We start from the raw sequence: 72,089 nt of genomic DNA on the forward strand, positions 1-72,089 counted from the left end.
GTGTAGCGGACAACGATCCTACCACTGAGCATCCATTTAAATGTTCTAGGACAGTTCCCCATAATGCTGTATATTAATAGCTAATGTTTACATATTCGTATATATTTTCAAGTTGCACTATATTCTAGTATTTTCTTAATTTTCATTCAAATGTATTTTGCAATTGTGCGCTTTCTTTATTTTTTAATATTACTCAAGTAATCATATTGTTACGTGCGTAAGGTTCGTAATAGATTGAACGCACACAGGTCCGATAATAGGTTAAGAAAATTTATTTTTATCAAAAGAAATGTTTCAGAACTCTCCAGTGTTTCAGAACTCATAGGAATATTCACAATATCCTACAGTACAGTTATTAATTAAACTTCAAACTACTATGAACATTCGACTCAATGCAGTGTAAAGCTCATCTAAATGGTAAAGATCTCACGGATATCACAATACTCGGAACTCACTCTGTGCCAACTGAGAAACTGATGCTCTCTCCGGTCTTCTACATCCCCCCAGCCGCAGAAAAATATGCAGGTTTCTTTGCTGTTCGAATTTACTGGAAGGCATACCAGGCCTGGTTACGGTTAGAGCTAATATAGTAATCATTTGCAGCTATTTAATTACAATATCAGTTAGATTTATACAGGGAACGGACCAAATCGGCGACAAATGTTCGCCAAGTATGGCGACCTTCGGCAATTTCTCACCAAATTTTGGCGACAGAAAATTAGTCACTGAATGCGTTGCCACATCGGCGAAATTTCGCTATATTAGCGACATAGTCATTTACTCAATGTTAAACACACTTGTTCCTGTGTTCTTAGCCCACCAGCGGCCGAGCGGTAAAGTCGCTGAACACTGGTAGTTCGGTCCGAGGTTCGAATCCCGCGAACGGGCTGGCTGCATGGGCGTTTTCGCGGTTTTCCCAATGTGTAACGTGCATACGAGTTAGTTTACCTTAGAAAGTCCTCCACGAAGGCAACCCTCCCCTTAGGCAGATAGCCCTAGTGTGCTCTACCGCATTCTCAATACATCATACAATGTGTTCTTATTTTTCGGGCACAGCATCGTTTCTCTCAGACGTTTCATATTACACTATACAGAATAATACAAGGATTTCACATATAATTTCACTAAAATTATCTATCTGTATTCGAAATTCGTAACATTGCCCTCTTCAGAAGGACTGCACATCCTAAGCAATACAATTCCTGGACAAGAAGGCAGACTTACAATTAAGGCAAATCAATGCAATATAGAAATTCCAATAAATACCATAAAAGAAATCAAATACTGAATCCTTAAAAAATGCATAAATTAACACATTTATATGCAAATAGGGACATGATCTTTGCGTACGTGCCTGAACTTAACAAATTAAAAAACATTTTGCACCAAAGACTTTGTGCTTTTAAAAATCATTTTGACAAAACGAACTGTTCACCGCTTTTGTAAATAGTCAAGTTTAGTGATTTTTAGAATTTTTTTTTTTTTTTTTTTTTTTTTTTTTTTTTTTTTTTTTTTGTGTGTATCTTCGAACTGTGTAATTTAAATATTGCTACGAAGGTGGAAATTACTTACTCTCTAAAGTTCAGACAAAAATAATCTACTCTAAGTTCCCATTGAATTACGAGTCGCACGTGACCGTTTACGTGCTTCTATAAAATAGGATTATCACGTCTATGTGTTAAAGTTTTTACTTCATTTTTCATTTAAAATATTGTTGCGTGCGTACGGGTTCGTTATGAAATGAATGCACAAGTCCGATGAAAAATGAACAAAAATTTATTATTATCACAACAAAAATGCTTAAATTTTCTCAAATTATCATGCAGAATTACAATATCTCACAGTAGTTATCTTTTAACTACTCAAATATCCAATAGAACGTAATTCAAAACAGCTAAAGAACGCTAATCCGCGAATTCGCTACAATCAACAAGAGCAGTTTTCTAAGCAACAACAAACTAAGCAACTGCTACAAACTGAGATGTTTTCCTCCTTTTATAAGATTTTAAAATCACGCGCTAGAATTTTCCAGTACTTTCTCGAAATCAAAAAGAGATATTTATTTATTTAATGCACGCGCTCTTGTATTTTCAATTTTCCGGCTTAGCTTTCTTTTAATATTCGTCACGCGCTGCACTGCGCGAGAAATAAAACCATTTAATTTATAATTGAACTAACATTAGCTTTTTAAATACTAAATTCGTAACACTGCCCCCTTCCCAAGGACTGCACGTCCCGGGCAGTACAATCCCTGGACAGGAAGCTAAACTTACGACTGTGGCATAACTGCAACTGAGGAATAAACATTACATTACAATATCAAACAACATGAACAATAAATGCAATAACTAACTTAAACAAATCAAATACTATCAAATACTAAATACAAAACAAATCAAATACACATTTAAAAACAAAAAAGGACCGTGGTCTGATACTATTTACAATTATTTACATTATGTACTATGGCCATAGTAATGAGCTAACCTGTCGTAATGAACGACTTTAGGTTTAGAGTTCGAAGACTTACGAATCCGAACCACGACGTCATTCAGCCTGTTCAGGACTGTGTACGGCCCATCCCAAGGTGACTGTAATTTCGGACAAAGTCCTTTCCGTCGAGTCGGATTCCACAACCACACCTTGTCTCCTTCGTGGAATTGATGTTCAGTAGCTCTTGTGTCGTATCGGGTCTTCATCTTCTCCGTCGCCAAGTTGACTCGCTCTCGTGCAAAATTGTGCATCACTTCAAACCGGGCCTAGAGATCTTGAATATATTCCTCAGACGATGAAGGAGCATCCGGAGGGCGGCCAAACAATAGATCACAAGGCAGACGAAGGTCACGACCGAAGAGCATCTGTGATGGGGAATAGCCGGTAGTCTCGTGGACAGCACTGCGGTAAGCCAGTAAAAAGAGTGGTAATTTCTTGTCCCAGTCCTGTTGGTTTCTGGAAACCACTAATGAGAGGTTATTAAGGATGGTTCGATTGAACCTCTCTACCATGCCGTGCGACTGGGGATGCAATGGCGTCGTTTGAGTTTTGTCAATGCCAAGTAGTTTGCATAGTTCTTTGATTACTGCCGAGGCAAAATTCCTTCCCTGATCGGAATGTAACTGAAGAGGCACTCCGAACCTGGAAATCTAGTGCTGTATCATTACCTCAGCTACTGTGACTGCCTCTTGATCAGGAATAGGATAAGCTTCAGGCCACTTGGTGAAGTAATCAATGACAACGAGTATGTATTTGTTGCCATCAGCAGTTCGTGGCAGAGGTCCCAGGATGTCAAAGGCGATACGTTCAAAAGGCGCACCTACGTTGTAACGTTGCAGTCTGCCTCGGCTGCGTTTCCTCGGTCCTTTCCGACCTGCACAGGCATCGCAAGATCGGCACCACTTTTGCACGTCATTCTTTGCATTATTCCAGTAAAGGCGCTCACGAACTCTCTGTAAGGTCTTCATAATTCCAAAGTGACCTCCTGTAGGGCTGTTATGTAGTTCTTTGAGGACATCAGGAATCCGGGATCTTGGAAGTATCAGTTGCCATCGGAACGTCTTCCCATCATCCGACTCGAATTTCCGGTATAAGACGCCGTTTCGAATGTGAAGTGAATCCCAGAGTGCCCAGTATTGTTTTGTTGTAGGACTACAGATAGAAATGTCCTGCCATGTAGGTTTTCTGTTTGATGACTCTATTAAATCAAGTATGGGTTTAATGTCGCGGTCTTCCAGCTGGTCTTTCCTGACTTCATCATCACTCCACGGGTCTCGATCAGCCGATGTTGATAATGTAATTCGTCTTGCGACCGGAGTCAGCAGCTCGTATTTCGCTTCCACCCTGGAACAATATCGGCAGCTTTCTTGGCAAGGTCTTCTAGACAGGGCGTCGGCGTTTCCGTGTGATGATCCCTTACGATGACGGATAGTGATGTCATATTCTTGGAGTCTCTGTATCCACCTGGCTATTTGACCCTCAGGATTTTTGAAATTTAAAAGCCAGTCCAATGAGGCATAGTCCGTGCGGAGGAGGAATTTTCTCCCGTATAGATAATGATGGAAATGTTCTACAGCTTTGACTATGGCGAGCAACTCTTTCCTTGTGACACAGTAATTCCTCTCCGGTTTAGACAGGCACTTGCTCCAGTAAGCTACTACACGTTCTTGGCCGTCTATTTCTTGGGACAAAACAGCACCGACACTTTCATTGCTCGCGTCGGTGTCGAGAATAAATGGTCTGCCGAGCTGAGGATACGTCAGGATTGGAGCAGATGTTAAAGCTTCCTTTAAGTTGTTAAATGAATCCTCGCATTCCTTTGTCCACAAGAATCTTTGCTTGCTCTCTGTCAGCTTGTGAAGTGGTCTTGCGATGGAAGAAAAGTTCTTCACGAATCTCCTATAGTAGGTGCAAAGCCCTAGGAAGCTTCTCAGCTGATGGACATTTTCGGGACGCGTCCAGGATTTAACCGCTGATACCTTTTCAGGATCCGTGCGCACACCTTCTGCAGAGATGACATGTCCCAGGTAAGTCACTTCCTTTCGAAACAATTTGCATTTAGCGGGAGTCAGCTTCAGATTGGCCTCTTTCAGTTTCTGAAGCACCTTTCTAAGATTTTCTAGATGCTCTTCAAAACTCTTTCCGACGATGATGATATCGTCCAGGTATATCAGACAGGCTTCGTAGGAAAGGCCTTTCAAAACAGTCTCCATAAGACGTTCGAATGTTGCCGGCGCATTACACAGTCCAAACGGCATCACTTTGAACTGCCAAAGTCCTTGTCCCGTAGTAAATGCCGTCTTTTCTCGGTCATCAGGATGGATTTCTACCTGCCAATACCCACTCTTTAAATCAAGTGTTGAGAACCACTTGCTTCCAGAAAGAGTGTCTAGAATGTCATCAATTCTAGGAAGAGGGTAACTGTCTTTCTTCGTAACCTCATTCAACCGGCGATAGTCAACGCAAAATCTTGTTGAGCCGTCTTTCTTTCTGACGAGAACGATGGGAGATGCCCATGGACTCGCTGAAGGCTCGATGACATCGCCTTCTTCCATATCTTTCAACAGTGTTCGCACTTCTTCCTGTTTAGCAAACGGTAGACGTCTTGGATGTTGCTTGATCGGGGGATGATCGCCAGTATCTATTCTATGTTGTGTCAAACTAGTTCGACCCACGTCAGAAGACGAGCGGGAGAAAACAACTTGAAGATCTTTAATGACGCGATCGGCAGCATTTTTCTCTTTATCGTTTAATTGTGCATTCTGCAATAACTCCGATGTAATACTCTCTGAGGACACGGATTCTGGGATGTTACTCTTTCTTTCAACGCTGGTTACTGGAGTACATGTTGCAACCACTTCACCTTTCTTAATAACTCTCGACTTTTCAGTTACATTGGCGACTCTCACCGGGATAACCGTTCTGGATAGGTCGACAAGTGTTGAGGCTACTAGTACTCCTTTTGGGATATTACAGTTATTGGGATATTCTATGATGCCGTAGCGGAAATTTCTGTTTTCGGCTATGTATCCAGGAAGTAAAATTTCTGTTCTTGCCGGTATTGCGATATAGTCTTGTGCTATGATTTTATGGACAGATTTAACTTCTTCATCATTAACGAGAAATAACGCTATGTCCTCAGATGTAGAATGCAATTCGTTATTTTTAAAATCCAAGGAAAAATTGTATTTCCTTAGAAAGTCCAATCCGAGTATGCAAGAATCAGTAATCTCTGCTACATATGCCGTGTGATGGTAAGCGGCACTTCCAAACGTGATGTTAACATTTACTTTTCCGACGATGTCGATCTTCTCACCGGACACAGTCTGGAGGGTAACGCAGGGCGGCGTCCAGATAAGTTTGTTTCCTAGTTGTTGAGCCAAAACTTTTCGGATGATGGTGACGTTGGCTCCTGTATCTATAGTCATATTGCACGGAACTCCATTAATATGTCCTATTATGAAAAGTCCATTACTGCCGCCTCTCACTGCAGAAATCTGAAGCGCTTTAAACGGGGGCTTTTCATTATCTGGCAACCTCCGCCCCGCGAGATGGCCACTACTTAGTTTCCCTGCTGCTTGTTAGAAGCGGTCTTAACATCAGTACCCTGGGGTGTTTTGCGGTTTCGTCGTATGTGTCCTTCAATACCGCAGTTCCAGCACTTAACGGTCGGTTTCTTCTCACCAATATTCCATCTCAAGGCGTTCAGTTATCTAGTTAAATCGTCAAGTCGAGCGGTGACCTGATCCCCTGGCTCCTGGACTTGAGCAGCTCTGACTGGGTGGCGGTCTCGACGAGTGGCTTGCTGGGCTGCCTCCAATTTCATGGCGTACACTAGAGCACTTTTTAAATCTTTTACATCCGCCATTCGTAGAGCTTTCTGTATTTCAGTATCTCGGATGCCGTCGATAAAGTATTGCAAGGACAGGATTTCCCTTGTTTCTGTCGGGCATTCCGAAAAGGCGAGATGGGACAGCCTTTCAACATCCGCGGCGAGCTCCTGAATTGTTTCGGTAGGCTTCTGTTGACGAGATTTTAATTGGAGCCTGCTGTAGTCTTTTAAACACTTCTCCCCAAAGCGCAACTCCAAGGCGCCGGACAGAGCTTCGAAATCTAACCTTTTGTTTTCGGGAAGAGTCTGAAGGATATTCGCTGCGTCGGCTCTTAGAGAAGCGGCGAGATGACAGGCCTTAGCTTGGGAATCCCATCCATTCGCATCCGCCACGATAGAAAATTGTGTCTTATACACCTGCCAGGAGGTCTTCCCATCATATGTGGATAGCTTCAGAGGTGGACGAGCAGGCATTGGTAAGAATTTAAAATCATCACTCCTGCTCCCTGCCGACGATACGAATTTCTTTAAAGTATCCATTTCCTTGGCAAGTGCAGAAACTCTCTCATCAATTTGTTGTTCGATTTGGTGTTGGACGGCACAAACCCTTCCTTCAATTCGTTCCTCCACAGCAGAAACTCTCCCTTCTATATGTTCTTTTACAGAAGAAACTCTTTCTTCTATTTCTTCTTTCACCGAAGAAACTCTTTCTTCAATATGATCTTTTACGGAAGAAACTTTTTCTTCAATATGTTCAACTTTATTTTCAACTGCGTCAATTCTGCCTTCCATAGCTTCAAATTTATTTTCTATTATGCAAGTAATTTCTCTTTTCATTTCTTCTTGACCAGCTTGAACGGCTTTCATTTCGTCCTTAACGGATTCCTGGCCCAATTTCATTTCTTCCTTAACGGATTCCTGGCCCAATTTCATTTCTTCCTTAACGGATTCCTGGCCCAATTTCATTTCCTGTTTAATTTCTTCTTTAAAAGATGTTTGGCCAGCTTCCATCTTTTCTTGTACAGCTTTTATATCTTCCTTAACGGAGTTAACGGCTCCTTCCATCTTTTCTTGGAAAGCAGCAAATGCAGTCATCATTTGCCTGAATTGTTCTTCCATCGCTCTTGTTATTGGCATTCAAATCCCACTTCTGACACCAAAAATTGTTGCGTGCGTACGGGTTCGTTATGAAATGAATGCACAAGTCCGATGAAAAATGAACAAAAATTTATTATTATCACAACAAAAATGCTTAAATTTTCTCAAATTATCATGCAGTATTACAATATCTCACAGTAGTTATCTTTTAACTACTCAAATGTCCAATAGAACGTAATTCAAAACAGCTAAAGAACGCTAATCCGCGAATTCGCTACAATCAACAAGAGCAGTTTTCTAAGCAACAACAAACTAAGCAACTGCTACAAACTGAGATGTTTTCCTCCTTTTATAAGATTTTAAAATCACGCGCTAGAATTTTCCAGTACTTTCTCGAAATCAAAAAGAGATATTTATTTATTTAATGCACGCGCTCTTGTATTTTCAATTTTCCGGCTTAGCTTTCTTTTAATATTCGTCACGCGCTGCACTGCGCGAGAAATAAAACCATTTAATTTATAATTGAACTAACATTAGCTTTTTAAATACTAAATTCGTAACAATATCTTAAAAGGGCAAAGTTATTCAGTAATACTAAACTATTATAAATTACAGGAGTATTAGAATTCATCCGTTTTTGCGTCTCATTATTATGATCGCCCTGCTTAAAGCAAGGATCTATCATAATTTGACTTTATGTCATGTGACTTCATGATGTACTTGTTTCTTCTGCTCTATGAACGCTCACATAGCTGCTAACTATGTGCAAGACTTGAGCCGCACGTACTCATGTTTTAACGAAGGTTATTGCCTAAATGGACTAAAATCAGCACCTTTGTTTAAATACTTGAACTGTTACGAAAGACTGATATTCCTGACTTGCTTTGGGCTGTCCTGACTTGACTTTGGGCTAGCCCAAAAGGGCTTATAATCTCGCTTTGTCATTTTGCTTTGATTCAGGATAAATATGGGTTCAATTTTCAAACTGTTCCCACCAAATAATACAGCCTGTATTATATTTAAAGAAGTGAGATAATGAAGAATCTGGATAAAATGTATGTATTTTTCTCGCATTGTGGTAAAACAACGGTTTCTACATCCATCAAAATTTGAATTACGTACGTTTCCACCCAAATATGGAAGCCCAAATTTGGAATTTTTTTTATTATCTGTTTCATATTTTGTAAAACTTTAACGAATTTTCGATTAACAAACTGAACTATTTCAAAGCCAGCTATGGCAGCACTGTACGGAAAAAAAATTATCTCCAGCGTGCGAGATTTTGTATCGGAAACTCCTAAGATATGCTCATTTTAAAATTATTTTGCTATATTGCTGTTGATTGAGTTTTATAGTTTAAGAGCGAAGAACACGATACTTAATAAATAAAGGTAACACAGAAAACGTTACAAACGTCCCCTTGGGCGTAATGTGAAATCTGATATTTTTTTTTTTTTTTTTTTTTTTTTGCTGCAATCATATATCTGCTAATCTGAAAATGCTAACTTGTTTCAATTAATATTTATCTGTTTAAAATATTTTGCGGAATTTTTATGAACATGTAATAAAGAAATTTGAAATAATGTTTAATAAGTATGAAATCTGAAGAAATGAATGTAGGGAATTCTTGTAATGAAATCATTTTGATGGCGCTTTTTATGTTGAGATATACAGAGCAATATTTTACGAAGTATAGCAATTTCGAAACGTTTACCCATCAGGTACACGTTGTAAGATTGTTCTGCTGGTTATGTGATTTTCTTGGTTTTTCTTGGCTAAGAGTTTTGTCAAAAATCTATAATGAAATTGAATTCTCAAAGGTTACTTTCGCAGAAACAATTCACCTTTTGTGTTTTACTTATCACTGGGCTAAACGGCAACGGTGTTATGGTCCATATGAAGATTTAAAAACCTTTCTGAAAAACTCCTAACAGTGTTTAATTTAAAATCAAATTTTGCTTTTCGCATAAAATTCTAAATTGCCCATATTACTAATTTTTTAGTTGGAAAATCTTGCAGAAGGCAAAATTCAAAGTAAAAAATCTCTCGATCTTGATTTTGAAATATTACAAACTGCGATAAATTGTCATCACATTTATTGCAAATTTCTGAATGGTATCGTTGAGATAATTTGATAATTTTACCATTTTGAAAAACACCTCAGCTACGAAACCCCAACAATACAAACGACTTGCAATTAACATTTAATTTTTATATGATATAGATATACAAACAAATGGTAAGCAGGTTATCAGAGATAAATGCTTACTTTAAGAGATGGTAATAATTATTACAGGTTCAATTTACGTATAATTTCTGTGGAATCATAAAAGAGATCCAGCAAAATAGCGCTCTCATCGGCGGTTATGAATAAAATGTTCTTCGAAATTAAAGCGGGAGAATTTCTACTCCTGCAAACGACGAGAAACTGCCGAACCCCTATGGCTATTCACAGCAATCGGGACATGCCTTCGGGAAAGGTTTAAATGGCGGCGTAAGAAATTACATTTCTGCTGCATTACCCAACCACTTTATGGAGAATTATACGGTGAAAAATATAGGTAAGTAAAAAGGAACAATATAATAAGATTCACCGCTTCGCCTGGATGGACATAGCAGTGCTTTTAAAAATATTTAGAAAAATTTATCTCAGGCAAACTTTATAATGACTCGCATTTAAAACTTTTGTAGGGAGTTTTATAACCAAAATCTGGTGGATAAATATTCAGTTAAAGATGTATATTTGACATCTGGTTTTTATGCCTATTGTGATGTTTTTTTGCAGTTGGACAAGCATTCACGTTCCGGTTCACACAGCCAAGGTGCCTGCTCCCGTGTTCTCAAAACATCAGCGAAGGAGAGCATTGCCCTTTTTAACTAAAAATATTTTTAAAAGGCATATCTTTAGAGTTTCCGCTTTTGACAAATATGCATTATTCCGTACAGTGTTGTCCCTGCTGGCTTAAAACTCAATGAGTTTTTTAATCAAATTTCACTTCCAGGTGTCTATATTCCGGTAGAGGTTTACGTTATTCAAAATTTGATGGTTCCGTTCTAGGTACCATTTTTTTCATAATGCGAGGAACATACGTACATTCATATAGATTCTCCATTCTGTAGTTTCTTGAATTATAATACACGGCGATAATATTTGGTGAAAACCTCAAAAGTAACTCAGCGCAAAATACCGTTTTGAGACTAATAGCCCTTCTCTGCTAACGCCCATTTAGGCTAAAATTAATAAGAATATCTAGAGTATTAATATATTCACTCACTTCCAAAAGTTAAGCAAGGAGAGGAAAATGCTAGTTTCCGGAAGCCAATCAGAATTGAAGAGGATGCAATTAGCTGGAGAGGTAGAGGGAAGTATGCAAATACGTTAGGTAACAGCCAATCGCGCTTTCATGTCAAGAAATATACAAAAAAGGCAGTCTTCAGGTTTCAAAACTGCGAAGTTTATTCACTCTAACACACATTCAACTGGCACTGGCAGATCCAAGAACAAGAAGTATAACATCATGAAAGATTTACGCCCTCTTTGGCGATTAAAATATATTTCCACATAAAACTTCTTACACTGCTAGCTACGCGCCTGATCAGCGCTTTATTTTATTTTATAAACCGTATCTAAAACTTGTTATCCACAAAAATAGTGTTGCGTGCGTAAGGGTTCGTAATAGATTAAATGCACATGTCCGATAAAACGTTAATAAAATTTATTCTTTTCTTAAGAAATATGACAAAACGCTAGATTTTTCCCGAAAGATATTCGTACAATATCACAATATCGCGCAATATAATCAGTAGTTATATTTTAAACTACTAAAATGTTAAATAGAACGCAATCCAAAGCGCAGAGAAAGCTAATCTGATCAACAAGAATAACAGCAACTGAGCGGAGATGTTTCTCACCGGGAGGCTTTTCAAAGATTTTTAATCGGTTACGAAAACGTTCTGGCAATTTCTGTTTTCTCGAGATTTCTGAGAAGCAAGGGGGTACAATTACAGTTACAGCTAACATAGTAATCAGTTACATTTCTTTAATTTAAATATAAATTACCAGATATCTATTTGTTAAATGTTAAACGCGCGTGTTCCTGTGTTGTTACCTTTCCGGCGTAGCTTTCTCTTAAAATATGTCCCGTGCTGCATTGCACGGGGATATAAAACAATTGTATTATAATTCCACTAAAAAACGCAAACCAAATACAAAACCCGCAACAAAGGTGTCTACACAGTGATCTAAAAATATAGCTCTCAGTTTTAGGCATGGATAGCTAGACGCAATAGAATTAAAGGATCGCTTGAAAGAGGACAATTATTTATACGGATTAATGATACTGAAGATATTATGATTGCGTTTGACCATTTTTCAGAAATTTCAGGTTGGTACGTTATCAATCAACAACACTTACTTAAAAAGCATTCCCGTCTTAAATCAGTACCTAATTAGTTTCAAAAATCCAGGGTTCGCACACTTTTAAAGCTCGCCGCATTTTGTAAGGACTCCTCCAACAGTAATCGAATAAAACTATCCTCTAGCTAATGAATTGTCAATTCGGAGTTCTCCAAGAAGACATCCCTCAGGCAAACAGCATTCGAGGCTTTACCGTAATCATATAAACATGATCTTTTGAATATACTGGCGGTAGAGTCTTTACAAAATGGGGCGTTGCTTTTAGGAGTGCGCGAACCCTGTAAATTTGCTTCGACAAAATGGTCCCAAAATAAGTGATACATTTGTGGAAAGTAAAAATCGAGAATGAAAATTTAATTACAGTGTTATACTCATTGAGTACATTGTATAATTTTACTGCTGTCGATCTACTAACTGAATCGAAAGATATTTATGTTTCCACCTACTCGAAATGGAGGAACTAATTGGAGACAAAATTTTAACCTAAATGTTGCAACTTGTTTGAGACGGAGAATGTATAACATACATCAGCATCAGAGGTTCTAAATATTAATGGTTGATATTTCAGAAGGCAAAAATTTGATATTGAATCCGTAAAACTAAAAAACAGACGAGAATGACCTACAATATATTTCAATGCCACCACTTTGGCTAAAGCTAGCAAAGCAGTTTTCTTTAAATAATACATAAACGCTTTCTATTATATTGAACGTTTTTATATCACAATTTTGCAAGAAGAAATTGGTAGACAAAGATTCGACAAAATGTCTTTTCATAATAAGCATAATATTGGATCTTTCGTTTTAAGATGCAATCGCCTTTGATTGGATGTCCATTACCCAGAAATCCTGTGTCAAAATAGTGAACCCAAGCGGAAGTGCAAAATTTGATTTCCTATAAAACTATAAATTCGCCAGTTGCTGCAGTGCGCAAGCTACATTCCAAACCTTTAAAAGTTGTTATAAATTATCACAGACATATTTTAAAGTTATCAGAGCTAAATGCTTAATTTTGCTCAATTTCCTAAATGGAAATCATCGATATATTATGAATTACTTATGTAAGGGAATGCAATGTAACAGAAGTTATTATGAAAGGGACACGATGCGTTTGTAGGATTTATTAATTAGAAGGTTGATACATTCACTTTTAATATCTTTCATACTAAATATTTAAATTTCTGACTTAAATTATACTCGCATGGTACCGCTACTTGATTCTGATGTGATAAATTGTTCTGCACTTTGTTCATGAACTTTTGTGAAATACTTGCTTGACGTTTAAAGATGTCCCTTTCTCTTTGTTGTTATGATGCAAAGTGTTAATAGCTTCAAATGTAATTTGCTACTTAGTTCTCTATGTTTATGTAATAATCAGATCACGGTTCCGACTCCTGGATTTTACCACCTAGATGTAATTTAATTAATTGACAAATGGATTGGCAGGAATTTTTCACAAAGATTTTCGTGTTTTATAGGTAATTTTTAAATTAAAATGTATTTTAATTTGTTGCACATACAATAAAACTCCATACATTTATATGGTATTTTCCCCACCTTCTTGGCGTGGCTTCGTGGTCTAGTGGTTTGCACCCTGGGCCGGTATTTCAGAGTTCCGTGGTTCGATTCCCGGCGAAGGTGTTGCTAATTTTTCATCTTGTCTGCTTCCAAAAAATACGTAATGTCTATACAGTGGCGCCCAAACTAAACGGGTGGCAGATGATGATTCTCTCCACTTAGGATTTGGTGATTGCACACCGGGCTATTATTCTAGAGGTCCGTGGTTCGATTCCCGGTGAAGGCGTTGCTAATTTTCCATCTTGTCTGCTTCCAAAAAAATACCTAATGTCTCTACACATTTAATAATAGTGTAAAATTTTATGTTCTTAATTTACATTATAACAATTATTGCCATAACACGATATTTTTCATTCTCTTGTTCTAAAAATATAAAAGGTTCTCCAAATTTTGGAGATTTTCATTCTATAGTTTCATTCATGTTAGTTACTAACATGTTATACGCCGAAGCCTATTGAACAGACGGAAATCGTTACTTACTGCACAGTCTTCCGCAATCTTTCCTGGAAATATTGCATAAATTATTGTGATTTTTGGAGGTATGCGCATACTATATCAAGTGATATAATAAATTTAAGCCATTGACTATTTCTGGTACACGTTAGTTTAGGATGGCTTAGCAAGTTCAAAGAGTGGGGCGGGGCACCCGTTATTCTTGTTATGGTTATATCGTCTGCCTATTACAGCACCTTTATGTGTATAGGTAATAATTATGTGACGAATATACTATGTTTAGCACAAAAAATATTACATCATATATTTTGATATAAATAATAATAAAATTACGCAATATAATTATCGATATATTACATGTAATTAACGTATTTGAAATCATTACATTACAAACATAATAAATGCATGTATCACTTTTTCTCCTTTACAGCTTAACCGTTTTAAGCTTTATTGAAACCATTTCGAAAGGTAAAATATAAGAAACAAACAGAAAAAAATAAACTGATATTAGTAATTATACTTCCTGTATTCTATTTTCATTTCTGACATATACGTTTTCTTGTACGTAGACGAATATTAAAAAACATTGAAATTCCTTTTTTTATAATAATACAACAATGAAATCCACATTTTGCTTATATCTAACTATATACGAAAAGATACTGAATTGAACAGAAAAGGCTGTATGCGCAATATTTATGTTAATCAAAGAAAGAAACTGCAAACAAAAAGGAAAACTGACGGCAAATAATGTTTTGTTCAATCATTTCTAGTTCGGCAATTAAAATACACTCAACTCATTTTTACTCGGTAGATACGTTCCTAAGAAAACAATACAAAAAAAAATCATGTACTAATATATGTGACATATGGTAAAATTTGGCATATAAACTGCTCAAAAGAATTAAAGGATATTGTAAGTTTTATATAAAATAAAGATATAAGCGAAAATTTTTTTGTCGAAAATGGAAGAAGAGAATCACAAATGCAAATTTTTCTGATTTTCAAATTGTGGTGTATGCTAATTTTGAGTTCGACGTCAAAAACGTCGCTTCAGCTGCAGCGAATGAAATTTGACTTTCAACTGAATAAAAGACAATGAAGACAAGGATGATCGGTATTCAGTGACTGCTTTGTTTCGATGAGTACGATGTTTCAGCGAAGTCATTTAACCGATTCAGAAGCTTGGAGAGTTGTTGGTAGGTTAGAAGGGGGTCACACTCAAGCCGAAGTAGCGCAAACCATTGAAGGGCTACAAAGTGCTACTTCCAGGATCTGGAGCCGTTTTTTGGAAACTGGAAGTGCAGGCCGAAGACCAGGGTGAGGTCGTAGACTGGCAACAACGCCCAATGAAGATCGTTATTTAGTGTTAACGGCTCGGAGACAGCGAAATATGAATGCTACTCTTCTCCAACAACACCTTTTTTCGGCTACTGGCACCACGGTTTCAGCTCAGACTGTCCTAAACCGGCTCCATGGTGTAGGTCTGTATGCTCGCCGACCGATGGTATGTGTTAGACTAACATCAAGGCATCGTCGTCACCGCAGGGAGTGGGCAACAGAGCATGTAAACTGGAGGAGAAATGAATGGAGCAATGTTCTTTTTTCTGACGAGCCTCGTTTTCCTGTTCATCCTGATAATAAACGTATTTTCATCTGGAGGGACCGTGGCAGTAGGAATAATCCTGCGTTCGTGCACGAAAGTGTCAGATTTGGCTGTGGGGAAGTGTTGGTGTATGGTGGCATCTCCATTGACGGGCGCACAGACCTCTACATCATTCGAGATGGACCTCTGACTGGTCGCCGATATAGAGATGAGATCCTCAGACCTATTGTAGTCCCTTACGCTGCAGCAATCGGAGATGACTTCATTTTAATGGACGAAAACTGCAGGCCACATCGTGCTAACCTGGTGGAGGATTTCCGTTTCGAGGAAGGAATCGTACGAATGGAATGGCCAGCGTGTTCTCCAGACATGAATCCAATAGAGCACGTTTGGGACGCTTTAGGAAGACGAGTTGCTGGCCGCCAACCACCCCCACAAACTCTCCAAGAACTGGAAAGAGCTCTTAGGGAAGAGTGGGACAGAATAAGCCCAACTCGTGATTACTAGCCTCATTGACTCCATGCCTCAAAGGTGTTCAACGTTGCTGGCCGTCCGTGGAAACCATACCCCCTACTGAAAATGAGATTTCCTTTGAAGAAAACACCTTTTCTTATTCTTTTTTTCTCATATGCCCAAATTGTGTTTTTTTCCTTTTGTACACAAATGCGCAATAAAATGCATTTTTTTCTGCGAAACACGTGTAATTTATTCTCATATAACCTACTACGTCTGTCGACCACGTATCAATCAGCTAAAAAGTTCCCAGCCACAAGATATACCTAAAACCTCAATATCCTTTAATTGTTTTGAGCTGTGTATTTCCCAATTTAAAAAATCGTGTAAGATGAAAACCTGTAAAGATTTTCCCAAAAACCTCACAAAAAATAATAACAAAAGCCATATTACATATGTAAAAAATCATTTTTATTACGAAAAAAATTTCAATTAGTATATAGTGAAAATTCAGTCCATAAGTATATATGAAAATTTAAATTTAAATTAGGAATAAAAATTAACTTTGCTCTTGATTGATCCATATCGCCGTTTGATCAGTAATTTAATTTACGTCTATTCGATTGAAAAAAAAAAAAAAATATTGTCAGAAGTTTGAACTCGCTAAACATTTCCTTCGACATTCATAACCTGCTCGACAGCTATATCGCGCATGCGCGTAAGACTTGATGGATGTACCTCCTCGGTGTGGCAGAGCTTTTATGTTTAACATTACAAATTCTTTGATTTAATAGACCAAGTCGCTTACACATGCTTGCGTAAACCAACTAACAGCTGATCAAACTGTCAAAATTAGAATAAAAAAAAAAAAAAAAAACATTTTGGAGGGGATTCGTCTAGAATAAAAAGTGTATTTGGTCTTATTGGTGAACCTCGATATTTAAAAATCGTGTAAAAAAAAAGGAAAACGTTGGGTGTTTAACTAATTCCAGATGTAAGAGTCACTTGCTTATCTTCTGTGTGACAACTGTAGATGTAGTAAATAAGTGTAGGAATTACAGAAGAAGGGTTAAAAGTACCCTTTATTAAACTCTTTAAAATTCACAATACGTAGACCTAGTCACATTTAATGCTTTAAAATTTTAGCCATTTATAGTGGAATATTTTCAGTTATAAAATATTATTTGTATCACTCCTTAATTTTCTATGAAATAAATCCCAACAATTAGATTTCGAAGCACTGACCTCATCTTTATGCAAAGTGAATCAAATGCGGATGAGTTGCATTGTACAGAAGTTAGGTTTTTATGAAGAAGAAGACGTGAAGAATGAGCAATGCTCTCGACGAGACTCGAACCTCGACCTCTCGAATACGCGCTGAGTGTGCTCTAAATATGCATTTTAGAACTGTACTCCCTAAATATAGTTGTACTCTTTGACATATCTAAATAACATAAATTAACTCACATACAATCGCAAAAAATGAAAGATCCCGCTATATAAGCAGATAACCTTCCAATTCTTTGCAGTACCCTTTCATAACATGAAACTTCGTAACGCGATATCGCATATTCGTGTTACCTAAATTGCTTCCATTTAATTTGCAAAGCGCTAGAAATATGCAGCTCAATATTCATACGCTGTTGAATGTTAATTCATCAAGACTGGCTAGTTTTAGCTCTCTGGATTTTCATCGACTGAACATGACGCGAAGGAATTGTAACATAATTTTTCCATACAGAGAGAAGAGTGCTGAATGCCATTTCCCCCTAAGGGTAGTGTAATATTGAAAAAACGCCGCGCTTGGGAAACATATACTGTATTAATGGCACATAGAATCGGTGCAGAAAGAATTTCAAGACTGTTTAAAAAACACTGTTGTTTGAGTCCAGGCTAAAGGACTCTCTGTGTGATCTTAATTTCTGTGTTATATTTTTGTTTCATGCACATTATGAAGACGAATCAGATATTGTGCGAAAAGGCCTTCCCGAAGGCGTCCTTCCCCGAAAGGACAGTGTTTAGAAACAACAAAACTATGCAGGAGTAATTCGTGCCGACTGTTGCTAATATTTACCAGCGAAATATTGCAAAGAATTCGTGTGTTTTAACTAGAAAACAAAATGCACCAATAATAATACAGTTTTATCTTTCTTCAGTGAATAAAATGTTTCAGAAAGCGAAATTATTATTTTTTGCGATATGTTACATCACCTTCATTGGATAAAGGTTTCAAAAATACTGCTGTTGAAAGTGATGTTGAGAATTAAATTTTGTATAATTAATTACGTACGCTTCTAGCTTTCTAGAGCGTTTGAATCCTGTTGATGATTCTTAGCATTAGTAATCATCATTTCAATAATAACCGGTATTTGCTAATTAAACGCCGAAAATCGCCTGCACGTTAAATACAGCAAATCCTGTTAGAAATCTCAATTTATATTTTCAGGAAAAAAATAATCTATACTGTTATTTGACTGGGTTGAATAATAAATCATTCCGTTTAGCGTTATATAAATTCCGGAATAAAACATAACACGGTATCTGGCCTAACTTCATTTTCCTTAAATTCCAACTCTCAAATTGCTTATTGTTTGTTAATTGAAAAACCGTGCTGCTTTAAATATATTTCTTTGGGAAAATGTCTAGGTTATAGATTTTTGGTTTAACTTCCGTCAACTTTAAATTAATTGAATTGTCGTCACTCATGTTCCAAATCAAAAACATCACAGTGTAAACTATCAACTAAATCCCAGCCTGGAAACGGATCAAGGTACGAAAGAGGGCTCGTTGGCCGCGAAGCGTGTAAGATAATCGTTACATAACTACCACTTATCGAAGATGTTGTGGGAAAAATTAGTAACCAAAACATACATATGCAAATATAGCGATATCAAGTTGCAGAAAAATAAACAAATAAAGTGTAAATTAATGATATTTACAATGAGAAATGTAGTAAAGTGTATGCCTAAGTGACGAAATTATGGTCCTGCATTCTGTGAGCAGTAAAAGGCCTTAGTGTGACATCTTCTGGGACGCATACGTAATTTAAAGAAGCATTAAAATTGCCCACCGTGCACTTTAAACCCTTATCATAAAATTTACCGTTTAATCTATGGAGGTACTCATCAATGTATTCTACCTTCAAATCATCATGCAGTAGTTTGTTCCTAATATAGAAATGTGCGTTTGTAATGGTGCGCAAGATTTTATTTTGTACAACTTGTAAATTATGCAGTTCATTGCTCTTTGCCGTAGCCCAAACTGGCGAGGCGTAACTCATGATAGGTCGCAAAATGGAAAGATAAATTTGTCGCTTCCTGCGTAAGTCCAATTTAGAACACCTACCAAGTAGAAGACTCAGCTGCTGCGCAACACTTTTAGTTTTGTTAGCTACATAGTTGATATGGGTGTTCCACGTTAGCCTTTGATTTAGATAAACTCCTAGATATTTGCCGTTGTCAACTGTGGGTACCCGCTGGCCGAATAGGTACAGTGGCTGAATAACAACTTTTAATTTCTTCTTGCGTACGATAAGCAGTTGAGACTTATCAGCATTAATAGAAATCCTCCGGTTGGAGCACCATTCTTCAGTATCAAAGACAATATCTTGCAAAACGCTAATGGCTCTGTTAGGATTTACTGATTTAACTGCTATCACCCGCATAGCAGGCGAGCAGCATGTTCCAATTTAATTTGTCCCTTGGAAAATCCGCCGCATAGAATAAAAATTCATAATCCAGTCAGTATTCGTAATAGCCTGCATTTGGTGAAAAGTATTATTTCCGGTAATAAAGACGGTCTTCTTTAGAAACATCGAGAGAAGCAATGACAGGCACATGATCAGATGTAAGTTCTGCCTTGACTTCCAAAGTAAAGTAATTTTTCAAAATTTTGTACGTCAGAAAAGGACAAAAAATCTGGTGGGTAGTAATTTCATAATAATTCTTGCTAAGTATTTTGTGTTTTGATTGTATCTGATTTGAAAGTCCATTACTTCTTCGAATCAAAGTTTGTTTCTAAAAATTCTTTTTCAAATATTTCGTCCCATGTGAAAATGTATATCTTGACTTAAAACTCAAAGAATAAATTTGCCCAGTTTTGCTATCAGCAAATAGAATATGCCTGCTTCTCTTTCGTTAAATATTAATAACTGAAATACATATCATGCATACATTATCGTTTTAATAAAATATGAATTTTTTTCCTAACCATACTGGTATAGTTATTAAAATATTTCTAGTAATCTATAGTGGGACGTAAAATGCTCTTTTCCTGTATACGAGTCAGTTTCCCTTAGAAAGTCCTCCAAGGAGGCATCCCTCCCCTTAGGCAGATAGCTCTAGTGTGATTTGCCATAATTAAATAAACCAAAATGTTCTGTTCGTCTTTTTTTATTATTGAAAAATACATAATGTGTAACATACTTTCATATTTTATGCTCGCATTTTAGTCAGAGCATTTTTCCCACATCATACGAAAAGTCTGTGTTATCGCCAGCCAACTTTCGATACTCACAGGAAATTTTTCCGGACTGATTTTCAAAAACGAGTGAAGCCTCCACGTACTCATTATAAGGCCAACGTTATGTTACGCTTCTGTGACATTGCGTATAATTGCTATGGATCAACGATTCACCTGAAATTATTTATCGAAATTGCTTATACGGACTTTGTATCAAATTGCTATGAATTAAGTAAGTACCTGACTAAGTCAAGAATGCTTCTCGCCTCCGGGTGTTAGTGTTAATACACCATATTGTTTTCTTCTACAACCGCAAAAGGACTAGTGCAGCTAAAGAAATTTACTGGTTAAGACTCCTTGAAGTCGTGCACCAGCAGAAAAGTGAAATTCAAAGTTCAATCGCTTCTGAAGCCTAGCCATCAGACTCAATGCAGAATTCCACAAACTTCATGAAAAGGACTTCGTATACAGAATACTTCATGTACAGAATAAGATTCTGAGAGAAACGAATTGATAAATACTGAATCAAGAATCAACTCTCTAGTGGAACACATAACTAAACGAGCGTTTCTTCAAAACAGGACTAGCTGTAATGAAGCAAATGTTTCAGAAAGGCTTAGTTACCAAATCATTCCATAAAATGATTAGATCAAATCTTTTCTCCTGACGTACTTAACAACTACAATTTCATAACCTAGCTTTGACTGCCGATTTTTATATTTTATTTAGGCTGCGCGACTTCTATCATTCGTCGCTTTTAATCTGATTGGCACACATGCACTACAGGAGACAATGGTGTCTCCAATTTTAATTCTTATCCTCAATAAATGTTTGATCTAGAAAATGTGTTTATTAATGACTGCACGATTTGTTTCTTTTTATCGTACCTGGCAAGCAATTTAGCTCATGCTCCTTCAATAGAATTATTTGATAATGGAATATCTCGAATTCTAGAAGCCAAATGTCCAGTCGGCTAATTGTCCCTGTCGGCTAAATCTCTTGTCGGCTAATGGTGTCGGTTAAGTGTCCCATCGGCTAAGTGTCCGCGACCCAGCCGGATCGACAGCAAGTATTCCTATCAAAAACTGAAATTTCTATATTTGATAAAATATTATGCATTATTGCAAAAAAATAAATATATAAAATTCATCCAATCATTAAATTTACTCGCAAACAACAGGAATATTCTACTTCGGTAAATTAAAGTTATTAATAGTGGAATTTTGTGGAACATTTGGCACATTAACAACATTCACTGAATCTAGCAAGTTTGGATACTGAGGTTTCAAAATAAAATACTTCGATGCAAACTCTTCAGTTTCTGACTGCTCCTATGGCAACTAGGCATCAGATTAACAAAATTTAAATAAATCTTTTCCGAGTGCTCATTTCATTTTTAGTATCAGAATTAAGAGTATTCTGATGCGTTGTAAAGGCCGCTTTTCGTTTCCCACGCAGTTTAATTACAGCAGTTTGATCCATAATAAGTAATTGAAGTATCCAAATTCAAAATGAAAACAATAAAAATATATATATAAAATTTCAACCATCAAATTTAGATTGAGACACAATAACACGCCGAACAAATACTAATCAAACAACAAAAATCAGTGTTATATTTTCTAATTTTCACAGGACTAGTTTCGATAGTTTTACCGAACCACCATCCTCAGCTGCAAAAGCGCAAATGAACGAGATAGGATATAATAACTAGATAAGATAAGAAAGCCTGGACAAGAATAAGCAAGTTGCGCCATCTGTTGATGAAACGAAAACTAAAACATAATTTCTTTAAAGGCCAAATGGAAAGATGGATTTTAATTAGGATCGTTAACTAGAACAGAAATATTTTTTTGAATGTGAAATACTTCTAGAAAACCCAGTTCTCCAATGGAAGATGTTTTTTGAATAACTTTGGCCGCAGAACATTTGAAAGTGTGATTTTCGGACCAACAATGTTGGGCAACAGAAGACTTCTGTGTTTCCTTTTTTCTAACATATGCTTCATGTTCCTTGACGCGAAATTTTAAGGCTCTCTTAGTTCGGCCAATGTAAATTGAACCACACTGGATACCCCAGGAATACATATCCGGAACAGGGTCCTTAAGTATGGAGAACTCGGAAATTGAACTGATGGGAGAATAAACGACCCAAAAGTTAAATTTTTGAAAAATATATGCAACTTTATAGCTAACTGGTGGAAAGAATGGAATGACAACAGAATTTTTATAATCTCCTAAAACAAGAGTGTGCCTTTTAGTTTGTTGAGATTAGATTTTTTTAACTGCTTGATTCATAATGTTGGGTGAAAAGCCGCTGTCAATAGCTATTGCTTTTAAATAATTTAGTTCTTCATCAAGGGATAGTTTGGAGGAGCAAACTTGAAGAGCACGGAAAGCATAGGAATAAAATGGAGGTAACTTTTGTTTAGTCGGATGATATGATTTAAAGTGTGGTGGAAGGCAAACCGATGGTCTACAGTAAACCGTAGTACTAATGTTGGATGTGTTACGTGTTTCGAGTATTCTATTATTCATGGGTATTCTATTTTCAGCTCTCGGGATTTTCGTCGACTGAAAATGGTGCGAAGGAATTGTAACATAATTTTTCCATAAAGAGGGAACCGTGCTGAACGCTATTTTTCCCTACGGACAGTGCAGTATTGAAGAAACGGCGAGATGGTATTAATTACACATAGAATCGGTTCAGAGAGAAATTCGAAGCTTTTTTTTTTTTTTTTTTTTTTGACTTTTAAAGACGGCGTGTCCACCAGTCGCCTAGTGGTAGAGACCGTCAAATACTGGTAGTGTGACAAGAGTTTGAGTCCAGGCTCTCTGTGTGATCTTAATTTTTGTGGTATATTTTTGTTTCATGCACAACATGAAGACGAATCAGATACTCTCATAAAGGCCTTCCCGAAGGCATTCTTCCCCGAAAAGATAGTGTTTATAAACATAACTATGTAGGAGTAATACGTGCCGACTGTTGCTAATATTTACGAGAGAAATATTGCAAAGAATTCACAAGTTTCAACTTGAAAACAAAATGCACCAATTATAATACATCTTTTTCTTTCTTCAGTGAATAAAATGTTTCAGAAAGCGAAGTTATTATTTGTTGATATATGGTGCACCACCTTCATTGGATAAAGGTTTCAATAATACTGGTGTTGAAAGTGATGTTGAGAAGTAAATTTTGCATAATTATTTACGGACGCTTCTAGCAAAATCGCCTGCAAGTTAAATACAGCAAATCCTGTTAGAAATCTCAATTTATATTTTCAGAAAATAAATAATAATCTATACTGTTATCTGACTGGGTTGAATGATAAATCATTCCGTTTAGCGTTGTATAAATTCCAGAATAAAACATAACATGGTATCTGGCCTAACTTCATTTTCCTTAAAGGTTCCAACTCACAAATTGCTTATTGTTTGTCAATTGAGAAACCGTGCTGCTCTAAGCATACTTCTTTGCGAAAATGTCTAGGTTATAGGTTTTTGTTACAATTTCCGTCACCTTTAATTTAACAGAATTTTCATCACTCATGTTCCAAAAAAAAAAAAAAAATCCGAAATATAGCGGGAATGCATTTGTAAGCTAAAAGCAGTTTAATGACAACCTAGCTGGAAATCAAATTTTCCAGCCAGACGCGTTACAAAGACAACCTAATTGCAAAGCAAATAATGAGCTAACCTACATTCCATTACCACTGCTTTGCTTCAAAAACACAAAGCAGTTTCATTAAATAATTTGACGGACGGATTGATTAATTACATTAACAGAAGTAATTTTAAATTATTTATATCACAAGTGGTTACAAAAAAACTGGTGGGCAGCAATTTCTTGTATCATATTAGATTCATGGACCTTATAAGAGATAGACTAACCCAGTGGGCAGGGCGCGCGTACCAAAATGTCGGCAAGAATAAGTAGGGACGGTCTTGATTTACTTTAATACTGAAACCTATAGCGTTTGTATCACATAACTCTTTTTAATTATTCAATGTGAAACGCTGTATAGTGATGAGATTATAAAAACCACAGTTTTTCCAAATAGGATTTAATATATCTCATGAAAGCATTTTTTACTACATTTTGCGCATTTTTTTCAGGCGTAATTCGTGTACAAACGTCTTTACTTTGGTAAAAAGGAAAAAATTGTAAGCACAAAATTTATGAACTTAATTTTGCGTACAAATAACGTAAAATTAAATAAGATTGATAGTACGTGATGCTTTGAAATAAATAAGGTAAACTTAAAGAAGATCTTATATTTTTTTTGTTTTGTTTACCGTTTTTAATTTAATGAACATTTTCAGACGGTGAATTTCAAAACTATAATAACATTACAAAACGATCATATTTATTTTATTATATGATCATTAAATTATTACCATTAAAGTGGATTAGTTATTTTAATAATTCATATAATTTGGAGTTTAAAATTTTCTGAGCGAAAAAAAAAAAAAAAAAAAAAGATAAAATAAAATCTAGAAGCACTCAGATTTTATATTACGTCCAAAAGGAACCTTTTTTTTAAAGTTTTGTGCGTTACCTACTTTTATTGAGTATCATGTTCTTTGCCCGTAAATCACGTGCATTTGAAAACAGCATATCTTTAGAATTTCCGCATTAGAGATAAAACTGTTATTTTCTGTACAGTGCACGCTCTGAACAAGTTGAGTTTGTTGATCAAAAATTCGTTAAAGTTGTACAAAATATGAAATAGATTAAATCAAATTCGAAGTTCGGCCGTCCAGATGCCTATGTTCGGGTGGAGGATTACATTATTCAAAATTTGATGGCTCTAGATGTCGTTTTTGTCACAGTGCGAGAAACATACATGTATGCATGCAGAGGCTTCATTATTTGATTTCTTTACATATAATTCAGGGCGATAAAATTTGGTAACAAAATTTTGCGAGGAAACACGGACATTTACAGTAAAACAGCGCAAAATGCCGCTTCGAAACTAACAGTCTTTCTAGCTACCGCCCCTTTGCGCTAATAAATTAAAGTAACAGTAAATAAAAGAAATTTTATGCAGAACTAAAAATAAATTTAAAATAATAATGACTATAAAATACAAGCAAAATTAATTATTACGGCTAAATACAATTTTACTATTAGAATTAAATGTATAAAAATATTTAAGGAGTCAAAAGTGTTTATCACTATGATGTATTAGAAATATGATTGAAATAAAATTCCTGGATAGAAATTATGGGGGGACTGTTATTACCTATTATTATTTATTACGTATCATTTATAATACTCATCTATAATTTTAAAAAAGCAGCACAATTTAGAACTTTAAACAAAACTTTCAAAAATTCGTTTTTAAATATTTTAGTATTCTTCACTTATTTACACAAAAGTTAAAAATTGCAAGAGAAAATTGCTTGTTTGAAATTTTCTATTAGTTGAGATTTAAAATATTATTTTCCAAAAGAAGTAGTTACAAATTTCCTTACAACATAGGTAAAGCTAAAAAAATATCCAGCCCTGAAAGCATGCAATAGCTTTATAATTATTTGGAACGTTAATTATGCTTGATAAATATGCTAAATTGTTAAAACTCAATCTCAGTTTCAAAATTAAAAATATGTAGAAACTCTAATTTGTGAAATGAGGGGCTACAACCAGCTTTTTCTTGACAATTATACACGCTGCAATAGGCAACGAATGTTAAATTTCTGCAAGTCGTCCCTACTACTCCGGATGTGATCAAGGTGACAGCCAGCAACGCTTTAGATGAGGGAGAAAACCCATTTGGGTTGGTCTATTTCTTATAAGGTCCATGATTTGATTGTAGAATTTTTTCTTCTTCGAATAAAAACTTACGCGAAAAATTCAATTTCACATTCTTCACTCAAGGTAAAACCGTATAAATCAATGCCAGGATCATTCGGAGCTGGCTCGTCGAACAAGAATTTGTTTAGGCTCCTCGCTTCTGTATCTTTTCACTTAAGGCATTTCCCAAAGTTTTTTTTTTTTTTTTTTTTTGCTATCATTGCTTATCACTTTGTTTATTGCCGAGTAATAACAGTCCCCCATTGCGTTATTTACTATACAGTCACCCAGGGCCAGTTGTTACATTTGAGAGAAGGAAAGTGTTTTCTTTCTTGGTGAAAGCTGATAAAGTGTTTATAGCTATTTTTGAATCTGTAATGACAAAATTTGCAGAGTTTGGGATCTTGTCCTAGTCTGGTGTAATAGCTCCTATGGGAGGTTAATACCAAACTCGTGAAAATAAATTTAAAAATGGATAAGGGCGTGCAGCCTGAGTACATGATGGACACCGCGCCAATTTATGAGGCTCAACTATCGACAATTGGTAATGAGACAATAGTTGAACGATCAACTAGAATAAGTAGAACTAAACAAAAACGATTATTTTAACAGAAGAGAGTGTATTTAGTAGTGATTGTTTCACAATCATTGCAATTTTGTTTAGTCAAAATGGAGGAAAGAACGGAATTCGGATAAAAAAAGAATACTGAACCCTCCTTTGTGGAGTTTTAAAAAACGCAAGAGGCAGAAGAAAAACGTTTTCACTGAAAGGGTGAAAAAGGAAAGAAAAGAGCATGTTTGTTATTATATCCGAATAAAGCAAGTATTTTTCTGAAGAAACAAAATCAAAAGTTGTGGGTGTAATATATCCTACTAAACTCAAAACTGGAATCACGAATACGCGGAAAAAACAGAGAGGGTATACTGTTTGAATGCATGCATCAAATGCATGCGAAGACTTAAAGGGGAAGAAATAAAGATAAATCCTTTATTAAAATATGAAATTTAATCAACGTTACCTGCTGAAAAAAGATATAAAATTATTTCTTATAGTACTGATGCAGAGATGATTCGTGGTGACATTGAAGATGCTATCCAAAGGCAAAATGAAGAATTTTGTGATGATGGTTTAAAACGTTTTTATAAAAGTTTCTAAAAAAGTTAAAAATGGTAAATTAAGTTGCTTTGCTGAAATGCAGCCAAAAAAGTATAAAAACGTCCTTGAAACTAGAAAATTGAATTTGAAATGGTTAAAAGAATATCTTGAAGAATGTCGATAAAAGAATTTCTTAACGTGATAAGATGCTTTAATGCCAATAATACGGACATTTTCATCAGAAATGTACCAAATAAATTCGATTTGCTCAATATGCAAGATCAGGACATAAAGAACGGGATTGTAGGAATGATTCTGAATGCACCAATTGTAAAAAATGCTAGTGTTAAATATAAGTTGGATCTTAGCGTAAAACTCTAAAGTCTTGACAAGACATGTGTCTGCTTTAAACGATAGATAGACTTTTTAATGGGAAAAACAGATTATGGATCTTAGTATGTGGAAAATGTTTTAGAAAGATAAAAGCTTTAAAAGACTGAAAAAGTTGCGAAAAAAAATTTTGTTAAATGTGAATGTAATTTGTTTTCTTTTAGAAATTTATCAAACGCGTTAAAAATAATTTATAAAATATACTATTTGTTATTAAGAAAGTTATACTTTTTATACTATTTGTTATTAAGAAAGTTATACTTTTTATACTATTTGTTATTAAGAAAGTTATACTTTTTATACTATTTGTTATTAAGAAAGTTAAATGAAAATTAGTAAAATAAAAAAGGAGCTGGATTGTATTTAGAACGAATTATGTATGCTTATCTTGACTTTTAAGTCGTAATTTAATTAAAAGTATTAAACAATTAAGAGATTAAATAATTTTTTTTTGGAATTCAATTGTTATAAGAGATGTAAAAGTATGATTGTGTAGTATTCTGAGTTTCGCTAGTGAAGGTGTACGTCTTTGTTGTGTTATCAAATTATTGTATATCAAGTTTATATGTTTTGGTAATCTACCAATCTAGAGAACGAACACTCAAACAAATTTCATTCTCTTCCACTGATTGAAGAGATGGACGAGGAGACAATAAACAGTAATCCTGAAGAATCGGATAACGCAACAGCAGTCGAGACATGAGGAGTACCACGCAACAGCCATCAAGACATGACCTATAGCAATCAAGACGGGAATGGAATCACGTAACAGCGATCAAGACATGAGAAATAATATTCCTGCAAGGCAAGCCGTTAATAAAACCCCATCCGTTATTATTTCGGAGTTACATATTAAAGGGAAAATGGTGAAAGAAGATTTAGTATTCTTCTTCTGTAAAAAAATTGTGTAACCTTTAATGGAAATCTTACATTTTAAACTTTACGATGCCGAAGATTATAGGAAAGCTGCAGGTTGCATTCTCGAAAGGAACATCCATTTACTTTATTTTTATACCCAAATCCCTCATAGTAAGGCGCATTTGTAATATACGATACAAGAGGGATAATAATTTTTAAGCGATCTGAAAAACTCTCTGCTGCACGTGAAATGATACCTGCTCTTGTAACGACTTTTACATCTATAGAGATTAACTATTGTGTTTTCATAGTAAATTACTATTTTACATGTTTCAAATATTTATGGAATATTCCGATCAGGCTACTAAATGAAATGTTCGCAACTAAGTCAGTAAATGGAGTATCGCAAGCCTATCTATGCATCAGCATCACGAAATCTGTTATTAAAAGAGCTTAGACATGATCAACAAACAAGTTATGTAATTTCGATTAAATAAAGACCTTAATAGCAATTCATTAAATTACTGTAACACAATTATAATTTTCGACACAACACGCAAATAAAATTGCAGAACAATTGAGATTTAGACGTGTTATGCATTACATTTTTATTAAACGTTTTCCAAACAAATTCTAATACATTAGTCATGAAGTGGGCACCATATAATTACTTCATTTCTTTAGCGCGCTATTTTTCAATTGCTGATTCATAAGAACAGCCTCTAATAAAGTAGAAAAAAAGCTATTTTTTTTTTCAATTTTGTAGACACATGTTTAATTCTAGTGAATGAGTTTAAGATGAAATTTCATTATTCAGATTTATAAGAAAAATCGCAAAATTTAATTGCACATCATATTGACTATTACAATAAATAACATTCAAAGCTAATTGCCTTAACATGCTTCAAAAACATACAATGCTCCCGTTTTGAACCCTTTCTTCAATCAGGAGGCCCACGTTAGATGTCCTCTGCACTTTATATCAAATATGAAGTTAGTAGTAATGGATTTCTGGGTCCTTTTTCCCCAAACACAGGAGACAGTACGAAGTTGGTGATTTACCTGATATTATATGTCAATTGAAAGCACAACTATATATATTTGGAACACATGAACTAATTCTCACTCGCAAAGGTTTAAAGCAGAATATTAAAACTTTGATATTTAATACTGCTCATTCCATTTAGCATTTAGCCGTAAATAAATTCCTGAATGTCTCGTAACTCAGTTTTGCATCCAACTTTATTCACGTTTTGTTAAAAAAAAATGCCTAGATTAGGATTTTTGAGTTTTGTTACAATTTCAAATTAACTTACATTACAAATCAAAGTTCAAAAAATTATCGCGGACGCATTTAGCAGCCAACGCAATCCTAAAACAAACCTAACTACAAAGCAAATAATGATTTTATTTGTTTCAAAACCACTGCTCTGCCTAAAAGAAGCGAAGCGATTTCTTTTAAAAACTCGAACTAATGAAAAAAGGAATTTTGGAATTGTTGTTAAAACACTTATATCACAAAAGGGGACGAAGAAACTGGTAGTCAACAATTTGCTAATGCTTTTTATTATCCATTAGATTGGCTTATACTACATTTTAAAATCGATTACTCCTTCGCAAATCAAACCTTGAACTGAAAAATTCGATTTTAGAATTTTCATACGAAATGAAAATTCGTATCTTGGCTTAAAATTCAAAGAATAAATCTGCCCAGTTCTGCACTCACGAAACCGTGTGATCTTGCTTCTGTTTCTTTAAATATTAGTAGTTAAAATCCATATCCGCCAATTTATGTATATATATATATATATATATATACATATAACTTAAAATTAGAGGAAAAGAAATAAAGAATACAGTATCTTAAAAAAATTTAAATGGATTTTTTAAATAAAACATAATCTACTGCCAAATTTCAGGGCCAAGTAAAACGTAAATTGAAATTTTTTATAAATATTTTAAACCAAAACATGAAATAATTATTTATATTTTAAAGCAAATAATTATTTATATTATTTCAAATTGACTCATCAAGTTGTAATAATTTAAAACATTAAAATTCGTAGAAATATGTTCTTCTGACGACGTGTTCGGTTCCACTTGACTTTTTGAGCGGCAACAAATTCCAAAATAAAAATAAAAAATATAATAAAAATATGAATAATAATATAATAATAATATTAAAAATAATATAATAATAATATTAAAAATAATATAATAATATCACTTTTACTACTAGTAATAATAATAATATATACATGTAAGTAGAGAAATGGAAATAGTAAATAAATAACTAATTAGATGTGCATACGAAAATGCAGTCGTTTATCTAGAACAAATATGAAAGCAATTACAAGCACAATTACCATGCACATGCATGCTGAGTATTTTAAAATTTAAGATTAAAATTTCGAATATCCAGGACTCAGCTAAAAGTGTAACTACCGCAAGCAAGCAGAAATTTTAGAATTTTAAAACCTCTTCCCGCTCTTCCTTTTCTTGTAAAGAAATAAGAAATTCTTTGTAAAGGATGTATCTCAGGTAAAACTAGGTCGCTAATGGTCGCTAAATGGTCGCACAGTTTGGACGAGGTGGTGAAAGCTTTTTTATCCCCCATTTCCTGGAATGATAACATCGTTCCCAAACTAAACAAGAAATATTTGTTTTAATCTAACCAGAACAGGTACTTTACTCTGGAACACGAATTCTGTACATACAAAAATTAAATTTATTTCACGGTTTTTTTCACATTTTAAACATGCTTTATATTGATGCATTTGGTTTTTTGCCTAATTTCAGAAAATAGGTACTTAAATTTTGTATACGTGCTCTATACAAGCCCGTGGTCGTCATTTGCAGCGTAAAATAATGTGTGAACATGCCAGTGATTTTGAGGATCTGAGAAGTGAGTCCTTAAAATAAAGGCTAGAAAAAGCACTTTTTGTTGGGGGGGATGTAAATTTTGGGTTTATTAAGTTTTTCGATTGGATGTAGTAGTAACGAAATAAACGTTTCAAAGAGTGTGATCCCCTGTCTTGAAATAACGTGAAATTGTGACTTGAAATAACGTTAAATAAATACTGTAGGTTAGGTTAGGTTATTTAATTAAGGCAAAGCCTCGAGGGCTATCTGCCTAAGGGGAGGGATGCCTTCGTGGAGGACGTTCTAAAGGAAACTGGCTCGTATACACGTTACACATGGGGAAAATTACGAAAACACCCATGCAGCCAGCCCGTTCGCGAGATTCGAACCTCGGACCGAACTACCAGTGTTCAGCGACTTTACCGCTCGGCCCCTGGTGAGCCTATATACTATAGGGCTTTTTATTTACGTTTCATTCGGTACTAGTAATTAACACTTCGGAAGAAAACACACCACTCAACACAAAACGTTTTTGTAACTAATTCATTACAAGCAAAATATTTGCAAGATTGTGGAAACCTTCGAAATTATATTTCATACAATAACTTTAAAACGCCCAAATTAAGCAGAAAGTTTCTCCTTATATTTATAGAGGCCGCTGCCTTTTCGAGCCGCTTAATTTATCTTTGCTTCTCAAATAATACTATGAGAAAGTTTGAAATTATATCTCTAATGTTTGAGCAAAAACAAATAAAAGAAGCCGTCTGCGTACAATAGTGTACAAAGCTTCACTCAAGAACATTTTTGGAAATAATGCATTTTGAAAAAAATAAAATGTTAAATGCAAGAACATTTATAACTTTTGTATTGGAATCAGAAAAAAAAAAAAAAAAAAAAAAAAACCTAGTAAGGGACTCTTTGTATATTTATTATCAATACACGATAATCAATACTATCTATAATGAACAAAAATGCAAAAGCAATTAATTTTGAATTTAATATCAATAACAATAAAACAATCTGAAATTTTTCCGATTTTATGTTACGTACTATAAAGAAGCCTTTTTTTTTTTTACGTTTACACATACAAACACTTTTCAAGAGGATTCGAACTAACACCCCTTTGAGCTAAAAATATTTAAAAAGAGTATATCTTTAGAATTTTCAAAAGGCAGTCTCACACGCTGGAAATAAAAAACGTTTTATTTCTTTTAGTATTGCCGCTGCTCGCTTTGGAACTGTTGAGTTTTTTAATCATAAATTCGTTAAAGTTTTACAAAATGTGAAATAGGGAATAAGAATAAATTCGAGACTCCAAATTCCCGGCTTCCAGGTGCCTATGTTTGCGTGGAGGACTATGTTATTCAAAATTTAATGACTCTGGATACCGCTGTTTTTTCTCAATGAAATATTGATGCAGACTCTTCATCATTTAATTTCCTCAAATATAAAACTGGATGATAATATTTGGTGGCAACAATCTGAAAAGTGATACAACGTGTGAATAATTAATGCAGACACAAACGAAAATATAAATAAGGATCCTTCAGAGAGTAACTGTTGAATTTTTTTTTTTATTTCTTCTTTCTTTTTTTTCCTACTATGCTACCTACTATGCAATGCATGGGCGACGTCGCCCATATACGAGTGTTCTGGGTGTTGACATCCCCGAGTAGTGTGGACTGCGTCTCATCCATCCAGAAAACGTTGAACGAGCACTGAGGGTCGCTTTCAATTCATGCCAGAGGTCATTCGGCAAAATGGATTATTGCTGTGTTTCCGGGTTGTAATTCATGCAGTGATTGCAATTACGAGGGATAGAGATGCAACATCTCGTGGAGGATACGTCAAATCGATGAGTGAGGTACGTCCAATATCCTTCCATCTATGCGAGCACTGCTATTCCCCGCGGATGATTATATCGCTGTATCATTCATTCACAGTTGTTTCTACCGCAGTAATACGTCCCTTCGCCAACAAGAGTTCAAAGTTCTCTTTTTCTGCTCATTATTATTACACATAATAAACCTGGGTTTGATCGGTTATAAGGCGGAATTTGTACGGTATGTACATCAGACATTATACAAGGGTGAAACCAAAACTGATGTAAACAGCAGTGATTAAAAAGTTTTAACCACAAAATATTTTCATTCCATCAGATTGTTTATTTTGAAGAAGACACTGTAGAGACATTAGGATTTTTTTTTTTTTTTTTGGAAGTTGAGAGACGTGAAAAACGAGCAATGCCTTCCCCGCGACTCGAACCATGGACCTCTCGAATATGTGCCGAGTGTGCTGATCATGTAGACATGCTACGAAGGCAAGAGAAATACCTTATAACACAATCCGATAATAAGATCACAAATAGAAGATAAGAACTTTTTTCTTCTGGAAAATTAAAAAAAAATATTCATATTGCATATATACAAGCTTATACCATAAATTGTATCATACATAAAATTCTTGGATTATCTAATGGGAAAAAAAGGATAAATGTAAATATTTCAATAAATGAATGGATGAAAAATGGCCTTAAACAAACAATAGAGAAATTAATGTCAACAAAAACGTTATTATTGAAACACATGTAAATAAACACAAATTGCCTAATGTATTTAATTTGAATATCTGTTTTGGAACGAAAGGTGTAAACAGAATACACAATACAGAATGTTACAAAAAAACTGAAACTTTCAGGAAACTTAACTATAGAAATACCTATTATAAATCCCAGTTCATTTTTTAGAAAAATGGATGATAATCTCTACTATTATTTAGCAGGGTTGATTGATACATCATTTACGTGCAACGTTTAACTTTATCTACATAAATTCCTGAATGAAACGTACTCTGTTTTACATGAATCCTAAGTGCATTTCTCGAAAAAAGATCGAAAATCTTTCAAATTGTCTTTACTGGAATATAAGATAATTGAAAAAAAACCTTCCTGGTTTAAGCACACTTTTTGAAAAAAACAAAAAGGTTTAGGTTAAGATTTTTGAATTTTGTTATAATTTCCGCCACGTTTACCATAAATGAATAGTCGTCACTCACAATCAAAGTTCCGAAACACACCACGAATACATTGAGCAGCTAACAGCACGGTAAACACAGCCCAACTATTAAGCAAAGAATGATCTAAAATTTGCTGTAAACTACTGCTTTGCCTCGTAAAGACAATGCAGTTGCATTTTCAAAAACCCCAGCATACCGATTGAATCTTACACAACTTAGCTGAAATAAAATTTATAGATATTTAAATTTTATTCTGGTAGCGGTGACGATGGATATTTTATACGTATGTTTATTTTGGCGTGGCGTGGTGTATTTAATTATGGCAAAGCACACTAGGGCTATCTGCCTAAGGGGAGAGATGCCTTCATGGAGGACTTTCTAAGGGAAACTGGCTCGTATACACGTTACACATGGGGAAAACCACGAAAACGCTCATGCAGCCAGTCCGTTCGCGGGATTCGAACCTCGGACCGAACTACCAGTGTTCAGCGACTTTACCGCTCGGCCGCTGGTGGCCCCGTATGTTTATTTTGAAAAAAACTATTAGAATGTATTAACCTAGGACTGAAATAGTCTTGCAGTTAACAATAATAAAGAAAAACAGAAAGAGCTAATCCACGACATAATGGTTTTATTGACTTTTAGTTGCTAAAGATAAGAACAGGTATTACGTGATGTTCATTTTCAAAATAAATCTGATTTACTTAAACTCTAAATTCGAAGTCACTCCAAACATTTGAAACTTGCATATCGTTAACATTGGCAATCATTTACCTTTTTAGTTTTAGATTAGCCAACAGTAACCTACCAATTAAAATTGCAGTGATTCTTGTAGCGAGCAATTCCAAATGGCGAGAGTCAAATATTCAACCTTACTCTTCAGTGGCTGAAACTCATTATTTGTACCGCCGTTAATGTGGCTACATATTTGCAAATATTGATCTTTATTTGTCATTTGTAGCAATTTTGCTACGCTCTTCTGACCTTGTTCCTGATGACAAAAAAAAAAAAAAAAAAAAAAAAAAAAAAAAAAAAAAACCTCTATCAGTTAGCTAAAAAGAAACAAAAGTTTTCTGTTCTCAAAATTTTGAGTTCAAGTTCTGAATTAACTATATCGTCAGCGTTACGCAAGCCATACGAAATGGTTTTATCTTCAAATGTCGTAGTCCAGGAGATTTATTATGATTTGTAGAATAGAGATGAGGAAGTAAGGACTTTTGTTAATTTAAATTATAATTTTGATTGGAACACTTTTATCTCCTAATTTTGATTTACATATTTGTTTATCTTTCATGTAAAATTTCCTTGCTACTGCTTTTGCTAAAAAGTCTTTTCTATGGCCAAGCCTTTTCTTCTTTGAAAAGGGGGGATATGTTCACAGTTAGACCAAGTAATGAGATATCTCCGGGTAAGCTTCACTCTTTAAATGCGCTTTGCATTGCGTGGTGTTTAATGTTCTTAGTCTGAAATGCGTGATACTGTGAACAGATGTACCACTCTTTTCCTGGAAAGTTCCAAAACTCTGAAGTGTTTCTTTTGACAAAATAAATTTTATCAACCTATCACCGGACCTGCACACAATCAATCTATTTCGATCCTGTTCCCACATTACATATAAAATGTTTTCTTAATAAGCTAATACTTTTGCTAAAAAGGCTGTTCTGTTGCAAAGCCTTTTTCTCTCCGAAGGGGGTTAGGAATATATATAGTTTGGATTACGGAAAGGAAACGGACAAATACCATCAGATAAAATATCTGTTTTTCGGGATTTAAACACAGGTTGTGCGAATATGTTCTGTAGAGGTATTAACTTGTCTTTGGTGGAACGAAAAAATAAGAACTTTATTAATTCTTATTATTTATTTCTCAAAACATTATTAACTGAATGAGAGACATACGGCGAAATTAAATTCTGTAGTGCACTAATATGCTGTACCAAATTAACAATGGACAGCCTGAATAAACAGTGATTTTAAGGAATTAGTTGCTTTTTCTCGGGCTTTATTAATTAATGTCGGTCACTACACAGGAAGGGAAGAGAAAAGTTTTCACATTCAAAAATTTAAATTATTTAAAAGATTTGGGCGTCGTCAAAAAACACTGACATTGCTTGAATTACTATGTAAATCGACGAGTTTTTTACGCAAATTTTTATGCATTTCGCACAGAACAAAAAATAAATAAGTAGAATCGAAATTCAATGTTCTGTCTTCCTGATGCACATATTAGTTCCCTTCAGTAAGTACAGAGTAGAAACGATAATTTGGATAGTTTGCACGGATAAACACTTAATATAAAAGGAAAATATTAAGGTAAGTAGCTGGTATCTCCTTCTCCAAGCCGATAAATAGACTAGAGCGATATATCATAAAAGTGTCACAAAAAATGGAGCAATATAAAACAGTGTGTCACAACAGAAATTACCTTGATTACTGCGTGCCGAAACTGAGATGGAGTTAAGCTGCTGAATACGAGTAATTCCCGACCGGGGTTGGGGATCAGCGGATCAGCCTTACCAATATAAAATCCAGACCTGGACAGTTTCACTCACTGCTATCCTTCGACCTCTTCACGCAAAAGTTCCAAGAGATTTGAGAGGCTTCACAACTTTTTCAATACAGCTTTATCCGCTTGAACATCTTTACTAAGTTCGTTCCTTAGAACCTTAACCGTTCTAGTGACAGCACTGCGTGGCCTTTCACGCCTTTTCTTTAGCATATCGACATCTACTTTTACCTTCAACATCTATTTTTACCTTCAAATTTATTAATCTAATTTATCATAAGATTTCTAATGACGTTTACAGGGCTCGGAACATTTACGTCCGAGTCGTCAGTAAATATTTAAACCGTGTATTCTTGTCGCATGCACCGTAAAAAAATTTTTGATTATACTGAGTACCGTACAACTTAAAACTCAAAATCTATAATTTTATCAGCATTCCTGAGAAATCCTAAAAAACAACTTTACTCAACAATTCCAAAAATATAACTCAATATAATTAAAATGAATAAAAATAGATCATAATATTCACGCCGATGAATCGAAATTATTTCAAATACAAATACGCAGATGATTAAACACAGAACTTTTCCGAATGAAACTTAAATTAATATTATCTTCTATAACAATATAAGACAATTAAAACAATGCTGTTTTCAACTATATATACATATAATAACCCTGGCCGGATCGCCTTTTTCTGTGTTGTGAGCTAAAATTCTTACTTTTCACACCTGACTGCAATAGGCTCCGACATAGAATGTATACTCAACATCTACAAATTAAAATACCATTCCAGATTGCTTGAAATCATTTAATAGAATTATATTCGCAGTCATCTTTGCAAATTGTATATAACCACAATACACATAAAATTTCACTTATCTATACATGGAAAATAATCCCAACGTATTTTTTCTAAATTTGAGAGAACTTTTGTAATTCATATACCGCAAATCAGAATATACATAACATAAACATAGGAGTAATCTAAAGATAGCAGTAGCAACACGCAGCAAATCGAGGAATCTTATGATTTCATATTATGATTTGATATTAGGAACGCAGCGGCTTTCATTTCATCCAAACTAGAACTCAATTTCTTAACGCAATCCTAACCCCCCTTTTTTTAAATTAACCTCTTTTTTTCCTAAACTCGCGCAAAATATTCTGTAGCCATAGTTACCATTACATTTGTAACGGTCACATTATGTCTATGGACCCTTTCCTTCTTTACATAGACTTTCTTAGACTCAGCCGACACACGTTTCGGTATCGGTACTATGTATAAACGTGACGTAATCGGTGTTCAAAATTATTTGTTTAAAAAAACCCTGGAAATTATGACTACAGGAAACAAGAGATTAAGCTATAGAATTTAGTATAAACTAGGAGTGTTAAACTAAGCCAAAGTGCATGGAAACAGAGCAGCAGCAAGACATTTCGGTCCACCACCTACCGAAAAAATGATACGTATTTGGCGACTGCAGAAAGATCAACTGAAAACTGCTAAAAACAAAAACATAACCTTCGATGCCCAGCTCCATCTTGGCCTGAACTTGAAAATGCCGTAAAAATGTGGATGATATGTAAGAGGAAATGTGGGATGTTTCAACCAAAATGATAATCAATGAGGCCAAAGGATTTGCAGAAAAAAATGGGAATCAGAACTTTTCAGGGTCTGAGGGCAGGTGCTACAGATTCATGAAAAGGCAAAGTTTATCAATGCGCACAAAAACAACTATTGCACAGAAAATGCCAGCAGATTAAAAAAAAAGATACTAGCATTTCATAGATTTGTTATAAATGCACGCAAAAAAACTTCTTTTGAGCTCGGTCAAATAGGAAATATGGATGAAATTCCACTCACTTTTACATATTCAAAAGAAAACCTTCCAACGGGTGTAATTGTTCATGTTCATCCGAAAGGCTAGATGGACGCAGCTGGAATGAAACTGTGGTTACAGAAAGTATGGGCGAGGCGACCTGGTGGACGCTTAAGAAAACCCTCTCTTTTGGTTTTGGATCAGTTTAGCGCGCATAGAACTGAAACCATAAATAAAGCGAGAGAATTAAAAACCCAGATAGCTGTCATGCTGTCATTCCTAGTGGACTGACTAGCCAATTTCCGCCTTTAAATGTATCAGTGAATAAGCCATTCAAGAAAAAAGTGCGAGAACGATGGAACAAGTGGATAGGAGAGCCACATCACGCCCTCAGATAGAGTGAAGCGGCCTTCTATTTCACAAGTGTGTGAGTGGGTAAAAGGATCTTGGGAGGACGTAAAGGCTGAAGTAATTGTTAAATCCTTTAAGAAGTGCGGAATCAGTAATGCTATTGACGGAACAAAAAACGACGCATTATTCGAAGAAGGCGATACTAGCGATTACGGAAACAGTAAAGATGAGGATTTTCTCGTTTTCGATGATGATGATAGTGAAAAGGATTTTTATGGTTTTGGAAGGGATTAAAGACTAATTTCATGATAGGCAACGTTTTCCTTGAATCTGTGTTTCTTTTTGCTTCTGCTTTATTTTGTATTATGTTTGATTTCTTTCCGTTCATTCATTTATTCATTACTGAAATTTACATATCATGTTCAAAATAGCTTGCCGTTTGTTAATTTTCCTTAATAAAAATATGATTGGTAATTGCATTGAATGACTGTTTATTAGGCTTTTACGAAACGTGAGAACTAAAAGAAACCACATTTTAAGTTATTGTGGTACCGCGCTTTTGCGCGGACTATTGAAACATTTTTTCCTTGCGTGTGGCCTTCTAAATAAGGGTGCGTCTTATATGCCGTTAAATATGGTACTCAGTATAATCAAAAATTTTTTTACGGTGCATGCGACAAGAATACACGGTTTAAATATTTACTGACGACTCGGACGTAAATGTTCCGAGCCCTGTAAATGTCATTAGAAATCTCGGTGCAGTTTCTCGTAGATTGTACTCTCAGACGCTTAGGGCGTGAAGAAAATTCTTATGATAACCCGCAATGTGCTCTCATTTCCTGGGTTCCTTTAATGTCTGAGAAATTATCTTTAAATCGAGCCCGAATAATATGTTTGAGAACTTCTTTTTCTTTCCCACGAAAGAGTTTCTTGAAGGACAAATATAATTTGTTTCCTTGGTTCGTGCACATTTCCTTTTAAGATGTCCCATCGGGTGTTTTTATGATTGTTGCAAATAGCGTTACTAGTTAACACAACCTATTACATCGGTGTCGTAATGATCATCGTACATTTTGCAAAAAAGCATAATTTTAATATTAAATCTGATAAATGGACCGTGATATTGTATGTTTGGTGATGTGCCTCATATTTTACGAGACATTTTGGCTTGCGTAGCGGCCATTTTTTCGCCAAAAATCGCCGCTACACAAGCCAAAATAACAAGTCAAAGCATTGCACAAACTCGGTATCCATGTACCGCCAAAAATTGCCACGTTTCGCCAAGGGGTACCCTAAAATATACTTTTACCCCTGTTTCTCATTCTGCAGCTTCACGGGTACATCATCTTGTGTTACCTCTAAAGGATACAAAGTTCGAACTGCTCTAAGCAAAATCCCATTCCCAGTCTTTACTCTTGCAAGCCGACACGACCAAGTTGCCAGAAAAGTCTTTTGTCATTACTACTAATCAAAACAATATCATTCAGTTTAGTAGTAACTTTCCTTCCAGCTCTTTTATGCGAAACCTTGAGAATCCCAAATATTCTTTACGAAACCTATTTTTAAATGCCTCTCGTACAGTATTTATATCCCGCAAACTACTAGTTCTAATTTCTTTTAAAAAGTCGGCAGGGGTTAAAGCTTTAAATTCAGGACCAGAAGGAATTACGGTCAAAGGTCTGTCATTCAAAATCACTTCACAGTCATACAGTATCGTGTACATTTCTTCATAATTTAAACAAGCATGCTTAAGAACCTTTTTACAGACTTGCTTCATCATTCCGATAAGACGTTCCCACTAACCACCCGACCATGGAGCACCAGGGGGGATTAACTTCCATGTTATTCGCTCACTGGCTGCCTGCCGATTAATCCGCTCAAAATCCATTAATTTGAATGCATTCGGAGCTACTACAAAATTAGTTCCATTATTGTGGGTTTACCTCTTCGAGACACGAATCAATGAAAAGCCTGAAGAAACACTTCTGTAGATAGACAAGTCCGCAATTCCAAATGGACCGCTCCATAAACGGCACATGTAAAATTACAAATGCATGCCTTTTCAGTATTTCTCAATAATAAAGGACCACAAAGGTCTATACCCGTGACTTGAAATACTGCTGAATCATTTACTCGCTCTATAGGCGGTGGGGCTGATATATGGTCAGCAGGTATAGCAGAATATCTCTTGCAAGTAATGCATTTACTCAAAACAGAACGCACAGTTCTTCGGACAGATAACAGCCAAATCCTTTCCCTTAAGGTATTCAGTATATATTGTACACTTGAATTTCCTTTCCTTTTATGTTCCTCCATAATTAAATTTCTAACTAACGGATGTTCTCCTGGTAATGTTTTAGGTGTTCTGAATTCTAACGTGTCAGCTCTTCGAAATGCACAGGTCTTAATTCTTAGAATTCCAGCATCATAAAATGGACTAAGAATTCGTAAGCCTGCGTCTTCTATATACTGAAACGATTCCGATTGAATCAAGCGAATAAAACCTTTTCCGCAAAATCAAGTTCATCAACAGCGAGTTCACCAATCCTTTTTTTTATATTTCTGCAATTAAAGAAAAATCGTTGAATCCAACCAACAACTCTCACTGTTTTTCGATAGCTAGAAAATCGTTCACTCAAACCAGACTTTTCAGTATACACTAGAGATGAAACCACTACCTTTTTTTCTCTCACTGGCTATTTCCACTTCATCAGTTAAGGATTCGGCACTCGGTCAATTTTCTTGGGATTTTAAATGCCAGCTCGGACCCTCTCACAATTTTGACCGAGAGAGATGGCGAACAGAAATCAGGCCAATTTGTATAAATGCCTTATGAATATCAGAAATCACCCCTATTTTTCTTGGCGAAATCTATTTAAAATTGTGGGAATAAATGCAATAAGGTTTAATCCCTTTTCCATACAATCGTTGAGACTCGGATAACCCTTTGCTTTAGACGAAGCGTCAAATACTGGCCGTAACTTCGTAGTACTGTTATCTCTCAAGTCTTTGGTAGTTTGTTTCCCTTCTTAACCGTTCTTACGTTTTGTTTTGTGGTTCTGTGTTGCTTCTGTATGATTATATTTTGATAGTAATTTATATTTATACTGGTTATTTTCATCACTTATAATCATTCCGTTGTCATTTTAGTATAGTTTGTGAGTGATTTTATATATAATCGGAAGGGTTTACTGCATTTTATTATCTTACTGTGCACTCGTCGGTAAAATGGCTGATAAGGCTTCTAAACGTGCTTCTGGAAAGCGTTCAAGAAAGCGCCGATTTCATGGAAGCCAGTTCATTAAAACTGGTAAATCGACAGTTTCAAATGAACTAAATAACGGATTTACAATTTTTACTCCAAACTAAGTTGCAACTAGTAAAACTGTGGCTGCACATACTAATAGTTTTCCTGGAAATTCAGAACCAAATACAAGTGCTTCAAGTAAAAAACTAAATGTAACGTACATTGATTTTCAAGTGAAAGCAATCGATTTGATGGCAATATGATTGTCGATAAGAATATTCTGTGTTGTTTTTTGGAAGAAAACACTGTGTGTAAACTATGCCATAGTAAATTAAAATTTTCTACAAAACGATCTGCAGGTCTATGTTCCAAAATAATTTTGGCTTGCCAAGGATGCAAAAATGTCGTAATGACAAGCAACACTAAACTTGTTGTTGAGAAAAGGAACATAGCAGAAATTAATCGTCGAATTGTTTATGCAGTACGTTGCATTGGCTAAGGTCTTGAACCTTTGAAAACATTTTGTGGAATAATGGGTTCAAATCCCCCAGTAATGCAAAAAACGTATGACAGAATCTGTAAGTTAATTCATAATGCAGCAAAAGAGACTGCGACTGAAAGCATGAAAAATGCAACAGAAAAAGAAGTATCAGCCAGTTATTCTACTAACATAAGTGTACGTGGTGATGGAACTTGTGAAACTAGAGGCCATACATCTCAGATTGGTGTGTGTATCGTTATTGGTGCTGAGAGTGGAAAAGTGATCGACATAGAGGTTTTATCCATAGCATGTAAAGGCTGTGGAAGGGTCCTGGATCTGGTCAAGCCTTTGATGAGTGGCAGAAAACTCATTCTCGCACTTGCCTGAAAAATCATTTCGGATCATCTGCCAAAATGGAAGCTGTCAGAATGGTTAAAATTTTTCAGAGGTCTCAGAGTGCAAGGTGTGTGAGATTCGTCAATTATATTAGTGATGGCGACTCGAAAACATTTCTTTCCATAGCAAAAAGCAAACCATACAAAGGTGGGATTATATCAAGACTAGAGTGTGTAGGGCACATCCAAATGAGAATGGGCACTCGCTTAAGTAAATTGAAAGCTGATTATAAGGGACGAAAGCTTTCGGATAAAATGAAAAGGAAAGAATTCCAAACGTTCTACACAAATTTATGAATAATTAAAAAATGAAACAAAACGAAAAAACAAATTCTGTATAAATGTTTTGCGTAATGTAAACAAAAGAAAGGCATTTCAGATATTCTATAAAAAGTTAAGATTTGCAATTGTATCTTTTTACACCTCTGTGACTCCGCGGGCCGAAAATGTTCACGCGATGCGCGCAGGAGTAATCTTTTCAAGTACCTCAAAAATTAACGACAAGTGGTTTGTAATACTAATACATTATTTCTAAAATTCTAATCACATGCGAGCCATCTTTCGAAGCAATTAGCCAGCAAAAAGAACAGAAAAAAAAAAAGAAAGAAAAAAAGAAAAACAAATTAGCATTAGAGGATTGCTGTAAAGACAAAATCATGAAAATGCTGTAAATCATAAGGCTGTAAGAAGAGAAAACATAAAGCAATTTTAGAGATAAACTATCTTAACGACAGAACACTTAAAATTGCTTTAATGAAATCTTCAAACAGGAAGCCTACTTGGCAGGATATTTCAATCTATAATTCTGCGACGAAACAATATTTGGCTCCCTGGGACTCACTACATATGCAAATTGCATCTTATACCGGAAAGTTCGAAGGGGATAGTTCAAATTCATTGAGACGGCAGCTGTAACTTCCAAGATCCCGGATCTCGAACGCTTTTAAGGAATTGGATAGCATTAAATCAAACATAGTTACCTTGTATATCATCAGAAAATTAAGTTCCTAATTTAAGTACTTTTTAATTCTATAATAATACTATGGTAAGTAGTCGTTTTATAGAACATAGTTAGTCATTCTGATCAGTAGATCAAATTGTCTAAACTAATTGAATTAGTTAATTGCAAGTATACAGTTCCTACACTCAGGGTTATTTCTGCAATCCTAATGATTACGTACTCTTCGTGAACATAAGGCGCACATAAATTCTTTTACACATTTGTTATGAAAATGGCAAAATTCTTGATATAAATCTGAAACTTACGCTTACGGTGATCCTGCCGATATACAATCATTTTAAAAGAAAAAACGCTGTGTAATAAATAACGCAGTGGGAAACACTTGCTACCTGGCGATAAGTAATCAATGCACAACTTTAGCAAAAAAAGTAACATTCAAACATGTCCGAAAATAGAAAGATGCCGGAGCGAGTTGGCTAAGGACATTCTAACTCGGCGAAGCAGCTCCAAATGATCCTATCATTCGCATGGACCTTGGGCTGTTAATAGTTTAAAAGACGGTATTTTCAGATCAGTTGTAATTAGCTTTGCATGTTATGCTTTGTCAAGGTTAGAAGTCAGAAACGAAGGGTTCATAACGTTTTTCACTGTGAATAAATGAAATTACCCTAGCAAATCATTTGAAGTATAATGTCCTCAGAAAGACGAGTGTAGGGTTCTCCCTCAGCTCTTTACTTACCACCAGACCAATCGAGAGTCCTTTTGGCTAGCTGTGTATTTTAAGTGCACCATGTCCAACAGACGGTACGCAGATACAAACTTAAATTCGAGATTCAGCATGTTTTTTCCTTTTTACTATTTTTTGAAATTTCCTTATTACTCAATTTATATATTTGAAGTAACAAAAAATAGCAGAACACGAGCGCTAAAATATCGTTTCGTACTATTCTTATGGAAATCGGGGAAATCGTTTTTATTACACCGATATAGCATGCCACTTGAAAGACCGTGGCTAAGCAAGATTTGTGAGGTGGGTATTAAATTATAAATTCCTGTGTTACCTTCAAATGTAACCTAAGCATTATCTGCAGTGCTGTTGGACAATGATATGGAAACCAATCTTGGAGAGCAGATGTGTTGTAAAACATCACAATTGCACATACAAGTGACAACGTCCACATGTCCTCAAACTAAAGGATAAGGGAACCTAACAGCAGGGGGGAAGCAAACGTCTAGGTACAGCAGGGTTACAGTATAGCACGCATATGCATTGTGATCTGCGACCAATGTGAGGCCTTCACGAGTTTAGCGGTGAAGCATTACACAGCATTTATTACACACCAGCGAAGTCAAAAAACGGCGTGGAACAAAAGCAATCATGCCCACGAATTCCCCCACTATCACATTCGCTCCTTTCGGACCAAAGACGATATTTCATCGAACAGCTCGCAATGGGATTACCTCAAATTACTGCGAGGTACTGCTAAGTAGAAACAAAGTATTACAACCTATGTATCAAGCTATCGTGACATCGTTTGATGATTTATGCACTCAATAAGGGTTATCTGCACACTATACCTGACACCTGGACCACCATCTCCACAGCCTATCAGATGTCTCAACAGCCTCGCTTGACAAAGCAATCACGGCCTCTTTACCTTACATTTCGTCCTCTGACTCACGCATTTCTGTGACTGTCCATTTCTGTACGCATTTCTCTTCTCTTCTGTACACATTTTTTTCTGTGCACTTGTGACTCACTTACGCATCCTTTTATTATGTATAGATGAAATTATGCTTATTACGCGAATTGCTTATTTATAATTGCTTCACTCAAGGAATTTACTATCTGCTTCAAAGATATGTCATTGCTATAGCTTCAACTCAGGTCAACAGATGGCGCCTCCTGCGAGCATCGAACTTCATTTTCTCTTAGAGACCATCACACTCAGACTAGTTGGTGTATTTAATTATGGCAAAGCACACGAGGGCTATCTGCCTAAGGGGAGGGATGCCTTCGTGGAGGACTTTCTAAGGGAAACTGGCTCGTACACACGTTACACATGGGGAAAGCCACGAAAACGCCCAAGCAACCAGCCCGTTCGCGGGATTCCAACCTCGGACCGAACTACCGGTGTTCAGCGACTTTACCGCTCGGCCGCCCCACTCAGACTCAAAGACTTGTTCGGATTTACTATTTCTCTTCTTTCGTATGCCATCTAAATCAATATATTATAGACATAAAAGCCGTATGCCTTTTATATGAATGATGGTCTCCCCATTTGTGTATCTGCAACACTACAGGTAGCATCATCTCATGACAGCCATAGCTCAGCTTGCGAGATGCAAGCTACAGCGACAATTGGAACTGTATTGTGATTTGAAAACTTAAATACCACCGCTCTGTGTCAAAAACCCAAGCAGTTTTATACAACACTCGGAAAAAATCGGAAGTAAACGTTCTGTTTTTAAATTTGAAATTTTTAGAGTAGAATAGCGTAAGGAAAAACTGGTGATCAATAATTTTGAAACAAAAGGGGTTTGAGTTTTGGATTATCGTATTTCATTTTAAAATCTATTTTTTCTTCCAAACAAATCTTATTTCGAAAGATTCGATTTAAAATTTTTCATCCAAACTGAAAATGCATATCTTGACATAAAACGCAAAGATTAATTGCCCTTTTTCATTTAACAAACAGTGTATGCTTGCTTGGCTTCCATTAAATTAATAATTATAATATGTAACTTCCATGTTATGTGTATTACTTATATATATAATTTAAAATTAGAAGAAAAGAAAGAAAACGACTATAGAATCTTAGATAAAATTTTACAAGAATTTAAAAAAAAAAAAAAAAAAACATAGGGAAATATTAAATTTTAGAACAAAGTAATATGTAAATTGAAATTTTAAAATAATACATTGAAACTATGGTATTATATTATATATTTATATTACATGGGCATTGTTTATTTGATTAGGCAAAGCCCTCGAATACTATCTGCATTCTCCACAAAGCGAGAGTTGCATCGTAGAGGACGTGCTTAGGAAACCTGGTTCGTGTATACGTCATACAGGAGAAGAATCACAAAATAAACCGTGCAGCCAGAGCGTTGACCGGATTTCAAACCCTCGACCGAACGACAGTGTTCACAGACTTTACTACTTTGGCACTGTTGGGCCTAAGCCAATTTTCACCTCATCAATATTGCTTAAGTGATTTATGTAATCTAATCTCGAAATCAGGGTTTTCGTTTTTCATGCACAATTTCATCTTCAAACGGCAGTACTTACGTTTACCTTCTACTGTTTAATTACTTTCCACATAATATAACCACTCTGCCGACGTTTGAAATGTTTTATTCAATCTCTTTTTACTTTCTTGTACGAAGTAAAAAGGAAGTATTGTAATCGCGAAACGTTTCAGGCATCACATTTCAACGGACATATCCATTTTCACCGCTATCGAATGCAATTTAACGAAACGATGTTTTTGCGTGACATCGGTACGTAAGAAAAGGATAAAGGACTCTTTTCTCTCTAAAAAACTGTAAAACTAATTTAAAATGAATTCTGAAGAGAATTTTTCGTGGCGTCTGTGCGTGCGTAAGTACGTATATTTCTGATATAACTCAAAAACGAGTAGCCTCAGAACGCTGAAATTTTGTGTATAGGACTCCTGTAATATATAGATGTGCTCCTCGTATTTTGGTTGCAATCGGACGCACCAAAAGTATATAAATTTATATATATATATATCCACTCTGCTACTCGTCTCAGTGCTCTCAGTTTCTTTATTCTTATATGTTTGTAAATTGTGCATTTTTTTGCTTTAAAAATGATTGAATTATGTTGTTTTTATCTTCCGGTTAAGGTTTTTGTTCCTTTAGTGAATCTGTATGCAATATATTTAGAATTGTCAATAATTTAAAAGTTTTTAAGTGCCGCAAAGTCTAATATTTTTTTCCTTGCCGGTCATTGCTTGTTTACATTTGAAACAGCAGAATAGTAGATTTGTTGCCAATCTACAGAAAATGTATGTAAAATTTTACCGCATTGCGAATTACATCATGCTTAATCCATTCTAGAATTTATTTGAGGAAATAAGTGTTTAAGATTTACTTCATAATTTTCAATACAGACATCTTGAGTTTTTATGTATTTTTGCCTTGTCGCGAAATGAGAACTGAATTAATTGAATAAGAAATACTGAATAGTCTGTGAAAAATTGCTTCTTTTTTGTTGTTGTTGTTTTTATTCTTTGCTTAATTTCTTTTGTACATCGTTTTAGGTTTATTATAGCATTTGAATAGAACATATCGCAATGATTTGATAATTCTTAAGATGATATAAATTTTGTGCATTCTGAGTTAAAAAATGAACGAAATGTAATGCTGTTAAGTGAACCTAGGGCCAAAGTGTCGCTATGATAAACAAATATAGTGAATTTTAAAGAGTGCATTTATTCTGTATTGTGTTTTATGCGCTATCGAAGAAGTAGATTTAATTCAATCCAATAAGTTTAAATGAAATGCAAGAAAAAATGGGTATAATTTAATATTCTGTGAAAGGAAGTCATGTAGTGCACACATCAGACTTTTTTTTTTTAAATGTTTTAGAACCCGAACAAAAGGAATCTGATTGAATCGGTACGCTTTAACTGAAAGTCTTTGCGAATTATGCATGTGTTTTTGCCTTTGAAATCTCATTTTATCTCGGTCAGATTTTCTAAACTTGCTTCCATTGGTTTTTCAAACAGGGTAGCAAATATTAGTGGTGTTTAGATTTATAAAAGAATTTTGAAATTGGATTTCGACTATGGCTTTGAATTACGCAAAGAGAAATACAGCATGAGCTCTGGGTACCCATTTACAAAAGAATTTGAAAAAAATGCAGTTTCTTCTGAATTTTGTAAATTTTGAAAGTTTACATATAAAACATTTGAAACTAGAATAAATTCTTGAGCGCTACGAATTCGAAATTTAGTTTTTTTCGAAAATCCATTAGAGGTTTGTTCTTTCGCTCCATGCTTTAAGTTCGACTTTGTTTAGTGAAGCACGATGTAGAACAAAAATCTTGATTATAAGACTACATTTTAATCCCTTCATACCTTATTAATTTAATATACAAGTTCATTGCAAAGTAGAATTAAATTCCGTTTGATGAATGGAATAAATTAAAAACATTTCGAAAGAAATATAAAAACACATTCTAAGTCTTGTGATACTTATCTTGCAACAATGAATGAATATCAAAAAACGACTGCTTGACATAATACTTCTAATATATATATATATATACTGCTATTATATATTCAGCTTCGTTGAAGGTGTTTAGAAAAATATCATGGATTTGAAAAGATGAAGTAGATTCCTTTTATTTAAAACAAAAAAGAATCGTTTGCAATGAAGCAATGTAAAATGGAAAGGTTCGAACTGCCTTGAATTTTGAAATCTTTTTGGCAGATCTAGCAGACTCATGTTGGGTGCTGCATCATGCTGTCGACATCCATTACGCCAAACGCATTTTACTGAATGATAAGATTTATTTTTATACCGCCCAGTCTTAATAAATTAAAATGCAGTTGAAAAGAGCTGTGTACATAGCTTCGTTTCCGATTTATCCTTCTGAGATTATTTTTTGTTAACTCTCTCCGAACTACTTTCCAAATCTTGAAGAAATTCGAAGATTTGGCATACCTTCTCCTAAAACCAAACCAAATGCACTTTTATAAAACAATTTCATTTCTTTGCCCGATCAAAAAATGAGATGTTACGTATTAGTGTATTTGCGTTACTGAATGCGCATCAATGCAGCAGGGTCTCATTTTGAATACTTTTATGAGTTCAGTGTTCTTATTTTGCTTTTAAAAGTATAGTTTCATTATGTACGTACTTCATTGTACCTTTTTATTCGTTTAGTTTCATTTTATATTGAATATTTAATTCAATTTCACTTTATGTACTTAATGTATTTATTTGCAAATGAATTTCTGGAACGTTCACTCGAGTACGCTGTTTTCTGCAGCGTCGCACTTCTTCTCTCACTTACATGTTATTTTAGAAAACCAGTTATATCAATTAAGAACTAGAGAGAATAATTGTCATACCCTCTGACCGAGTACCAAGAATTATGTTATACGAAGCATCTATGGTTCAAACCCATTTACCTGCACATCGGAATATACTAGATAGAGAGCATAAATGAGAACATTACGCAAAAATAATTAAAAAGCAAAAAGCCAGAGGGAGCCATATGACTCAAGAAAGATTAGGTATAGGAAAAATCATTGAATTATGATGATTTTCTTTGTTTTTGTTTTTACACGTTTTTAATAATTTTGTGTATTTTATGTATATGTATATATTTGATTTTTTTGGTATTTTTATAAATTTTTTTAATTCGCAGCACAACACTAACGCAAAAAGCGTAAAAGCGATTAATTATTAGTGGATACCTTTCGCCAATGCCAATGAGGTGAAATTACGGAGTACCTGTGGTAACACCACGCATCTCCACATCAGAAGAGTAAAAATATGTACAGAGAGAAACAGAAAGAAAAGAAATGGATGAAGTACTAGGAAGGCCTGCATGGCTGAGAAGCAGCAGAAAGAGAAGAGAAAACAACTGTGGAAACAGGGGAAGAATCAGGAAAAATCAGAGTTAGGTGAAGAAGCTAATAAAGTTCGGCTTTCTAAACAGAGCTTTCGTAAACAGCCTTTGTACAATACAAAAGTAGCAATAGTGTTTTGATTTATTTTCATACCAAACACAAAAAATTCATTTTAGGCTATTCTTCTCGAAATATGATTTTGCATCGGTACACCTGTCAACGGAATATCATTTTTCAATTTCGTGCTCTCAAATATTATCGCCCTGCATTATTTTTAAGGAAATTAAATAATTCAAAATCTGCATATATGTATGTCCCTTGCATTGTGAAAAAAAGGACTGCACTTAGGGTCATCAATGTTTGAATAATATAGTCCTCCGAACATTTTCAGCTGAAAAGCCGAAATTTGAATTTCGAATTTGTTATTGGGCTATTAGTCTCGAAACGGGATTTTGAGTCTTCCGCTATAAACGGCGGATCACGTTCAAAATTGTTGCCACGAAATATTTTTGCCCTGTACTATTTTTAACGAAATTATATAATGAAGAACCTACATGCATGCACGCATGTTTCTGGCGTTGTGAAAAAAAAATATGGTATCTAGGACCATCCAGTTTTGTATCACATAGTCCTTTACCCGAACATGTGAATCTGGAAGCCGGAATATTGAGTTTCGTCTTTTACATTTCTTATTATGTAAAATTTTACCGAATTTTTGATCTATTACTCGACTATCTGTAGGCGAGCTATTGCAACACTCTGACATAAACCATTTTTATCTCCAACGCGCGATGCTATTGCCATTCTAAAAAATAGAAGATAGTAATCTTTTAATTTCAGTAAAAAAAAAAAAAAAAACTCGGCTCTGTGAAAGCAATGTGTAACCGTCGTCGGAAGGATTAACAAATTGAACTGTTTGGAAACCAGCAACGGCGACACTTGTACGGAATAAAACATGTTTATTTCCAACTCGCGAGACTAAAAGAATTCGGAAATTCTAAAGATATGATGTTTTCAAATACTTTGTGATATTGCTGTTGAAATGAATTTTATGGAGCATAAGTATGAAGAACATGATATTTAAACATTAAATTTAACACACATAACGTTAATAATAAAAAGACAAAGGAAGCGTTTTGCGAGCCATCTTACTGAGCCAGTAAGACTACTGGACATTAAGGTGATGAACTGAGAAGAGCCTGAAAACATTTGAAAAATATATGCCGACACTTAATACTGCATCAGGTATTCTGGACGTATGCTGCGTTTCTGTAATTTATACTGGTGAATTGTATATGGCATAATTAAAAAGGAAAATGATACTTAATAATAAACCGAAAAAGATGAAACGAAATGTAATAGCAGAAGTGAGCTCAAGAGCAGACTGGTAGACTGTAAGCTCAGCGATAGCTTAGAAAAACCTTCACGGACCCTTTCGGGCAACCGTTAAAATCTGAACCCATTCAGAATTTCCTTTTCTTTTTCTATTATTTTTTCTTTTTGAATTTTTCATTTCATATTTTGTAAGAGTTTAATAAATTTTTGGTTAATTACTCAACTATTTGTAGACGAGCTATTGCAACACTCTGAAATAAATCATTTTTATCTCCACCGCTCGATGCTATTGCCATTCTGAGAAATAGAAGATATTAATTTTTCAATTTCAATAAAAAAACTCGGCACGATGAAAGCAAGAGGTAACCGTGGTCGGAAGGAAAATACTTTCATCTTCCAACTCGCAAACGCGTTGTCATTGAGCGAAGCTAATATAATTTTAAATTGAATATGGAAGGCTAATGCGTAATAAAGTAAGCGATTTGGAAGCAATAAAAGCAGTTCTTAACAATATTCTCTTCTACTTTTTAATGTGATTGACTTCAACAAACATTTATTAAATCACGAAATAATATTAATCATGAGAAATATTTCATACTTTCAAGAAATTACACTATGTGGACTTGTTGAAATCATTATATAATTTCATCTTGCCGTCTAACAGATATATTCTTCGACATTTCACACAGATGCAGAGATTCGACGTCATTTAAACTGATTCATGCCTTACAATTGCTTCCCCAAAATGCTGACCTCTCACCTCCAGTGATCTTTCATATCTCCGACACTCCCGCATTATGTCTAGCTTCATATATGTGCATGTGTTAATGTACCTGACCGTAGTCGATCTCCTAAGTAGTCCTTTCAGTCCGCTCTGCCTCTTCGTTATACTGATAAGCTAATTTTTCAACTTCGTTCTTAGTTTTTACTCATCAGTGTATGTATGGCAACCTTTAAACCTCTATGGGAATACCTAAAAATATGCTGTTTTAGAATATTTTGTGATTTTGCTGATGAACTGAAATTTACATGGCGTAATCCTGAATATAAATTGTCGTAATATTTTAATAGTAAAATAAAGTGAAATTTCTGTTTTAGCCTCCCGCTCTAAATTGTGCATAGAATGGAAAATACTGAAGAAAGAAAAAAGGAATTCTATAAGAGTTAAAACAGAGATTCGACACTTTTGTTTTTCTTTTCAAATATTTTTTAGGAATTTTCTTATTAATCCATTTATTTATTTGTAGTAATAAAGTGTGCTGTGGATTTTCCTAGATCTTGGTTTCCTCTATTCCTCCTGAAAGTTTGTAACCGATTTGGTGAATCCCCCTGTATGTTAATATGTCTATGATGTAAGACATGCATTTTAATTATAAATATATAACGAAAGAGAAGCAAGCTTACACAGGTTGCTGAGTGCAAGTTTTTTTTTTCAACTTTCAATTCGGAAGAAGAATGATAAATCGATTTTTTTTAACAAGCTTCGAATATGTAATGGATTTAAAAATCAAATATTGTACACTAGTTAAATTGAGTCATTTGAGAATTGCTGACCACCAGGTTTTTCGTAACTTTTTGTAGTAAAAAATTTTAAATTACTCTGTGCAACAATTGTCGCTTGAAATCCATTCTTAGGTATCAAGAAAAGACATTTTTTGGTAATTATAAAACAGTGGTGGATAAAATATGACTTACGTTTCAAGTTTAGAGTGTCAGCGATTGGTAGAGGTCCGTAAGGGTGAGAATTGCTGACCACCAGGTTTTTCGTAACTTTTTGTAGTAAAAAAAATTTAAATTACTCTGTGCAACAATTGTCGCTTGAAATCCATTCTTAGGTATCAAGAAAAGACATTTTTTGGTAATTATAAAACAGTGGTGGATAAAATATGACTTACGTTTCAAGTTTAGAGTGTCAGAGATTGGTAGAGGTCCGTAAGGGTATTAATATTTCTATTCAAGAAATATAGCACCTGTGAATTGGATAATATCTTAGAAAACACGGAAGTCCAGCTAAATATAGTGTGGAAAATTGCAAGTCCATTCCGTTCACAGCAATATTATCACCTCCACCCAATTAATTACGGGGACAGATGATGTACTCCGAGATCAAGATTGCTTCAGCAATGGCCGATAATCTCAGCAAAACATTCGAAAAACATGATGAAGAAAATTCTGAACATGAACAAGAAGTAAACAACGCAGTCGACCTGATCAAAATTAGAAATAACAGAGACTATATCAAATTTACTTCCCCAAGAGAAGTTAGAGAAATTATCAAACATTTAAAGAAGAAAAAAGCAAAAGGCTATGACAACATTAATGACGCAGCCCTTAAGGCTCTTCCCAGAAATTGTGCTCCTTTGCAACATTTTCAAAGGATGCATTAGGATTTCGCATTTTCCCCAACAATGGAAACATTCAGTGATAATAATGCTTCTCCGGCCTGGCAAAAATCCAAAGGAAGTGTCCAGCTATCGTCCGATTAGTTTATTACCGGCCATCAGTAAAGTGTTTGTAAAAGGTATCAGCGCAAGACTTAACGAACACCTCGAACGGCTCGAACTTATTGACGATCATCACTTCGCTTTTAGAACAGGACATTTCTACTACTCATCAGATTTTAAACCTTACTGAAAATATTGCTAATGAATTCAAGAAGAAAAAAGCAGTCACCGCATGCTACCTTCGATTTCGAAAAGGCTTTCGATCGAGTGTCGCATGCCGGCTTAATTTACAAGCTTTATAATTTTATATTACCTAATAGCTTCCTCAAGCTTATTACTTCCTACTTAAAAAGAAGAACCTTTCAAGTGCGCTGTGGTGATGTTCTCTCAAGTAAAAAAAGTTATTTTTAAAGGATCAGTAATTTCACCAAAAAGTTTTAATATTTTCGTTACTGACATGCCAAAGCCCTTCTCTTCTAATATTTAAAAATATGCCGACGTCACCGTAATCATCACGAACTCTACAAACCCAAAGAACGCAATCGAGAAACTAAGATTCCAAGTTAGTAATAAGTCCAAGTTCGAGATAATTGTTATCTGGTGCAAATTTTGGAAAATTAAATTAAACCGCCGTGAAATCTCTAGGAGTTATAGGAATTACTGGAAAGCATATTCACTTAAGATTACTGAAAGGGTCTGTTACGATTACAGTTGAATAAATCGATTAGTTGCATTTATTTAATTACAATACCCATTACATTTATACAAGGACAAGACAAAAATGTCACTAAATTTGGAGACTTCATCACCAAATTTAGAGGCAAAAATGAGTCCCCTAAGCATCGTCAGCTTGGCGATAGCTAGCCAAACTAGCGAGATAGTCGTTTACTCAGTTATTAAATAGAATTGCCCTTGTATTCTTTATTTTTTTTCTGGGAAAGTAAAACCTCTTTAGTTTTTCATATTACATTATACATGTTATTCGAAATTGAACCACTGATAAGTTCCTCACTCTCTGCCGTTGTTAGTATTTATGCAAAGTGGATAAAAAGTGTCAGTGAAACCTGCAGTAGACCTAAGGTGTTAGACATCCACGCATCACCAAAGAAAAAGGAACTCGGAGACTGTCCCGGTTGGTACAGCAAAATGGGTGGCAGACGATGTCTCTGCTGACAACCCAATAAAATGCAGGTATATGTGTTTCGGGAGACCCAGTTCAGAGGACAGTGTTGTTTGTGGAACAGCGCAGCAGACGTCGACTTCTGTCGCTTGAAGAAACGTCGTTGCAAACCCCGCCTAGTGGTGGCTCGGGAATATAGTCTATGGATAGGTGGAAAACAGTTGCCTAGACGGAAGAATCACGATTTCTCATTCATCACGTCGATGGTCATATTAGTGTACGCCGTCTTTTAAGCGAACAGCTGTTCTCTTTTTCAGCAGGTCATACATCTGATGGTGGTGGCGAACTTATGCTTTTGAGGACATCCTCGTGGGCGACTCTTAGTTATGGTAGCGCAGACCATGAAAGCTGCGGACTTTCTGAACATAATTGGAGATGCTTTGCATCCTTACATGGCGTCTGATCTCCCAACGGGAAATGGAATCTTCCAGCAGGACGTCGATCCGTGTCACAGGGCTTGACTTCTGTTGGAGTGGTTCGAGAAGCCCAAGGATCAATTTCAACAAATGTCCTGGCCACATAACTCACCCGATCTTAACACGATAAAGCCCATTTCGGATGTCATGCAGCGGCAGCTCAGAGCCCAAAGACCCACATGTCGAAATTTCTCAATTTTGCTTGACCGCTGCTTAAACATTTGGTATAACCTGCTTCTAGGCAACTACCAAAAATATGATATCTGTGGCAAGGCGTTGCAACTAATTTGTAAGGCAAAGGACGCGCAATGCATTATTGAGTAGGTAGTCTTAATGTTTTGGCTCTTTTGGTGTTATAAAATATGTATATATTATTATTTACGTTTCTCTTATTATTTTTCATTTTTATATTACTATTAATATATTTTTATTTTTAAATTTGTTGGCCAGGTGATACTTAAATGTCACGTGGAACGAAATTTGTGGTTAGAACATCTTATTTGTCCGAATTTTAATGTTTTATGTTATTACATCTTGACACAGTTCAGATTCAGTCGATTTGAGGCTTTAATACATAAATAAAATATTTTGCATTTTCGTATTTCTGAGATTAAGGTATCCCTAAATATGTCAATGTATTTTAATGTTTGCATATACATTTAACTTTTTTTCTTAAATTTAACAGTTCCTTATGTTTTTATTTTCAAATTCCTCTTAAAAACATTTTCTAGAATACGATATTTTGTTTCTTCTAACCTTGAGTTTTAACTTTCAAGTAATACATAACATATAAGACATAATATTTTAATTTTTAATATTTAACGGAAGAGAAACAAACTTGCACTGTTTTGTGAATGCAAAACTGGATAAATTTATTCATTGAGTCAATACATGGATTTTCAGTTTTGATGAAAAATAATGAAATCGAAGTTTTCAGAACAAATTGCGATTCGGAGAAGTAATGGTTTTTAGCATGAAACAAAATTCTATCAAACACTTAAAACATGAAATATTGTGAAATTATTGACTACCACTTTTTTTAGTCCAGTTAGTCGGAAGAACAAACTAACTTCTAAAATGAAACTGCGTTAGTCATAATATGAGATTTCTGAGTAATAATATGATGAGAATATGGCGTTGGATAACGGCTGTTCTACTTGAATATTGAGTGAGTACGTTCTTTTGCTTCTTATTGTTATACGCTAGCGAAAGGGTATTTACGATATACTGACTCTTGATTTTCTTTACGACTTTTTTTTTTTTTTTTTTTTTTTGCTTACCTAACAATTGACGACATGGCTGTGGACATGGACTATTTTAAAGAAATGGAAACGCTTTACAATCTTAGAAAGGATATGGAAATTTTGAATCTTAATTCCCTGAGAACTTTTCGGAAGAGGAAACTAAAATGTTAAAAAGTTTAGAATCCCAATGCACTCAATCTGAAACCTTAGTTCTTACGCTTCTCGCAAATAAGCAAGCTGCAATGGATGCTATTTCTAAAAATGTACCAATAATTAATGGCGAAAAAGATAAATGGACTCAGCACATCGAAATAAAAGTGCGAGAAAGCTATCTGACTCAGATGATAACCTCCCTCCTACACAGCTTAGCAATCAATTTAATGCACTAAGCATAGATGAAAATCTTGACAACCCCACAGAAAATGAAAAAATGGATGAGGCTGACACTAATGATGCGCCTTTTGTAAAACCAAGTAAATATGCCGGGAAAATCCCACCACTAGTAATTACAAAAAACTTTAAATTGAAAAGATTTACGCAAACTAATTAAGGAAGTTTTAAAAGTAGAAAAAGTAGATGTCAAAAAAGAAGAAGACAATTTAGTCTTAAAAGTTTACCACTCAGACGATTACAGGAAAATACAGGATTGCCTTAAAACAGAAACTATACCATTCCACACTTATTTGTTAAATTCTGATAAATGCGTTCGCGCCATAATAAAAGGATTATCTGATGACATAACAGCAGACGAAGTAAAAGAAGATCTCAAATCACAACAAATTCCAGTTATTAAAGTTAGACAACTACAACGGACCAGAGATGGCGCCACTGTATTCCTCCCTGTTTTCTACGCTGAAGCGCCCAGGACAGACGAGGGTAAAAAGATATTTCACGTCAGGAAAATTATGGATATGTTTGTCAGAATAAGAGGTTATAAGAGTAGACCGGGACCTACGCAGTGTTTTAACTGCCAGTCCCACCAAGATGCGTGAGATGTCTTGAATCTCACAAATCTAAAGAATGCCCAAACAGACTTAAGAAAGATTTTGTTCCTACATGTATCCTATGTCATGGATCATGCAGCGAGGAATGTCCCAAGAGGCCAGGGATCGATGATAATAAATTTAAAAATTCTAATACCAACAAAAACCAAGATTTAATTCCAAAAATTGACCAAAATCGCACTACAGTTACTGACAACAAATCAGGAAATAGCACGACTCCTCAGACCTACGCCGCTGCTGCTGCAGCCTCTCAAAACAACAACAACAAAAAAAAAAAAAAAAAAAATATTTTTACTAAAAATACTACTAATAATTTTAAGAATAATGAAGTTAAAAAAGAAGAAAGTTTTGACGAATTCAAAGATTTCATCATAAATTTACACGATATGTATCTACAAAGTAAAAGAGCAAAAGATTCTTCAAGCAGATTGAACATCGCCCTCGAGGCTGTAAGCTTTTCATTAATCACGAACATGATTAATTACAGCCGAAATAAATATACCAATAATTTAAAACAGATTTCTTACGCAAAATTTATTATGTTCTACAATTGCAACGGAATTTACCACCAACTACTAGAACTCAGAGATTATATTTCTAATAATAATTTAGACGTAGTTATGCTTAATGAAACGCATTTACTCTGTGCACATAAACTAAAAATTTCTAATTACGATATTTATCGAGCTGACAGACTTTATAACGGAGGCGGTGGAACCGCAATTGCAATAAAAAGCTCTCTAAAACGTTACGCATACCCTCTCCCTGCTTTTAATAGCATAGAGGCTTGTGCTTGTATCTTACCCTGCAGCAACTGCAATTATTTAATAGTTTATGTTTATAAACCTCCGCAATCACATCTCAATACCCAAGACCTGGATGCAATAGTTAACTTAGGATTACCCACACTAATAGCTGGACACTTCAACTGCAAAAATACCATCTGGAACTCCAGCACAAATAACTCGGACGGCATTACTCTATATAATTACTGCCAATTTAAGGATATGAACATTCATGCACCTGATGATCCTACTTTTATCTCTTCAGCTTATGGCTGCAAAGATATTCTTATCACCGCCAATATTAACCAGCAACCGTATCTTTTCACCGATAATGTTTTATCCTCTGATCACTTTCCTGTACGTTTTACTCTTTACGGGTTATGTGGTGTGGTGTATTTAATTATGGCAAAGCACACTAGGGCTATCTGCCTAAGGGGAGGGATGCCTTCGTGGAGGACTTTCTAAGGGAAACTGGCTCGTATACACGTTACACATGGGGAAAACCACGAAAACGCCCATGCAGCCAGCCCGTTCGCGGGATTCGAACCTCGGACCGAACTACCAGTGTTCAGCGACTTTACCGCTCGGCCGCTGCTCTTTACGGGTTAAGCTACGGACTACCACCTGTAAATAGCAAGATCAACTGGGAAGACTTCAGTTATATTATGCAAGAGAACACAGTTATTAATCGAAATCTAAACTCTCCCCAAGATATCGAAGACACAATTGACAAATTCACCCATAGCATGCACGAAGCACTCAATAAATCTAAATCGACCATTCATCCAGAAAAATTCACTCTCCCTGTGTACATACTTAACAAGATTAAAGAAAAGAACAGGCTTCGAAAAATTTATCATGGAACTTTAGACCCCATCGATAAACGAAATTTCAATCAAGCTAACAGAACAGTTAAAAAACTCATCAAAGAATATGAAGACGACAGCTGGAACAACTTCATTAACAGTCTGTCACATATTAGTTACTCCGTGTGGAAAATTGCTAAAGCTATTACAAGAAATAAAGATGAAATAGAACCTATTAATTACAATAATAAAGTTCTAATTAATCCAAAAGATATTGCAAACGCTTTTGCCAAATCGTATGAAAATCAATTCACTGTCAATCATTTTGTTAACGCTAATGATTCGGCAGTCATTGATCACGTGACTCAGCAGTTAGAAAGTTTCAAGAATGAGACCAACCCACTTACCACACCCAGAGAAATTACAGAATTAATTCGAAAATTAAAACCAACGTTAGAACGTTTTTCCAATTGATATTTGCGATTTACAAGCTGAGAGTTTGAGAAACTGTTACGTAAAATAAAGCTAAAAATAAAACCGAGTTACGTTTTATTTGAAAATTTATTTAATGACAAACGGAATGATTTACAAATCAACCTAATTAAATAGCAGCATGAGATTATTATTCATTTTTCTCAAACATAAATTGAGATTTCTAACAGAAGTTTCTAGACTTTGCCTACAGACTTTGTACTTTTATTTTACTTGCAAATTTTATCATTTTAATTAACAGCTGACAATAGTTATTGAAATGATGATTCCTATTGAAGAGAAGCTTCAGTGGGATTTAAATTCTCTAGACAAGTTTTCAAATAAAGCTATAAGCAGTGCATAAATTTTTGCACAAAGTTTGCCTTATGTATAAATTATTACTCAAAATTTACTTCTCAGCATCACTTTCCATATCAAGTATTCCTAGACCATCCCATGGAGAAATATCGCAATGGCAAAAAAAAAAAAAAAAACATAGCTCCCTTTAGCGAAAACATCTCATTTGCTGAAAAAAAGACTTAACTTTATTATTTATTTTTTTAAATAAATCATAAGTTCAGTAACAAGATTTAAATAACTGTACTAAAACGGGTGTGTATAAAACGTTCATAGTTCAGTTTACTTAATAGTGACAAATTAAAATTGATAATTTAAAATTTTTCAAAATTAGTTAAAAATAATCTTAACTAAAAACATGCAGAACCAATAGAAAGACATCTTCTATATTTTCTGGATTACAATATTATTAAACGAATGCCCGAAGTAACGCAATTTTACTTCATCTAAGCGCTAATTTTGATCTGCAATGTTATATGAACTATCAATTTCTACAGTTTACTTTTTACCTATTTTGGACACTTAATTACTTTTTACCTACAACATATCACAAAGAAAATTACATTAAAAGTTTCCTTCGAATAATTAAGTAAGTAATTACGAATTAAAATCTGCGTCTAGGACATAATATGTGTTTTTCAAAGGCTCATGTATGGACACCTGCATAATTAAAATAGGTGTTTCATTTGGCCACACAAGACGGTTCAATATTTGAAATCGAAGCTTAGCTCTAGAGAAGTAATTAATTTTATATCGCGGTGCCGAACAATCCTGTCTTCTTAACATTATACAATCAAAACTGGTGTTAATTAAATTATATCCCAGGTGATATGTTACGTTAAAGTGATTCACCAAATCACCAGTGCTCCCTTTATTACTGCACTGACAAAATGTGCACTGATTAGTCTAGGCAAAATGACAGTTGAAGCTTCAGCTCCTTCTTTAGTCTATGTCACAACTTTACACTCCGTAGATGAATATTGAGTAAGGATAGAAAACATTATTCGGTGTTACTCTTTGTATAACTGGTTAAAATACCTCATATGAACAGAATTTCTATTATAAAAGCAGTTTGAAGGTTTATACAAACTAAATTTGCAGCTCTTTATTATTTTCAAAACAGATTTGAGATATGAAATTATTGTTACATCTACTTTTACTTCTAAGTCGTACCTTCGACCGCATCGCACTGTGCTGTGCTCACCATGTATTAAACATTTAGGAAAATTCGATGGGATGCATTATGTAATTTTATAAGAAATGTAAAACATCATCTTAATTCTGTTGCTTAAAAGTGATGGGAAGAACCGCCTCTTCTCTCCTAGAGGGTTTCCCTAGAGCAGGCATGCCTAACCCGCGGCCCAAGGCCCAATTGCAGACATATTGCGGCCCAATTGAAGTTTCTAACTGTCTATATTGTTATAAACATTTGGACTATAGGCGGTTGAATCGAAAAACTCGTGTTTTAGCCCATCCCCACCTCTCCCTGTGCAATTTTTTTCCTTCATTTGATTTCTTAAGTTTTTTAATTTCAACGTCAATGGATTTAATATTCAGATCCGAGTGAATCACATCTGAACGGACGTACCAGAGTGCATTACGTATAATCATACGTAGGATATTACTTTGAAAAGATTGAAGTTTTTTTACATGAGTCTTAGCCGCAGTGCGCCAAATAGTGCATGCGTATAAAATATTAGGTCTTAAAATAGATGTGTAAGAGTTAAGTAGTTAAGATGTTAATTAGTTAAGATGTGTTTTATAGTGTAGAGAAGAGATAGAGAAATAGATGTGTTTTTGATTAACAGTTGGCTGTTACGAGCTAAAAGTGGATAAAGTTGGGATCTGACTCCCTTTGTTTTTTTGATCATATTATCAATTTGAAGGTGCCAGATTATTTTGGAATCAAGTATAACACCAAGATACTTGTAAGAATTAGTCTAGAAACATAATCGTTAAAGTACTTTAAGCTAATGGTAGGGTAAATGGGAGGGGAACTCGTTTAAAAATCATAGCAGCACGTTTAGCGACAGTAATTTTTATTTTGCAAGTAATGAGCCAGTGTTCGAGGCTTGAGACATAGCTCAAGGCTTGAGATGTTATATTATGAACCAATCTGTCCAGGTGTTTGTGTCTTGCTAGGATGGCTGTGCCATGCGCATAGAGAGCTAGGGTGACAGTGGGTGATTTTGGTATGTTTGGTTTTATTAGATTACAGCAAAGCACTCGAGGGCTATCTGACTTTGTGGAGGATGCCTTTGTGGAGGACTTTTTAAGCGATTTTGGTATGTCATTAATAAATTGGATATTTATCGGCTCATAAGTTAGATAGCTTTCAGAAATAATACTGTCAGTATTATTCATTTGTTGATGTAATAAACACTGTTTAAGTCTATTACTTAAGAATCAAAGAAAAACAAAATTTTTCGTAATTGTTATACCCATTTTGATATAAGTAAATCTTTTTTTTTTCTTTTTTTTTTTTCGGGGAGGCTCCATTCATTTCTCATAGCTTTAGTTGAATTATTTCACTCAAACTGAATATCTTTCAACAGCCCTGGAATTTATTCTGACAGCTAGGAAGCGACTATACTTGAGAATGGGAGGATAGACCTTATCAATATATTATCGATATAGTAAGGATTAAAATGTAGAAGTCAATACAACGCAGATATCAGTTTCAGGCTTTATTGCATCTTAACTGGTGTGTAAAATTTTGCCTACGGAAAAATAAATGATAAAAAAATAAACCTCATGTGCGCTAATTGTTCTTTTAATGCCAAAATGTTGGGGAAATGATGTAATAGCTGCGATAGGTGGTGTTGTAGAACTATTTTCGGTATATTTCAGTGTTTGTTACACCACGTTTAGGTGCAATATGTAAGCAGAGAAGGACAATTAATCGCTGAAAGCGGCAGGGTTACTTCGAGATGCAAACTCAAATTCGGCTGAATGTGTAACACAATTCTCGAAATAATAAAATTTATTAATATACCCTTATTCCGAATATGTATACTTCTTTGATTCTCAGACATCTTGAGAATTGACTGGATTGCCTTCTTTAAGACGCAAAGAGGATAAATGCTGTTAGCCTGTCTGTATCTTAGTTCTGACAGCAAAAATATCGAGAAAGGGAATTTAACGGAAGCACAAAATTATTTTATTTTGTGAAATTTCATGTAATGAATGGCATTAAAATTAAGCAAATACTGTTACCATAATAATAGAAATGATTTACGATAAATATAAGCTTCACTTTCAAAATCACTATGGAAAGAATTAAGAATCCACAAAAATTAGCATATATTTGCATTTCGGAAAAGAAGTTTCAAATTGTAACCCCAGAGTTTCGAGATGCGAACATTCGTTATTCCATAATTCTTCTCCAATAATAATATAAGTTTCTACTAAAGGTATTCTAAAGTTGAAAATGGTGAAAGTCTTTATTTCACAAAACTAACCCACAAACTAAAGTTCTTCTCAAAATCCTTTAATTTCTCGTGAGTGTTGAGTCTAAGAAATTCCTTGTAGATAGATGTTTAGTTTAGTTTCGAGAAGAGATCTGGAAGACATACCGGTGGACTCAGTCACATGTTATCAGCAAGTAATGAAGTAAAATAGTATTAATTGCATTTATAAATAACAGGACATTTTTGAGAATCTAGGACAGAAAGATCATGAAAATTGTACTATTTGATTACTTCTATTCTGTGCTTCTGGTCTTTATTTTATCTGTTAAGCAGCGTCTTAAGATACGATTACCTTCGGGTTTGTTTAGAAATTTTCTCAAGCTCGATAGCTTTTCTTATTACCACATGAAGTAAATATTTGCTGCAAGCCTCATGTAAAAGCCGATGCACTAAATAAAAGTATAACTATGTCATCTTGAACAATCCAACTTTAATATATTTTTAATTATGTATTTTTAATTTAATTTATTTGAGATCTCGAAGTATATCATTCGATGTTAGAAAAAAGGAAACACAGAAGTCTTCTGTTGCCCAACATTGTTAGTCCGAAAATCACAGTTTAAATTTTTCTGCTGCCAAAATTATTCAGAAAATGTCTTCCATTGGAGAACTGGATTTTCTAGAGGCATTTCACATTAAAAAAAAATCTTTCTGTTCTAGTTACGATCCTAATTTCAATCCATCTTTGTCTTCGGCTTTTAAAGAAATTATGTTTTAATTCTGGTTTAATCAACAGATGGCGTCACTAGCTTATTTTCTCTCATGGCTTTCTTAACTTGTCTAATCATATCCTATCTTGTTCATTTGCGATTTTGAAGCTGAGGATGGTGGTTCGGTAAAAACCATCGAAACTAATCCTGTGAAAATTTGAAAATATAACGCTGATTTTTGTAGTTTGACTTCTGAATTAGTATATCATTACTTTTAGTACCCTTAACTTACTCTTAAAATTTAGCAAATGATAAAAATTTCAACCAACTTTTAATTTATGTGAATCTTCATTCATATTGACAAGTGCCAGTTTATCACATTTCGTTTACTATCAAATCAAATAAAGACAGAAAAGAGCTGATGAAACACCCACACCAAGTTCCGTTTCTACAGTCAACCCAAACCAAAATAACCAAACTAAAAATCAACAAAAATCCTCCAGAATAATAATAGAGGGACTAATAATAACTTCTCTTTTTGAGGTTAGAAATTATATTGTTAAACCCCAGAAATGCCTAGAAATGCACCTTGACTGGATTCTACCTCCAGTTATATGTTCTAAGACATTCCCTCTAAATTTGTCTTTTCCAATAATAATAATAACTGCTAATTAACTTTATGTACAAATTATCATTATTTTTTCCATAATAATGGTCATTACTAATAAACTACATCTCCATTTTCCAGAAATTCAAAAATGTGAATTAATATTGCCTAATAGAAACCTGGTCAATGCCATCAAACCCTCAAAATTACAGATCTAGTAGACCTGTCTTCGTTATCAAATTAAACGAACTTATGTTGCTTGAACGTTTAAATATTTTCCACCGAAAACTAAATATCAATATTGATAAAAAGTTTGGATTCGAAAAAAAAAAAAAATACTATACAACTCAACAGATTTTCGAACAGTATAGCATATTCATGAAGGCTTCAACAATAAAATGCTTTAAATTTTAATTTTTGTATATGTATATGAATACATACTATGTAAGAAATGTAATTCATTTGTTAATATATAAGAAAGAGAAGAAAGCTTACACTGTTTGGTGTATGAAAAACCAGATAAAATTATTTTTAAATTATGCGTTTTTACTTTGGAAGAAGAATGTAAAACTGGATTTTTCGTCATAAGTTTGAATCAAAGAAGTAAATTTTATAATCAAATATAATCCAAAATATTGCTCATCACCAGTTTTTTCGTAACCTCTTGTAATATAAAAAAGAATTTAAATTACTTCTATTAACACCGTCACTTGAATAGCATTTCCTTTAAATAAAATCGCTTTGTCTATTTAAAGCAAAGCGGTAGTTTTGGAACATAGATTAGCTCATTTTTTGTTTATTATTCGATCATTATTTGCACATTATTTGGTTTGATGTAAACCAGATTAAATGTATAATAACAAATCTACATAAATTAGAAGTAGTGACTGCTAAAACCAAACTTTTAATAATGGAATTTAAATGCCATTTAATTAAAACTAAAATGCATCTTTGACAAGGTCTTATCCTTGCAAGGGAGGCGGAATTCTCTTTTCAGTTAATTTTTCTTAACAATAATGATAGAAGTAATAACCCTTAATAAATTTAATATGCCATTTACATTTGTGTTCAATTAAATTTTGTTTGTTTTAGGTAAACTAAAGTAAAACATAAATTTTAAACATATCTTGACATATGTTAATATGTTCTAATGTTTAACGGTTTGCTGTTGACTACTCGATAACCGTCCTCTGCTCAGTTTACCTAATTTTGCATATGATTTTTCCTTAAGGTATTTCGATTGCGTCTTAAAATGATCCCATCTTATGTTTATTATGGAAAAAAAGTATTATCGAATTTTTATCTACCAGTTTCATCATATACAAATGTGCTATTAAAATTTAAAGTAATATATAATGCCAAAGGTGTATATAAAGTAGCATTTTAAAAAACACTGCTCTGCAATTTCCAGCCAGAGCGGTGACTGTGAAGTGCAATGCAACTGAAGACGTAGAAGTAATTGCGATTTACGGCTGAGGACGGCTTAAAACTCCTAATTCTCAACTCCCGCCTCTGCCATCCTGCCGTGCTATTTTCGCATAAACATTTCATTTACCCTCTTATTTCGGCCTAACCTGTCTCTACGTTTGTTATAGTTATTTTACCTTTTTATATTTCTGTTAGTTTGTGTTAGGTTTTTTGTCTCCTTGTATATATTATATTTCGGTAAACATAGAAATTATTACATTTTTTTTATTTTGTTACGAAGTTTTATTTAAAGATTAGTAATAATTGAAATTAAATGCATTTTCTTTTTATGCGTGAATTTTTTTATTGTGATTCTAAAAAAATGAGCTTAAGCCTATCATTATAACGCAAAGAACAGGAGATCGTCAAACTAAACATTTAGTTCTGCGTTTAAACACAGTTTTATGCACGAGCCTGAATTAATTTCTTTCTAGTTCTCTGAGTTTTGCTGTTTTTTAGAGTTCAAGCTTTATTGCAAGGAAACGTAATACAAGAATGAGCTTTTATCCTAATAGAAAGCTGTCGCACACCGCTTGCACCTGCTAACTAGATTCGTTCTATCGGAATGGAATAGTTGAGTACAATACAACACTGTTCTACAAAAATCGCCGACTATAAGCAAATACTGTACGAGGAGGAGAAAACTATAACACGTGAAGCTTTAATCGGAAAATGATGATATTCCTGTCTCATCTACAAATTAATTAATTAGTTTAAAAATGGCATGTATAAACTGACTGTTAATTAGTTTAAAAATGGCATGGATAAACTAACTGTTAATTAGTTTAAAAATGGCATGGAAAAACCTGATAGAAAGCTAGAACAGTAGATATTTATCGGTTCATAATTTAGACAGCCTTTAGAATCGTATTGTCAGATAATATTTAATTCAGTTTGAAACAAAGTGTTTCAAAGTGTTTGGCGTCACTTGGAAACAAATCAGTCTGGGATTTATGCCTTTTATCCGGGTAGGTTTCATTCATTTTTTACAGTTTCAGTTGCATTATTTCATTCAAATTTAATATCTTTGAACACCCTGGAATTTATTCTTACATATTTGAAGTGAGAATAAGAGGATAGGTTTAACTAAAATATTGTTGCGTGCGTATGGATTCGTATAGACTAAACGTACGCAGGAGATGATAGGTTGATAAGATTTATTTTATCAAAAGAAACATTTCACGGGTCCAGAACGTTCCACAAAATTGCTCGTAAAGCTCTACATCATATGCTATCATAGAATGCAATCAATAGTTACACTTCAGACTCCTAAGAACGTAAAACCCCGTCCAATGCAAAGCACATCTAAAAGGAAAGTTTCACGTGGATATCTATATACTTCGAAGTCGCTCTGAACTAAAATTACTCAGAGCAGATGATCTCTCCGGTGTTATACAGTTTTCATCCGGTAGAAGATAAATCTCTAGCAAATTCCATTTCTCGAAATTACTGGAAGGCATATAGGGTTAAAGTTGCATCTAAGGGCCGCATAGGTTACAGTTGCATATTATAGTTTAATTACAGTTATTCAATTATAATACCCATAACAGTTATATACGGAATGGACCAAAATATAGCCAAATCGTAGTCACGTTTGGAGACTTTTGGCGATTTCTTCCCAAATTCGGCGACAAAATTAGTTGCTAGCTCTGCAACTCGAGATAGGATTCACCTCAATGTTAAAAGGATTTGTTCTTGTAATATTATTTTTCCGGCAGAGATTCCTCTCTTGAGGCATTTATTGTTAAATATGCAAAATATAGTACAATTTTACATGTGATTATGACTAAAATTATTTACATATGTGTAAAATTCGTAACAGCGTTGTCCATATAAAAGTAATTAAATGCCGCAATAGGTGCAACCCAAATATCAGCTCTATTGCATTCTTTACTAGTATAACAATGTCTGCCTGCGGAAGAATAAAAGGTAAGAAACAAAGCTTATGCACATTTATCATTCTTTTTATTCAAAAACGTTGCGGAGAGTAACGCAATAGGTGCGATAGGTGTTCTTATATAAATCTTTGCGATATATTTCAGCGTTCATTAATCCACGTTTGGGTGTTCATTAACTTGTATTTTTCTAAGCAGAGAAGGAAATTTAATCGCTTACGGGAAGGTTCACTTCAAGATGTACACCAAGCAACCCAAATATCAGCTCTATTGCATTCTTTACTAGTATGACAATGTCTGCCTGCGGAAGAATAAAAGGTAAGAAACAAAGCTTATGCACATTTATCATTCTTTTTATTCAAAAACGTTGCGGAGAGTAACGCAATAGGTGCGATAGGTGTTCTTATATAAATCTTTGCGATATATTTCAGCGTTCATTAATCCACGTTTGGGTGTTCATTAACTTGTATTTTTCTAAGCAGAGAAGGAAATTTAATCGCTTACGGGAAGGTTCACTTCAAGATGTACACCAAGTTTTGATTGAATGTGTAAAACGCATCTCGAAATAATAAAAATTAATGAGTCATCCTTATTTCGAAGATGTATACTTGTTAGACTCTCAAACATCTTGAGGACTGACTGGATTGCCTAAGTCACAAAACCCGTAAGTGCTGCTAGCCTCTGTGTATCCTAATTCTGACTGCAAAAATACTACGGAATAATATTTAACCCGACTCGCCTATTTCCTTATATGAAATTTCGTGTAGCAGTAAAATGCATTAAAATTAAGTAAATACTGCAACTAGATTAATAATAATGATATCGATAAAAACGAACCTTCACACATTTCAATTTCAGTATTTCTGGGTTTGTAATTGGAAAATGTCTATTGATGCTCACATAAAGTTTATAGTTAACGCCATACAGAACAGTGGAAATTCTCGGAAAATTTCTAAAACTTTCGAAAGTTATAAACTAGTTTTAAGAGCAAATTAGCAAGTTGGAGCACTGAACAAGAACTCGCGATATGATTCACCGAAAATTCGCTTGCAAAAGGATAATGTTTGTAATTTAAAATTTTAGAATATATATGTAAAATATAAAAAAAATACAATGGCTTTGCTCTACGCGAACACGCAACCTCCAATGAATCCGCAATTTAGGATCTTCCCCTAGACCAGTACTTTCCAGAACATTCTAGTCTATTACTTAACCGCTACTATAAATAAAGAATGCGCGCCATTTAGTGACACAACAGAAGCTCCTCTCCTCCTGTGCTACGAACCTCGCTGATGTTTTCTGCCTTTCTTTGTTCAAAGTATGACGGATTAAATTTAAAGTAATCTTATATAGTGACGAATATTGATCTGCTTCTTGAATTGAAATAAAGCATGGAGCTATAAACTTAAATCCTATTGTGTCGTTACTTGATGTTGCCTTACCACTCTGTAAAAACAATGCTAAGTTTCAAGATCCAAATGGCTTTTAAAATATTTTCTCTGTCTTTGGAAGATATTTTACCGGCAAGCCTCGACGTCAGTTCTAAGCGTCTTTTAATATTGGAGAATTATTTAAACTTCTTTACTTCAATATCTGTGAAGAATACATAAAGTCTGTGCTCTAAGGATCTTCTGATCTCATCCTATTTACAGTTTTTACCTTCCTTAATTAATTATTTATATTATTATATAGTTTTGTAAACTAGTTGAAAACATTAGGTTATACAGCCAAATAGGATCCAGCTTTCTGGTAATTCTTGCTTTTTTTCCAGTATAAAAAATTGAATTTCATCCAAACCTTCGAGAAATCTATGACGAAAGTGTCCACGACTAAATTATTTTGTTCTTATGTCTCCACTTTATAAAATATATATGTATAAAAATATGTATATGTATATATGTATATATATAATATGTATAAAATAATATGTATATATGTATTATATATATATGTATAAAAATTTTATATTTCTGTCAATCACATACTTGCTCTATTTCTACATTAATTCACATTAGAGTCTGCTTTTTCTCCTGTCATTAAAAATTCTGTTCTTAAAGATCCCATCTCTGTGTTTCATTCCTGCGTGATTTAGCATATCGGACTGAAAAAAGTTTGATATTTCTCGTCAGGGAACATGAATCGTATTTTCCAAAAGAAGAAACAAAAAGTATTTTCAAGAGCTAACCACCGAAGGACTCTTATTTACATTTTCGTTCGTATCTGCATTAATTATCCACACGTTGTATCACTTTTAAAATTGCTGCCTCCAGTTGTTATCACCCTGTTTTATATTGGAAGAAATTAAATAATGAAAAACCTGCATGGATGTTTCTCCCATTGTGAAAACCCATCGGTACACTGAGTCATCAAATTTTGAATAACATAGTCCTCCACCCGAACATGGGCACCTAGAAGCCGCAATTTGGAGACCGGAATTTGTTTTATTGCCTACTTCATATTTTGTAAAACTTTAACGAATGTACGATTAAAAAACTCAACAGTTCCAAAGCGAGCAGTGGCAACACTAAAAGATTTTTTTTTTATTTCCATCTTGTGAGACTCTCTTTTGAAAATTCTAAAGATATCTTCTTTTTAAATATTTTTACTCCACAGGGGTGTTAGTCCAAATGCTCTCGAAAGTGTATCTATGTGTAAATGGAAAAAAAAAAACCTCTTTGTACGTAACATAAAATCACAAACATTTCATATTTTTTATTATTATTAATACTAAATTCAAATTAATAAAAAATACTTTGGAGCACATCTTCAGCATTTTTTAGCAGAAAAGGATTAATAAGAGAAGGTGTTACTGTCCTCGAAATACACTGCGCGTTGTTCAAAACCTTCGCTTCATTCGAACTGCTGTTTTTGGCTAAAAAAATGGCTAGACTCAAACGCCCTGAATTATTACTCGGTCTCTGATCGTGTTTGCAGTTTTGCTCATCGTAGTTGGAATTGATTATCGTATTACTGATAATAAATACATAAAGAGTCTTTTATTATTATTTTTTAATTCCCATAAAACAAGATATAAATGTTCTTACACTTAACATTTTATTTTTTCAAAATGCATTATTTCCAAAAATGTTCTTGTGTGAATCTTTGCATGTACACTTGTACACTATTATATGCAGACAGCTTCTCTTATTTGATTTTTTCTACCATTAGAGATAT

This window comes from Stegodyphus dumicola, chromosome 11, assembly GCF_044657685.1.
Source record: "Stegodyphus dumicola isolate Sdum_Otavi_A_Nest chromosome 11, ASM4465768v1".
Classification (NCBI taxonomy): Eukaryota; Metazoa; Arthropoda; class Arachnida; order Araneae; family Eresidae; genus Stegodyphus; species Stegodyphus dumicola.